General features: G+C 41.5%; 1 protein-coding gene across 1 annotated transcript; it reads left to right on the forward strand.

Moving 5' to 3' along the window:
* Positions 1 to 3,738: 3,738 nt before the first annotated feature.
* LYPD6 (LY6/PLAUR domain containing 6) lies at positions 3,739 to 27,967 on the forward strand. Its single transcript, XM_065881005.1, has 4 exons — positions 3,739 to 3,856; positions 11,345 to 11,443; positions 25,790 to 25,920; positions 27,800 to 27,967. The coding sequence occupies exons 1-4, from the start codon at positions 3,739 to 3,741 to the stop codon at positions 27,965 to 27,967; spliced, it is 516 nt and encodes a 171-aa protein (XP_065737077.1).
* Positions 27,968 to 72,089: the final 44,122 nt, after the last annotated feature.

The raw sequence follows: 72,089 nt of genomic DNA on the forward strand, positions 1-72,089 counted from the left end.
AAATTCATGGTTAAAAAGTAGTTGAGGGCTTCCCTGGTGGCGCAGTGGTTGAGAGTCCGCTTGCCGATGCAGGGGACACGGGTTCGTGCCCCGGTCTGGGAAGATCCCACATGCCGCGGAGAGGCTAGGCCTGTGAGCCATGGCCGTTGAGCCTGCGTGTCGAGAGCCTGTGCTCCGCAACGGGAGAGGCCACAACAGTGAGAGGCCTGTATACAGCAAAAAAAAAAAAAAAAAAAAGTAGTTGAACCCTCCAAGTTTTAAAACTTTCTCTAAACGAATCCGGCCTAAAGAATCAAGCTTGCCAAGTAGAGGTGAATCTCTTTTAATGAATGAAATGGTTGTTTTAACTTCATCCATGATACTTCACCATGTGTAGGACCTGTGAGCACACTTGGAGATGTGGGCCTTGGCAGGGGTACAAGGTGTGCTCATGACCTGCACTCCTTCCACATCTTTTACACAAGTAAAATCTAACTAAGGCAGCTATGGTAGAGGTCATGAGGGTGGAACATAGGCCTTGTAAATACAGGGAGGGTGTAGAAGACCAGCACCCACGTGTTTGCTTCATTGACAGGGATGGCAAGAAGTCCCTGGGTCTGTGTGAGCCTCAGCATATTAAAATGCTGGTGGCATTTAGGCCTCTCCCCACTGACTTTGTCCCTGCCTGGCTGGCCATGGGACCAAAGGTGGGGTAGAGGAGACATATGGATTGTGATTTGTCATACTTAGTAGTTTTGGGCATTGTCATATTTTTCTGATTTAAGGAAAGTGTGCTTGTGTTGAACCAAAGTTAATTGTACCATGTTTACTTTCACTTAGAATACTATACTGACTGATTTTGAACAAAACAATAGTAGTAAAAATATTGGGAAATACTGTTAATACGTGGCATTTACTGTGTGACAGACACTGTTCTTAGTGTTTTACATGTTAATTTATTTAATTCTCATAGCACATTTTTTTAAAGCTGCATTTTTTTCATTGAAGTATAGTTGATATACAATGCTGTCTTAATTTCTGCTATACAACAAAGTGATTCACATATATATATATATATATAACATTCATTTTTAAAAGATTCTTTTCCATTATGGTTTATCATAGGCTATTGAATATAGTTCTCTGTGCTATACAGTAGTTTATTGTTGTTGTTTATCCATTCTATATATAATAGCTTACATCTGCTAACCTCAACTTCCCACTCCATCCCTCCCCCAACCCCCTGTCCTTTAGCAAACACAAGTCTGTTCTCTGTGTCCAACTCATAGTACATTTTAAGGTAGGTAGTATTATCCTCATTTTGCAGATGAGGAAACTGGGGAACAGAATGGTTAAGTAACTGGCTTAAGGTTGCACAGCAAGAAAGTATTGGAGTAAGGTTTCAAATCCAGGCATCTAGCTCTTCCCCTCTGTATGTTTACTCACACATAGTCAACACAGGCTGTAAAATGAAGGCTCTTGGATGGGTAGCCATGCCACAGAGGTTGTAGTAAGGTTCATTTCAGATGACATTAAGTAATACATAATGCTTATGCAAAGACTGTGCAGACGGAGACTTTTAAATTAATAACTGGAAGGAATACTGTGGTTGAGAAATGCTTTAATGGAAATGAGACACTTGCAATGTTTGGTATGTGTTGACATCAAGTTTCACATTAAAAAGAACTTAGGTTGGCAACTAGTTGATATTTAATGTTAAATTATTCAAAATAAAACCAGAAAGCTTTCCTCACCATTCCTCTCGAACTGAGCCCAGATTGTGAGGACACGGGTGTTGGTGCAATTCATTCAGGGGTCCAGGGGGCTCTGTGCTAATCTGTCCCTCAGGTGCAGCTTCACCCGACCTGATGGATGTACACAGAAGAACTATTGCATTCGCTTAAGATTAGATAATGTTTGTGCCTGTCACTCATAGAGGGAAAGAGATCCTTGATATTTGTTTTCTCATCACATTATTTAACCAAGTGCCTAGCACAGTGCCTGGCAGTCACATTTATGAAGTGAACGAGCAGCTCCTTCCCTTTATGATTGCAAACCTGCTTGGGGGAACCAAACTGCAAACAGAAGAGGGCGTAGTGAGCATGAAATTGGCAAGCTGGCATCATCAAGCTTACAGTTACAGGGTGATAAGAGTTCTCTATTTTCTAACAATTTGTCTATTTGAAAAAAGTAAAGAACACACCAATCCATCTGGAGTTAATTTGAGTGTATCGTGCATTGTTTGGTGTCAGTTAATCTTTTCACAATTTTTAATAAAGTTATCTTACTATTATTTAATATTTGCCTGTTCTGTAATTTTAAAAAATTGCTTTTATCATGAAATACCTCTATGTCTGAGCTCCTTGGAATTCTGAATTCATTTTTATACTTTCTATCATCCTGTTTTGAATAATATTACTCTGTACTGTGCTCTGATATCTGATTAGTCTGATACTGATTTTCTCTATTGATTTTGATTTGTAATATATTTACTCTTGGTCTATTTGTTTTGACAGCAAAATTTTAGGATTATCTTATTATGCTGTTCTTAAAATGTCATTGAATATTTGTATTAAAATTTTGTAAACAAAATGTCCAAATTATGTTTTTTTAGCCAGTTTAAAATAAAGTGAATATCTAACTTGACCCCTTGCATGGGTGCTAGAATGATGGTATTCGGTAAATAGAACATGAGGAACAGACTCTATAGAAAAGCAATAAAATGGCAAGCAAACAACGCATATAAATTAAGATATATATCTACATTCTAAGTAAGCTGGACAATCCAACCCTAGTAAAATTTTATTGCTCTCAGTTTTAATTGAAAAGGGCAGAGTCTGAATAAAGGATAGAATGATGATTGCTTAGTGCTACAGTGACACCTTGATCTCATTTCTTCAGGTTTTGTTTATATACCTTGACTCAGTCTTTGGAAGAACATAGTATCACCGTTAAATGTGGCCTCAGTGGCCAGACTGCCTGGGTTTAAATCAACTCCTCTATGTATTTGCTGGACTTCAGTTTACTCACAATGGGATGATAACAGTGCCTACCTCATAGGGTTATGAGGAGAATTACCTGATATATATATATATATATATATATATATATATATATATATAAAGAACTTCAACAGTACACAGCCAATAATGTTCGTTATGTTGAGGAGATTTTGAGCTATAAAGACACATCTTGGTTCACGAGAGGCCAATTTACCTACATATCCTTTTTTTTTCCTTTTTTTTTCCAAATCGGAAAGTCTAGCCTGTACAGCATGACCCAGTAAGGCTGCACTCTCATACCTGGCGTTCGCTGGTATCAAGGAAATGCTTCTGAGCTTCTGCACCTGACTTATTTATTGTTGCATTCTGGCAGCCAACCCCTTTCCTCCTGGCAAAAATAGCTGGGTTTCATTAAAATTCAATCTTTCCTGATACCATCTCTGCTGGATGTTAGAGGGGACTGCTAGCAGTGGAGCTTTAGCAACCTAATTAAGAATGGATTTGGGTTGAAATTTTCTAAGTACTCTAAAATTACAGTCTGTAAAGTTTCTCTCCACGTCTACCCACTTCCTTGTGCCCTGGGCTCCCTGTTTCTCCCCAGCTCATCCCGCCATCACAGGAGCTGGGCCGAGTCTCCGTGGCTTTCCCGAGTTGGACACTGACATGACTCTGGCTTCGTATTTCAGGTGCAAATCCTCTTCCGCCGTCCCGAGTCCCCGCTCCCGGGCCCCCTGGATGAGTGACGCCTTGGTCTGCCATGGAAGCTGGCCCTGCCCTGGCCTGGCTCCTGCTTCTGAGTCTGCTGGCTGATTGTCTGAAAGCTGCTCAGTCCCGAGACTTCACCGTCAAAGACATAATCTACCTCCACCCTTCAAGTAAGACTCCGTTCTCTTCACTGCAGAAATGTCACTTGACTCCCAGTAAGATTTGAAAGTTGAAAAATGGCCGGCAGGAGGCAGCCTTCCGCTCAGGCGAAACCTGGTGATTTAATTGCGGGGGGGGGGGCGCGCATGCGACAGAAACATGCGTTGTGTTTTACCCTCCCCTTTTTACAGGGTGTTTGTATTTGAAGGTAAATTATTAGGCTTGTTTTCTCTGTTCCCTGTACCCTCGGTCGCTCTGATTCTGAACACCCTTTCCTCTGACTCTGCCAGCCCTCGGTCAGTTATCAAAGTCAACCACCAAGTCCCAGGAGGAAGGTGTTTGTAAAAGATCAGGCCTTTATAAGCAAGATAATAGCTGGCCTTCCTGTCTGTGCATCTAATTCTCAGTTTCAGCATAATTGCCTCCCGCCACTTCCTGTTCCCTATCCCTTTCAGTTTCCTGTGTTTAAGAATTATCTTGGGAGTGTATAATGATGTGTGTCCCAGGTTCCTTCTCTGGAGTGTCTGACTGCATCTATCTGGGTGGTCCCCATGGATTTTTACTTTCAGCAAGAAATTCAGGTGCTTCCGCTGTAGCCGATATTCTAAGGATCACGCTTCGGGAAACACAGCAGCTTTCCTTCTTTACTGGTCACCATCTCTGTATTTATCTCATCTCTTTTACTTTTGCTTGACTCTCTGCTGGAATGCCCCTGAGCTGGGTATGTAGTGCGCGGGCTGACCTTTAGCATTCGCCCCGAGGTGCATTATTACTCTTTTGAAATGTTCTGTTCGCCAAACATTTTTGAGCCTCTACTGTGTGTCAAGCATTGTGATCGGCGTGAAAAATGTAAAGGCAAATCAACCATAGTCCTTGCTTTTGAGGATCTTGCAATCTACAAGGTGGAGGCAGTCACCTGGACTCCTTCAATGCCGCATGGTTAGAATATGTAACGTCTCCGTGTTCTGGTTGAATGAGAGGTGGTCCAAGGAGTGCACAGGGGCTTGGAGTCCACCTGACCTCGGGTTAGGACCTCCCTCAGCTGCTTCATAGCCTTCTGACTTGAAATAAGTTCCCTAACTTTGTGAAGATTAAATAAAAGAACGCATACAAAGCACTTAGCACTGTGAGCCATAGGAAATGCTCAATAAATGTTAGGGGAATCTTTAAAGTGTTGATTTCTATATTTCTAACTTGGTTAAGATGATACATACCCTATAGCATTGTTTTGTGGACTAGAAATAATATCTGTAAAATGCTAGCACATACATAACAGGCAATCAGATGCCTGTTGCTTACGATGTTGTGCTAATTGGCTCAGACAGTAAACTGAGGATGCCGAAGGTACATCACTAATTTTTTAAATCCAGATATACTTTTTTTTTTAACATCTTTATTGGGGTATAATTGCTTTACAATGGTGCGTTAGTTTCTGCTTTATAACAAAGTGAATCAGTTATACGTATACATATGTCCCCATATCTCTTCCCTCTTGCGTCTCCCTCCCTCCCACCCTCCCAGATATACTTTTAACCGGCAGCCAATAGTTTCTTTAGACTTATTGCTGTTGTACGCTCTCACCAGTATAGGCTGGTGCCTACTGGTTAGTTGTATGGAAAACTTATCTAGCTGCTTGTTTTTGCAGGGCAGTTTATTTTAGTAACATTCATGAAAAGAAGGTGCTTTGATAGTTTCTCTGTTTTCTAAGATTCCATTTTGTTCTTTTCTCCAAACAACCATGCTTTTTTATTACAGTTGGTGGACAAAAACCTAGGTTTCAGTCTCTCGGGTTTGATTGCCAGGACTTTCAGCTTCTGCGGAATTCTTTGTCCGCTTCAGTGACAGACTCAGAAGTCACTGGGCCTCAAAACAGACCCACGCCTGGCCTTCTCTGAGGCTGTGATTGTACACGCAGGGTGGAAAGGAAAATTAAGGGGGGTGGATTTAAGTGACCAAGAACAAAACAAACACACCCTGCTTGTGCCTCAGGGGTATGGTGGGTCAGTGCTGGCGGGCGTTGAGTGGACCTCTATTTGGAAAGTCCATTTCAGAATGGGATCTTTGAAGGATGAGCTCTGCCAGGCTGGAGGGGCAATCACCTGTGCTCTTTAGAAATTGATGGAAAAGTTCCATTCATGTGACCTATGTTGATTAAATATAGAGCCATGGCCTGGTTAAAGAGAGCTCACTGTAAACAAAGAATTGATGGAGTATTCTGATGTGATTTTGGAATATAGAGAAGGGTAGAAGCAGCTGTTCCTAAACTATGTTGTATGTAGATGATTCACCAGCAAGTCTGGGCTGAGTTCTCTTTCAGAGTCTCCATAACTGGTCACAAGGAATATAAGTTCTTGCAGGATTCAAGTTCCTGTCCATGGTTCCTACTTGGCCATAACTTTGTTTATTCTGACCACTTTAAAGCAGAGTTGACTTCACATTTCTCTGCACTATTTCAGAAGTTTTTGGTGCTGTTTGCTTGTTTTTACACTTTGATTTTTTAAACGGTCATGGTTGTCTGCCCTTAAGCAGCACCCAGTAGACTATGTTTAGATGAAGCGATCTCTCCACAAATAAGCAGGTTTCTGTAGAACGTAGACCACAAAAAATATATGAAGGAAACATGGGATTATTTTGATTTTGAATTATTAATATAATTGCCTCACTTTGTAGATGGAGACACAAACAGCTTTCCTGGGGTCGGCGAGTGAGCCAGATTCCATTAATATTAGATACTGCTCAGAACCTGCCCAAGGAGAAATGCAGTGATGCTGGAGGTGTGAGAAGATACAGAAGTTTTCCACACCAGACAAACATAAACTCATTTCTCCTGGGCCCCGAACAGCCCTCAGAGATAGCAAGTGGGATGAGATTGGAACCCGGGTTGGGAAAGTTCAGCCTCCCATGACTAATCTCCTTTGCTCTCTGGTTCCCTAACCTTTGAAGTTTCTAAGCCTTTAAAAGAAATAAACTTTATGGCTTTCAAACTTGAGGCACTGTCCTCAGTAACATTCTTTTCTATCATGTGTATGGGGTTTTTTTTCTTTTTCATGTGAAAAATGATGAATTTCTTCCTAGCCCATGATTAAAATACCAAAGCCTAATAAAAACCTTTGAAGCAGGAGTTTGTATTAAGAGACATGAAGCTACTTATTTGGCTGTTAGACCCCGAACAAGATAGCAGAATTTAACATCCTAAGTGACTTCAACATGTTCTTGGCCTCCTTTTCATTCCTTGTAATAGAAATCTTTCCTGGGAAGTTCAGTTTTCCTCTGGTTGCATATTCTGAGTCTTTCCTTAATTATGTGGACCAAAGAGCTATCTCTCTACAGGGGGCTTGTTTAGGCCCAGAAAGTGAGCCAGCGAAGTTTTCCCATAATTCTACACTACGTTAAGTCTTAGGGAGTGAGGGGACTTTCTAGAAAGGTACCAGGAAATGCACTTCTATCAGAAATATGTTCATGGTATTAAAATTATACTGACAATATGTTGTTGCCTAGTGGACTGAGAAGATCAATTTATTAGATTTCTAGAAATTTTGTACTTGCATCCAGTTTCCAAAAACAATGGAAATTAATTTGGTAAGAATGAAAAAGAAGAAAGTTTGGATGCATTACACATCAGCATACAGTTCAAAACAAGAATCTCTTCTCACCACGGTTTTGGTAACTGAAGGCCTTTGTCCTGGCAAAAGTTCCAAGGGATGGAAACAAAGACGAAATCTTTTCCGATGCCTTGCAAATGAATTATGGTCGGTTGAACCATGGCTGACCAGGAGAGTTAATGGACAGATTATATTACAGGAAGTAACTGGGCACTTTGGCTTTTCTTTTTTTCTTTACAATAACCTTCTCTTGAGGGACCAAGGACTTATGCCCTGAAATACTTATAAGCTTATTAACTCTGTGATCAGGAGCCAAATTAGATTCATTCGCAGCTGGGGCCACAACGATTTGAAACCCTACTTGCTCTGTAATGCTTTGAAGTAACAAAGAAGAAAACTGTACATCTCTTAGAAACCTCTTTCCGTCCTTTTGAAAAAAAACTTCTTTATCAGATTCAGTATCAGTTAGCAAGTTACTAGAGATAGTTGTTCATCTGAAGACCTTGTTTATTAGCTAAATATTTCCAGAGGGGGGAATTTGACCATTTCTTGGTATTGTGCTGTAATTATCGACTGAAAGCTGAGTCTGTTTTCAGAGATTTGTCACTGAAAAGGGTTTGATTATTCACTGATCAGTACTACCTGCCAAGGTGTAAATACAAGTTCCTATGAGCAGATATTAGACTGTCATTGTTGAGAATGCAACAGATATGAAGTTGTGGACTTAAAAATAAAACTCACTGGAAAGGAGATCATTTGGTTAATTGGCAATGATACATGCTGATAAACACATTCAGAGATAAATGATTTTTAACAGAGCTTCATTTTGCTACCATAGTGTTTTAGCTCATATTCCTGTTTTAATTTTGACACACTTTGAGTTAATTTCAGAGTCCAGGCCTACTTGTATAAGAAATGGCAGTATTTAATTTAATATGTCACTAGTCTTGCAAAAGATAATTTTGAAGAGTCTATTAATCCAAATTTGGGAACACTACAACTTATTAGTGCTAGGCTTTCAATAAGTTTATTCTTGGAACAGCTGGATCGTCAATCTTCATTCAAAGTTCTTTATTTATCTCTTTGATGGGAAAGTTTCCGGGAATAGCTAATCCAACATTCCAGCTAAAAGTTTTACTGGCTGCAGTGACAGACAGATAAAATTGGATACTCTAGTGAATTAATCACACAAGCTGAAGTATTATGGTTGGCTTGCTGTCATAAACCTTAGTGAATACGATCGTTTTTTGAGAAATGCTGTTCTTTGACAAATTATATACATCTTTTCTTCAAAATTCCTGCTTTAATAATTCTACTTCAAATCTTACAAACTATTTTAAAGTTCTGTCTTTTACACTTATTTATATATTAAATAATTTAAAGTGGATAGTGAAACTATTTTTGATGTATCAAATCAGGATAATTTCCTAAAATATTTTGTATGGTTTTTAATAATGGTATTTATAAAAATCTAATTAAAATGTCCATAAGAGTATTAATGCCTCTGGAACATGAGGACCTATTTATTTTTTTATTTTGGTTGGGTGCAGCATATGGGATCTTAGTTCCCCAACCAGGGATCATACCTGTGCCCCTTGCATTGGAAGCGTGGCATCTTAACCACTGAACCACCAGAGAAGTCCGAGAACCTATTTATTTTAAATTCTTCAGGCATGTACTTACCTAAACTAGAATCTTTAACTCGAGTATAACCCACCTATCTAGGCAGTGAAGACATAAAAATTTTCTATGTGTAGTTTTACAAAATAGTTGATTTCTGTTTATTATAATTACATGATAGAGCATGTTTAACCAGAGCAAGTTTTCCTCATTGGGAATGCAGTCGTTGGATGGCTATGCCTAGGCTGCTTTCCATCCCTCATTTTTAAGAGGATCCTTGCTCTCAGCATCATTCTGTTTATGAACTTGAGTCACCAGCCACTAGGAGGAACATAGAACTCTCAAATGGGCCCATTAAAAGTTTCAGTTACCTGTCTTTTTTAGACAGTTTATGACTTTTGATCATGTTAGGTTATTGGGTATTGTCAGAGTCAGCTCTGTGAAACATTACAAGCAAATGCGAGGATGGGCAGCTATTCTAAGCAAGGTGAAAATCAAAGTTATATCTGGCCCATAATTCTGGCCTTAAGCTGCTGCCTCCTCCTTCATTTATTTTTGATAACATACTTAATTGGTTCCATGTGGGCAAAGTAATATACCCTGAGATGATTATTTCCGCCAGTGGGACATGCAGGCTCAGCCATCTGCGAGGGAGAACAGTTGGCTCCTGCAGATGAAGTGTTTGCATGTTTGCAGCTTTCAGAGAGGCCAGGTAGTTTTACAGATTAACACACACACACACACACACAGGTTCTGTCTGTGAAAGGCGAAACTCTAAGCAACAAAGTAAGCAAATGATTAAAACTAAGCACCAAGTGAAAGTACATCAGGGAAAAGGACAGAGATGGCCTGGCCAGACGTTCCTTTTGGATCCTGGTCCTTAATTACCAAGGAGACCCTGGTATGCTGGGCACTCTCCAGAACCTGACTCCCATGGATGCATCCTGCCTGAACACAAATGCAAGGCAAAGAATACAAGTACCTGGAGGACAATCCCTTCAGAAGGCAAGAAGAGGCAGCTCAGGAGTGGGGAATGGAGGGGAAAGATAGGAGCAGCTTCCTGGAACATCCCCATGTGCCCTCAGCACTCTGCCCCGAGACATTGGCCGTGGGCCCCCGGGGCCCCTTAGGAGGTTCACCTCTGCACAGGCAGCATGTATCTTAGCAATGAAGACTCTTAGCTGGTATTTGCTATCCCCTGAGACTCTTAACCATATCAGGTCCAACCAGATAAAATTATACGATTGAACCAAAGAAATTTTATAGGTAAGAAATGATCAAGCATCAAGAAATTTTTAATGATTGAACCTAATATTTATATTTATTTACACGATGATATGTCTACAGAAGTTGACACATAAAAGTAAATCATAGGAAATCCAGAGTGCCTTTTTTTAATTGACATTTTTATTGAGATTATTGTAGATTCATCCGCAGTTGTAAGAAGTAATATACAGATTCCATATGTACTTTACCCAGTCTCCCCCAATGGTAACATTTTTTAAAACTGTGGAATATTATCACAACCAGGCTATTGACGCTGATACATTAGTCTACAGGTCTTATTCAGACTTCTCCCGTTTTACTTGTGTTCATTTGTGTGTGATTCTGTGTGTGTGTGTATTTAGTTCTACATAATTTTATCACATGTAGGTTTGTGTATCCATTACCAAATCTAGACACTAAACGGTTTCAATAGCACAAGGATTCCTCCTGTTGGCCTCACACCCATGTCCCTCTGACTCTCCCCCCACTACCTGGCAACTGCAACCCCTGGCAACCCCTAATACTTCCTCCATTTAAAAAATTTTCTCATTTAAAAGATGTCACACAAATGGAATCATACAGTATATAACCTTTTGGGATTGACTTCTTTCACTCAGGACAACTTCCTGGAAATTCATCCAGGTTGTTAAATGTATTAATAATTCATTTTTATTGCTGACTAGTGTTCCGTGGTATGGATGTACCATGGTTTGTTTAACCTTCACCCATTGAAGGACATCTGGGTTGTTTCCAGTTTGGGGATGTTACAGATACAGTTGCTATAAACATTTGTGGACAGATTTTTGTGTGAATGTAGGTTTTCATTTCTCAGGGATAAATGCCCAAGAGTGCAGCCGCAGGGTCATATGACAGTTGCATGTTTAGTTCTTTAAGAAATTGCCAGGCTATTTTGAGAATCCTTTTTAAAAAATAAAAGCGTCTCACTTCACCAGGCAGGATTCTGTGCTCAGTCTAAAAACTTAATCTTCTCTCTTGATTTTTTTTTTGTAGCCACACCATATCCTGGTGGATTTAAGTGTTTCACCTGTGAAAAGGCAGCAGACAATTATGAGTGCAACCGATGGGCTCCGGACATCTACTGCCCTCGAGGTAAACTCTCAGTAGACACACTGGGCTGCCCAGAGCTGTCCACGAGTGAATGGCCTGTTGACTATGATGCATGTATAGAGAGAGGCATGCTTGCAATCTCAACCACTTCTCTTGTCTAAGGCTATTAGTAGATCTTTTATGCCACATCAGTACCTTATCATCAAACATTGTCGGAGACATAAACTGGTCCATAGACTTGCCCCCTTTCTTATGAAGCATCGTTGGAGCTCCAAAAGAGGTGAGTGATACTTCTCACCCCCAGGCCCAACAAATGCCAGATAAGAAGAGAACAGCCAGCCTGTAATCCACTCTTCGAAGCATTAGTCATTGCCTAGTAACTTCCTTTAAGTAAAAACATGAGTTGCTGTTCATATAAAGATCCCATTTATTACATATCTTGCCAGAGGCTTCTATCCCGAGACTGCATGAAAGCTAGAATTCTCAATGTCATCATCGCACAAATAAAAACCCTGAGCTTTTTAAACTATTAAGTTCTCTTTGAGGGATGAGATGAATGCCCAATCAAAGCATGAAATTTTGACCCAAAGGCCCATTTCAAAATGAAGTAGGTGCTTCATATTCATGTTCAGATCTCTTTTATCCTATTGAATAAAAAAGATGGTTATATTTGGATATGGAGTCACTGTTAATTGGCTGTTTTGTGTTTGAAGGAAAGTCGATTCATTTGATGGGGAGGTGATAGGATGGGATATTTTATTGACAAATGTTTGAGCGTGTAGTTAGACGGGCTTCGCTGCTGATCTAATTCAGTTATTAAAATGACTGAACACAGCAACACCAATCTGTTATTTTTCAATGTAACACAAGAGCTCTTCTACTCACCCCAGCAGAAGGCACTCTGTTTCCCCTGGAGGACTGAACATCAGGAGAGCATGGAAACCGCAATGAAGGACAGGTGTCAGCTACCTAATCCGGTGCTATTTATTTAACCCATGAGTCTCCACCCAGACTGCCCAGGAGAAATACCTGTGGGTCTTTTCAAAACCACCTGGACCTGCGTCCTGCCTAGACCAGTGGTTCTCAAACTTCGGCATGACCATCATTCCCTGGAGGGCTTATTTAAATACAGATCTCTGCCCCTAGTTCTGCCTTCCCCCTCCTTCCTATAGGTCTGAGATGGGGCCTGAGAATTTGCATTTCTAAAGCATTCCACAGTGATGCAGATACTGCTGGTCCGGAGACCAGGCATTAAGAACCACAGCTCTAGACCAACTGAACCTACGTCTCTGAGGTTAGGGCCCTGCACCAGTGTGTTAAAACAGCCCAGGTGATTCTAATGAACAGTCAGGGACAGAAACCACTGGGAGCTCCTCTCCCCACTCATAGAAAGCAAAATGCACTTTTGTCATTTCTAGGTTCTTCTTATTTACTTTGAGGAGTAGAGATGTTGGTAGGGTCCCAAAAGACCACAGGGAAGAGAAGAATGTGGAGACACTGATGATCAGCTTATTCACAAGCTAGGTGTCCAGCCATCCAGGTAATCAAAGAGAAGTTCCGGGCTTCCCTGGTGGCACAGTGGTTGAGAGTCCGCCTGCCGATGCAGGGGACACGGGTTCGTGCCCCGGTCCGGGAAGATCCCACATGCCGCGGAACGGCTGGGCCCGTGAGCCATGGCCACTGAGCCTGCGTGTCCGGAGCCTGTGCTCCGCAACGGGAGAGGCCACAACAGTGAGAGGCCCGCGTACCGCAAAAAAAAAAAAAAAAGAGAAGTTCCATCCGCGTTGCTTTCTGCAGTCATGCACTCACTCCGGAACCAGCGGCGTTTTCTAACATTACCACTACAGGGTGAACGTTTGGGCGGGTTGCTGACAGACCTGATTAAACCACTGCTTCTCAAACTTGGTGGCACATTGAAATCACAGGTGAAAACACCGATGCCTGGGCCCATTCCCAGAGATTCATATTTAAATGGTATGGGTGCAGCCGGGCATTTGAATTTTTGAAAGCTCCCCGCGGGTGGTTCGAATATGCAGCAAAATTTGAGAACCACTGTAAACAGTGACTCTGGAGAAAAACAGGAAAATCTGCTTGTGTAGCCAATAACCTTTGGGCTCGTTCCTGCTAGGACAAAGCGGGCAGATGAGCTTTTGAAGCTGTTGCCACTGGTTAGAGCTAATGTACAGGAAACGTGACAGCGCTTCTCTCCGTATTGCCCTGGCAGAGATGATACAAAGGAAAAGGAGGTTTTGTGAACTGGTGCTCTCTTGGGCCTTGGGCTGTATTTCACAGAGGCCCAGTTTCAAGTCTGAAGGTGTACAAGTCTACCTCTGTCACAAGGGGAAAACAGAGACCGTGACACTCTGCTTGAATTCTTCTCTGGAAATGAAGAAGTTCCACCTTGATGTGTTCTTTCGAGGTCAAAATCTATCCTTCTGAAGTACAGACACCTGGAAGTATCTCAGGTCTTTACACAATTTCTCCTTCTTCCCTTTTTTATCTTTTTGTCCTGACATTTATAGGAATACATGGAAAGTGATGCCTTGAGATGCTTGCCGTAGAGCCACCGTGCCAAACCCTCTGGGGGATTATGCAGCGAAAGATAGGAATCAAGGCTCTTCTTTCAAGGACCTGGCGGTTTAGCTGGGAGATAAGATCTGAACATATCACATGTCAAAAATAGCAGGACAAAGGCATGTGCCAGAGGAAACATGGCATTAAATGCTTGGGAGTTTAAGGGAAGAATTGCAGTTGTGGGGGGTGAGGCGGCCAGTGACAGCATCCCGGGCTGGAGAGATGGCAGCAGCCCGACAGGTGGGCAAGGCGGGTGGCAGAGTGAAGGTAGCATATCTTCCAGGAAGTCACTCAGAGCAGAGGCATGGAGTGTACCCATGTGGGCTCAGTGGACGGGGGGAGACCTGAACTGGGTGTAGCAGAATATGCTGGGGAATAATAGGAGCAGGACAGGGGAGCCAGGCTATTTTTGTGAGGCCTTGAACATCAGGTAAGGAGCGAGGACTAGCGCTGTAGACTGAGAAGAGATAATTCCTTCTTGTCCAGCCATGTTTGCCATGAACCATCAACATTTCCTCTGGGTTCTCTCCAGATTTTTTTAGCAATGAAAATAATGCTATTACTATTAGATTAAACTATAAAATGTGTCTACTGAAAACTACTGAGTAAGCCTACATTTTTTTTTTTCTGTTTATTATTAGTTTGTTTGAAGCAGCCGTAGGACTACCAACAGGCTTGGTAAGGGCAGCTCAGTAACTGCTGTGGAAAGATGTCCTGACTTTCTGGGACGTTCCTCGTTTTCTGTTGGTTTATTTTGTGATCTATTTAACGAGGTTTTAGTTATCACACGATGTGAAAACAACTGGTTGAAAGTGAAAAAAACCATTTCGTGTAAATATTGAATTTTATCTCTGTGGAATAAGCTTGCATCCCAGATTGCTTAGGAGATTAATTGAATTTCAAGTTCCCTGTCACTCTGACTTTTGAAATGTGTGTTATGTAAGTACTTCCTCCTCCATTACATTGTTATTGACTTTGGCGCCTACAGATTCATGGGACCATCCTCCCTCCCGGAAGTGAGAATTTAAGATGCCCCCCAATGATGGACTGCCGTTGTTCACCTCCTCAACTTCCATTTAGTCTTCGGCCCCTTCCTTTGCAATAACCTTAATTTCATCAACCGCTCATTATAAATCAACGCAATTTTCTTGCCGCTGTGAACCAGAATGGTAAAGGATCTTGAGATCATATTCTGTGAGGGACCAGTTGAAGGAATTGGTGAAGGCAAATGAGAGTTGAATGTCCCGTGTTCAGGTCCACATGGTTTTTGCCTGTGACTTTTCTCTGTGCTGAGTGATTAAAAGCTCCTTGAGACAGGGACTGTCTAAATGTTTATTAAGAGTCTGTAGAATTAAATGTCAAGTCAGAAACGTGCAGTTCTATAAGGCTTGTTCTGTGGAGGACACCTAAGCCGCTAAGGATTTTATGTTCCTCCTTAATTATGAAGTGTGAGATGCCTCCCTCAAAGGCAAAATCTTCACTGGAAATTATTGCTGATATAAAGTCAGACCAAGAGAAATCTTGAGATAGAGGGATGCGTATCATTTTAGTTCCAGCTTCTATGCTGTTCACTGGTTTTCTGTGAAAGTAAAGAAAAATCTGAGCATGTCCCTTGGTGGCTCTTTCTATATTTGTTATGTGGTATAAGCAGGGAATATACATGTAATCCCCAGTTCAACTGAAGACAAGCCCCGCGGTTACAGATTTTCAGGAAAGACTTCTTTATGTCAACTTTTTTCAGCCCAAGCCCAGGCTGAGACAGACAGCGTTTTCATTGACTTTACTTAAGGGTGCATTTTTTTCTCTTTTAGGCAATGTTACACGTAGGATATAGCCCTTCAGGGTTTCTGCCATTATACAGGGGTCTCTACACTACCTCTACACCCCATGAGGACCCAAGGCCTTGCATCTTCTTATCGTTTATCTATTAACCTTCCCCTCTCCCACCAGGGTAAAGAATTCAGTACCTTCCTCAGTGTTGGCCCCTGGGATTTCCCTTACTTTCTGGAGAGCTCATTTGTACGTTTACAAAAAGTATTGGTTATATGTTATCCGACACTTCTGCCTGCTGTGTAATGAGGTAGTGTTCAAGCGAACTATCTTGTCATATTGCTAAATGGAAATCTTAGACTTTTTTATAAAGCAAAAATTTTTAAATTAAAGTTTAACATACATTCTGGAAAGTCCACAGATCATAAGTGCACAGCTTGTTGAATTTCCCCAGCATGAACATGCAGTGTATCTGCCACTCATGTTAAGTCGTAGAACCCCAGAAGGCCACCGGGGTCCACCAGGCTTTACACCCCACCTCCCAAAGGTAATGCAACTGTGACTGCCATGCAGATTTCTATAAATGGAACCACACAGAATGTCCTCCTTTCTTTCCCACATTCTATATGTCAAATTCATCAGTGTTTTTTTGAGTCGCAAAGTCATTCTTTCTCCCAGAAGTACAGCAGATCATTTTATGAATATACTAAAATCCATCCGTTCTGTTGATAGGCATTTGGATTGCTTCCATGCACGGCAGTCTTGTACATGTCTTTTGGTGCGCGGATATATGCATTTCTGCCAGGTCTATCCCAGGTCCCACACCCCGGACAGGCGGTACTCATGCTTTGCCTTTACTGGATTTTTTTTTTTTTTTTTTTTTTTGCGATACGCGGGCCTCTCACTGTTGTGGCCTCTCCCGTTGCGGAGCACAGGCTCCGGGCGCGCAGGCTCAGCAGCCATGGCTCACGGGCCCAGCCGCTCCGCGACATGTGGGATCCTCCCGGACCGGGGCACGAACCTGTGTCCCCTGCATCGGCAGGCGGACTCTCAACCACTGCGCCACCAGGGAAGCCCTCTTTACTGGATTTTGCCTAACAGTTTCCAGAGTTGCTCTACCAACTTGCAGTCTCTCCAGCAGTGCCTGAGAGTGCTGGTTGCTGCACAAGCTTGCCAACACGTAGTATGGACAGAAGCAATAAAAGCTAGAAGTAGATGGAACGACGCTTTTAAAGCACTGAACACATATAACTGCCAACGTAGAATTCTATACCTAGCCGGTCAGCTCCCCTCCTCTTCCACACTTCCCTTGTCTCCTGGCTTCCCTGCTCACTCTGCATTCCTGTTTGCGACTCCCAATTCCCGCTAGACTGACAAAGGTTCTGCTTAGCTTCTCGGCCCCTCAGCAGGGCTTTCTGCCTGTCTTCTCAGCCTCTTCATGTGTGCCACTTCTGATCAGCAAGTGCCTCGAGGGCAGAACAGGTACAGGGTGTTGGGCTCAGCTTACTGTGTTGCTGGTTTTGCTGGTATCTTGTTCTTCAAATCCTATCTGCCTTGGTAGCTCACCTATGCTTTCATAAGATTTTTGTTGCTATTTTCATTTTATCCTACCATTTCTTGGTTCTTCTCAAGTGGCATTGGAATTCTCAGAATCACTCTTCAGTTAGAATTTTTCCAGCAACTTTTTAAACAAAAGTTCTTCTGTCAGCCTAAGCAAGATTTTTTTTGTACCCTGAGAGCATCTGACCTACTCTAATTCAGTGTTTTTGACTAAGTATTTTCTGTTAACACAGTTGCCTCAGATAGGAAGCATCCATTTGATGCTTTTGCCTGTTGCTTTGATTTTAACTACTATCCACCGTAAAGTCCTGTTTATCCTCACTAGCTTTGCATCCTTTTCCAGCCACCTCCTTGGCCTTTGTCTGGAAATAAAAACATTGCTTTCTGAGTTTCAGTGATATGCTTTAAAAGAGAGATTCCTCAAGTGAGCCTGTCACCTGTCCTTAAGAGCTGTGGATGGTGTTTTTAAAAAAGAGAGAAGTATCTGTTTGGTGGTTTCTTCAAGAGATGCTGACTGCAGGGTAAAGGGGAGCAGTTATGAGTCAATCTGGTTGATAAGTATTTATTTTTAATTTCTGCCTTGAGAAATTTCTTACTTGGGAAAGAAAAGAAAAAACTAGGAACTACTAGTCACTCAGTATTATGGGAGATTCGTCCATTTTGTTAGATCTACTTCTGGGCCGTTCATTCTCATTGCTGTGTGAGTATATGCCATAACTTATTTATTTATTCTACCATTGGGCATTTTTGTAGTTTCCAAGGGTTTTTTTTTTTTGTATAAAGAATTCTTCTATGAACATTCTAGTACTTATCATTTTTGTTGGCTATACATGTAAGGGTGGAATTGCTGATTCCTAGAATATGCATAGGTTTAGATTTAGTAGATCCTGGCAAATAATTTTCCAAAGCAGTTATACTGTGTGAAAGTTGCACAACTGATTGAAATATAGTATTATTTCACTTTCAAATTTGAAGAGATCACTCAAACTACAGAAATGGAAGAGGTGTTATAGATATCATAGAACTAAGTTAAAATGTTATGATTTGGTTCAATCTTGAGTTGTAGAAGTCAGGTAATTGTATTCTTCCCACCCATCCATCTCTATTCTTAATACATTAAGCACCTGCTATATTGTGCAAGGTCCTGTGCTGTATTTGGGAAGCGGGGGTGGCAGGGAAATGCAGACATGGACAAGAATGGACTTTATTCTCAAGAAGATTATAATCTTGAACGGTACATCTTAACTGGGAGTGATTTTGCCCCTCAGGGGACATTTACTAATATATGGAAACATTTTTGGTTGCCACAGTTGGGACTGCTACTGGCATCTTGTGAGAAGAGGCCACAGATCCTGCTAAATATCCTGCATTGTATAGGTCAGTCCCCCAAAACAGAACTAGCTAGCTCAAAGTGTCAGGAGTACTGAGGATTTTTGGAAAGACAGAGCAGATGTATTTTTCTATTCTTCCTTCTAAGAACAACTAAATTCCTGAATATTATATATATGAAAAAAAAAAAGACTCTGAAAGATGGAGAGAAAAAGCAGACTAGCTAAGGACCTCAAGACCCAAGGAGGTGAGTTGCCTGGGTTTTCTTTTTGTCCCATATTTTCCAGACTTGGAGATGAAGAAGCTGGCAACCTGGAAATGCCACAAGTACCAAATAAATAAATTCCAACGAAAGTTAGTTCTCCGTAACCAAAGGACCAAGAAGCGGGTAGCCCAGAAAGACAGAAATCTTCTAGACAATAATCACTCTACTCCAGCCAAATACCACAGAAAAAAAAATTATAGGTCCCTCCCCCCAAGCTAACAAAGACTTACACTTCCACACTCAACAGGCTGTGATGAGACACGCCAACCTCTCCTGAGATGCTGTCAGAAAAAAGTGAATAGGAGAGACTTTTATCCCCCCTAGGTGGTAATGAGGCCTCCCCCATGGTGTCAGTAGAGACCATGTCTGGGGCCTGGACTTCTACCCTCATCCAGCAATAATGACATTGTTCTCCCCCTCCCTGTTGGGGTTGTGTCAGAGGAGGCCTAGTGGAGGGTCAGGACTCCACTAGTGCCCAGTGGTAATGAGGCCACACACACACATCCGTAGAGTGGCATCAGTTGAGGCCATGTGGGGATCATTAACAAGGTACTTCTACCACTCTCAGCCAGCAAGGTATCATAGGAGACCTAGTGAGGAGCTGGAAATCCCACTTCCACCCAGAAATAATTAGGAGAGCCCTCTCAGCTGTGAAAGGAGACAGAGTAGGGAACCTGGACTTGACTGCTACCTAGCAGTAATGAGGCAGCAGCCCCCCTTCCCCTACTGGGACTGTATCAGAGGACGTTAGCTAAAACAGAAGGTTTAAATAAGATCCAGATGACTATACTACCCAAAGCAATCTACAGATTCAGTGCAATACCTATCAAACTACCAATGGCATTTTTCACAGAACTAGAACAAAAACTTTCACAATTTGTATGGAAACAAAAAAGACCCCGAATAGCCAAAGCACTCTTGAGAAAGAAAAACAGAGCTGGAGGAATCAGACTCCCTGACTTCAGACTATACAACAAAGCTACAGTAATCAAGACAGTATGGTACTGGCACAAAAACAGAAATATAGGTAAATGGAACAGGATAGAAAGCCCAGAGATAAACCCATGCAAATATGGTCCCCTATCTTTGATAAAGGAGGCAAGAATATACAATGGAGAAAAGACAGCCTCTTCAATAAGTGGTGCTGGGAAAACTGGAGAGCTACATGTAAAAGAATGAAATTAGAACACTCCCTAACACCGTACACAAAAATAAACTCAATATGGATTAAAGACCTAAATGTAAGCTCAGACACTATAAAACTCTTAGAGGAAAACATAGGCAGAATACTCTATGACATAAATCACAGCAAGATCCTTTTTGACCCACCACCTAGAGAAATGGAAATAAAAACAAAAATAAACAAATGGGACCTAATGAAACTTAACAGCTTTTGCACAGCAAAGGAAACCTAAACAAGACGAAAAGACAGCCCTCAGAATGGGAGAAAATATTTGCAAACAAAGCAACTGACAAAGGATTAATCTTCAAAATATACAAGCAGCTCAATATCAAAAAAAACACAACCCAATCCAAAAATGGGCAGAAGACCTAAATAGACATTTCTCCAAAGAAGATATACAGATTGCCAACAAACACATGAAAGGATGCTCAACATCACTAATCATTAGAGAAATGCAAATCAAAACTACAATGAAGTATCACCTCACACGGGTCAGAATGGCCATCATCAAAAGGTCTACAAACAATAAATGCTATAGAGGGTGTGGAGAAAAGGGAACCCTCTTGCACTGTTGGTGGGAATGTAAATTGATACAGCCACTATGGAGAACAGTTTGGAGGTTCCTTAAAGTACTAAAAATAGAGCTACCATATGACCCAGCAATCCCACTACTGGGCATATACCCTGAGAAAAACATAATTCAAAAAGAGTCAGGTACCACAATGTTCGTTGCAGCTCTATTTACGATAGCCAGGACGTGGAAGCAACCTCAGTGTCCATCGGCAGATGAATGGATGAAGAAGATGTGGCACATATATACAATGCAATATTACTCAGCCATAAAAAGAAATGAAATTAAGTTATTTGTAGTGAGGTGGATGGACCTAGAGACTGTTTTACAGAGTGAAGTAACTCAGAAACAGGAAAACAAACACTGTATGCTAACACATATACATGGAATCTAAAAAAAAAAAAAAAAATGGTTCTGAAGAACCTAGAGGCAGGACAGGAATGAAAACACAGACATAGAGAATGGACTTGAGGACACGGGGAAGGGGAAGGGTCAGGTGGGACAAAGTGAGAGAGTGGCATGGACATATATACACTACCAAATGTAAAATAGGTAGCTAGTGGGAAGCATCCTCATAGCACAGGGAGATCAGCTTGGTGCTCTGTGACCAACTAGAGGGGTGGGATAGGGAGGGTAGGAGGGAGTCACAAGAGGGAGGGGAATATGGGGATATAAGTATACATATAGCTGATTCACTTTGTTAAACAGCAGAAACTAACACAACAATGTAAAGCAATTATACTCCAATAAAGATGTTTAAAAAAAAGATCCAGAATGTCATAACATAATACCAAAATGTCCAGGTTTCAATAAAAAAATCACTTGTTGTACCAGGAAGATCTCAAACAGAATGAAAAATGACAATTAATAGATACCAACAATGAGATAACTACAAGGATGTTAGAATTACCTAACAAAGATTTAAAGCAACCATAATAAAAATGTTTCAATGAATAATTACAAACAAACTTGAAACAACTGAGAAATAAAGTCTAAGCACGGAAATAGAAAATATAAAGAAGAACCAGATGGAAAGTTCAGAACTGTAAATACTGTAACTGAAGTTAACACTGAGTGGATGGGTTCAACAGTAGAGTGGAAGAGAGAGGAAAGAATCAGTGAACTGGAAGGTAGAACAATAGAAATTACCACATCTGAACACCAGAGAGAAAATAGATTAAAAAATTTAAACAAAAACAAAAACAGAGCCTCAGCGATCTGTGGGAGTATAACAAAAGATTTAACACTGTGTCACTGGAGTGTCAGAAGAACAGAAAAAGTGCAGAGCTGAAAAAAGTACTCAAAGAAATTATGGATGAAACCTTCTAAATTTGGTAAAAGATGAAATCCTGCAGATTCAAGAAGGTGGGTGAACCCCAAAGAGGATAAAACTAAAGAAATCTACACAAAGACACACAGACACAGAAAGGAAGTGATGAAAGAAGGAAACTTGGAACAGCAGAAGGGAAGAAAAAACATGGTAAGCAAAAATATGTCTTTGACAATACAATTGTCTTTTTTCTCTTGAGTTTTCTAAATTATGTTTGATGGTTGAAACAAAAATTGTAATGCTAATGTGGTTCTAAATGTATGTAGGGGATTGCTGAGGACAACTATATTACAAACAAGAGAGTGTAGTAAGACATGAACAGAGGTGAGGTTGCTATACTTCACTCGAACTGATAAAATGATGCCAGCAGACTGTGATAAGTTATGCATATAATTTAATACCTGAGCAACCATGAAAAAACACACACAAAAAACCTATACAAAGAGATACACCCCAAAACCCTATAGATAACTCAAAATGGAATTCTAGAAAATGTTCAAGTAACCCACAGGAATGCCGGAAAAAGAAAATAGACAAAAAACAAACAACCCAAAATAGAAAAAATAGAAAATTAAAATGGCAGAATTAAGTGCTACATATAAATAATTACATTAAATGTAAAAGTAAAAGGAATGGATTGGCAGAATGTACTAAAACACATGACCCAACTATATGCTATCTGCAAGAAACTCTGTGTGTGTGTGTGTGTGTGTGTGTGTGTGTGTGTGTGTGAATTTCATAAAAATTGTATTCTCCAATAGTTGATTAAGCTCTCTTACCCAGTTCTGATTTTAGTTGAATGCCAGTGAGTCTCAGAGTAAAAGACTTTTGTTTCACAGCCTCTGGGAATTCCATGCAGTTGTGGAATATGAGATATAGAGTAAACTGGTAGAAATTCAAATCCATCTTTTATCTTTTAGATAAAAGTCTTTGAAATCCTTTTAGTGTGAAGTTATCAGCAGGCTTGATTCTCATATAACCTCATTACTAACTCAAGGATTATTCAAAATGCATGGCAAGCAGGGCTCTGGGGCTGAAACTCAGTTTTTATCAATCCTACCACCAGTGATAAGCCACATGTGGTCCACCTAGTTCTACTTGGGAAATTCTGCCTGCTTGCCCCGTCCTCTCACCCCGCCTTGGAGATCACAATACAAATTCAAGGCTTTCGTAAGTTATCCACTAAAGAAAGCTGCTCAACCTTGAGCATTTCCAAAACTTATTGAACCACAGAACCCTTTTCCACGTTAACATTTCACAACTCACCTCGGGGTTTTGCGAGGTAAGAATGGATATTTTCAGGTGTTTGATGCTTCAGATCTGAGGTCTTTACTGCTGCAAGTAACGGGGTACTCTCAATATATCTTTGTTGTTTGGATTGGACTCGGTGAAGTGTAAGAAAAAATTCTTATCCAGTCTCATCACTGATCACCATTTTCGCCCCAGAATGGCGAGAATTGGCTTACTAGGTATTGGGCTTTTGCATATCATCTTGAAAAAACAAAAACAAAAAAACCCGGGTTCATCAGTTGTTTCTACTTTCACATAATGGAATAAGCTTCCAGTTCATAAATTAAAATAGAGTTTGTTATAGACATAAAAGTATGAACAAAAAGTGGTTATATCATGTTCACCAATTGTTACTTTAAGGCTTATCCTTAAAACAAGATAATTCAATACTTGAGGGACAAACCTGATTTCCAAAACTGAAACCATGAAATGATTTACTTATTCCATAAATGTATGATCTTATCTGCTCAGATTTACACTCGGAGCAATAAAACCTCTGGCAGCTGCTCCAGCTGCGGGAAGAGGAGACAGGAGTTAAGAGCGTGGCTTTCTTGAATGTCTGAAGTGGGAGTGGGGCTAAGAAAGGCGTCCCTAGCATGGCCATTAACATCCAAGTCTGATACTAAAGAAGTAAACCAGTCCTCTTTGAAAGATGTGGTAAAGCTCTCAGGGCACTGGCCTCCATTTGTTAAACCCCGCTAAAGTCTTAAAAAAAAAATAAATCAATAAATCGTGCCATCTCCTCTTCATCAGAAAAACCACCACTCCAATTTTGAAATATTTTCGAGCTTTGGGAGAATCATTGCCAGGTGCAAAACTTTCAGGTTTTCTTGTGAGCTCATAGAGTGACCTTACTTTTACCCCACTCCAAAGAGCCCCCAGGATCTTAAGCAAGCTAGGGACTGTCCTCACCTGATCCCAAGTGATGAAATTCTGGTCGGGGGGCAGTGTAGTGACAGCGTTTGGGGGAGGGCATTGACACAGACTCAGTTCAGGTACACATACCAATGTTGGGCAAGTCTTCGCCCTTAGCGAGACTCAGGCCACTCAGGTTCTGTCGGGTGGGGATGTCTAGGAAGAATATTAAAACCCCTGATTTTCATGACTCCCAAGATGTGTCTGTGTGGTCTGTATTAGCTCATTCTCAGGACCGAAAATCCCTGAGCTTTCTTCTCTTGATGTTAGTACTTTGGTGAGGGGAATTTTTATTGCCTAATAAATAATATCATAGAAGGTCATAATTCCATATTAGCCACGAAATATCCAAAATGTATAAAGCATGAAAAGTTCAGTCCAAGATATGGATGAAAAACACCTCAATGACATTTCTTAAGAATTATTCTTTTTGGGCTTCCCTGGTGGCGCAGTGGTTGAGAGTCCGCCTGCTGATGCAGGGGACACAGGTTCGTGCCCCGGTCCGGGAAGATCCCACATGCCATGGAGCGGCTGGGCCCGTGAGCCATGGCTGCTGGGCCTGCGTGTCCAGAGCCTGTGCTCTGCAACGGGAGAGGCCACAACAGTGAGAGGCCTGCGTACCGCAAAAAAAAAAAAAAAAAAAAAAATTATTCTTTTTTTTGTTTTCAATCTAAAAGTGGAGCAGGAACTTTCTCCTAAATCCCAGACTTAGAGAGCTGAATACCACCTGGAGGCCTTAAAGAATTACACTGACAAAACCATTTTTCTTTAAATTGCAAGTTAAAAAATTCTCCATAGAATTTTGGAAGAAATCTCAAGTTTTCAGACTCCTAAGCTTAGAGGGGCTCTAGAAACTTACTTCATGGTCTTCGTCTGCCTTTTTGGAAAGATACTGAAATCACGCTGGGGAGAGATGGTGAGACTCCCTCAATCTGGAATACCTTTCTTGTTGGGTTAGTTTTCTCCTGTCATGAATTGTAGGATCCAGCTATGCTCATAGGCAAGAAGTTCTCTTTTGGATAAAGTCATCTTCTCCAGATACAATGAATCTATTTTTAATCATTCTGTCTTACTTGGAAATAGCTGTTTCCCAGTCGTGTGTGTGAGCACACACACACACTTGGACACACACACACACACACACATACCAGTCTCCCCTATAGTCTTTTCTCAATTTGAAGATCTTTGTTACCTGCCTCACTTTTTTTTCTTTTAACCTTGTGTTCTTTGAATGTTTTCACCCCTTCGTCTTCCTGAAATTTACTATGACTCTCACATCCTCAATCATGGCTCCAAACCTCTCCTCCCCTAAAAATAAAAATCAACACAGTGGCAAAATTTGTTGGAAGGCAAAGAGTAATACCACTGGGTCTTGGTTTATGGAGATTTTATGGGCAGAGAAACCAGTATTCTTCAGAAGGCCTCCTTTCTACCATGGTGAAGTGGATCTCTCCAAGGAGATCTTTGGGACCAGATATCAACTTAACACAGTATATGTTCCAGATGCTGTTAGATCTTAGTGTCGACACACCTGTTTCCCTTTCAAGCAGGTTGGGCTAACATTTCTCGTCTCAATTAAAACAAATTTTCTCTGTTGACAGAGACTAGATACTGCTACACTCAGCACACCATGGAAGTCACAGGAAACAGCATCTCTGTCACCAAGCGCTGCGTTCCGCTGGAAGACTGCTTGTCCACTGGCTGCAGAGACTCCGAGCATGAAGGCCACAAGGTCTGGCAACAAAGCAAGTGACAGGACAGCACAGTCAGGCTTCCTCCTCTCCAGACGCCCACCAGGGTTCATGAGCCAATCCTTACTCCCTGACATAGGCTGGCTTTTGACTGTCTTTATACCGTTATGACAAGATGCTTCCTTTCCTGTTGGCGCTAAAAGAATAAAAATTTATACTAGGGCACAGGATAACTGGTATAAATTATGTAAACACAAGACCAAGAGGGTATTGGAATTACTGTAAGCCCTTTCTTCGCTCAGAAGAAAGTAATAAAGTTACCAAAAGGGACAGGAGCAAGGGGCCAGTTATGCCCTCATGGTAGAGCATTTGCAGATGTGCTAACAGTTCAGTCAGCTGAAGATGGCCAAGGCAATTTAGCTTTGATGACTTTCTGTAGAGCGGGGTTCATATCTCTATTGGGATGCTGATTTGGGGAGGGTATCCATTGGCTCCTGAGTCATTTGAGCAGGTGACAAGAGGACCATCTCCTTGTGGGATGCCTCCCTCTGGTGCCTGGTCAGAAGCACTCAGTGTAAAACAAACTTAGAAGGCAGCCTTGCCTTCTATGGAGAAGGAGAATATAGAGACTCAGAGAAAGGCAGCCTGACTCACGGTTGGAGTGGGAGATGCTCCTGACTCTCGCCCGTCGTTCCGAGCTGGCTGTACCTGTGACCTTGTATATCAGCCCTTGACCTTTATTTGGAGGCTGCCTTCCTGGTGGTTGGGGGCAACTCCCACTCTTACTGTTAGTAGGGGCTTCTTTCTCTTAAGAAGACACCCAATTTTCAAGTAACTTGTCAAAAACACAAAGAATTAATTTTTTTTTCAGTTCTACTGAGAAATAATTGTCATACATAATAAGTGAAATATGAAAGGTAATCCCAGGGGTTTTACTTGACCTCCCCCCTCCCCCAAGCTAAGCTTGGCTCTCAGGTTATAGTGGCTACTGTAGCAAAGTGGAAGCTATAGATCAGAGAAGTGATGTCACGTGCTCAGGTGATACGGCTAGTAACAGAGACAGAATCCAGAGTCACTTCTGACCTCTGGTTTCTCTCTTCAACATTATAATGTCGTCTTAGCCCATGTCAGCTGTGACCAAACTCAGACCTCTGCAGGACAATGACTGTATAGGGCATTAAGCATCATAGAGTTTTTAGAACATTACTGTGTATATGAATCACTTGGGGATCCTGTTCAAATGCACATTCTAAATTCCTCAATTTGGTGCAAGTTTTGAGATTCTGCATTTCTAATAAATTCCCAGTTGAAGCTGAAGCTACTGTACTTTGTGTAGCCAAGGCCTAAAATAATTTCTGTCTATAACCCTTTGGGGTTTATTTTTTTCTTATGATGCGTGAGGAAAGCAGTATAAAGCAGGAGTAATTGTGTAAATGAAAACCCTTCAAACTTTAACTCACCCACTGGGAGGGAGCTAATTATGCAGACAATTCTAATGAAAGTAAATACTTAAGTTTAAATTCACTGCGTTGTAGCCACTTCACTTTCACTGTGAAAACTTGGCAAATGAACGTTTACCATGAGAGTGTCTCTGAGAAAGGTAAGTATTACAAGTCCCATTTCATAGATGGAAGAGCTGAGACCTAGGAAGACTGCAAAACTGTGTAATAACCACATGGTAGGATGTCAAAAACAGAATGCACATTCCTAGAATTTAGTCTGGGGGACAGGGGTTTATTGTGATAAACTAGGTGAAATTTCATCCCACCCCCTTAAATGCAGGGTTGGTATCTCCTTTGTAAAACAGGTAACTCTCATTTGAGTCTTGCTGTGAGGGAGACAATTCCTTCAAAAATCTCTGGCCCCCTCGCAGACCTGCCAGCTTCTCATCACCATTCTTTTTCTCTTCCTTTCTTTCAGGTCTGCACTTCCTGTTGTGAAGGAAATATCTGTAACTTGCCGCTCCCCCGAAATGAAAGTGATGCCACATTTACCACAACGTCACCCATAAATCAGACAAATGGGCACCGAGGCTGCATGTCAGTGATAGTGTCCTGCTTGTGGGTGTGGTTGGGACTCACGTTATAGCAGCTCAAAGGCACCATGTGTCGTAACGATCCATGGGGACTTGGAGGGTCCATAGTCATGCATGAGGCCTGACAGTAGTCACACATGTGAAACCATAACCCTCACGGATGTCTTCACGGCCAAGCACTTCCACTTACCACGGGAAACAAGCATTGCTCCAATGTAGTCATTTCAAGTCCAAGACCTCATCCAAGCAGCCTGCCCCCAAAACAGTCCCTGAGTTCTATACCATAAACCTTTGTTTCCCCTCCAAAAAATAGCTCTGCATTTACTGAGATTTGGGGCTTTTAGTTTGGAATACATGCACAAGCCACAGGAGGTCCTGCAGCCCTCTGAGATGTTAGGCATATGTTATATGGACACGTGTAGATCTGTGTTCTTCTGCAGAAAGGTCAATGACCCCTGGTTTGAGTGGTCCAGTCATGAATTCATTTATAGCTTTAGAGTTTTAAAACTTTGATTCCCAAATGAATGGACTATTTCCTTGGAGAGTCTGACCAAGTCCCTAGAAAACTAGTAAGCAGTTTGTCCAATTTAATTGTCCCAATACTCTTCTCCCAATGGTGGGACTCACGGGACATAAAAAAAAAAAGGCAATCATAAAGGTTTTTTTTGTATGGGAGGAGAGGTGGCTGGAGAAGAATTTTTCCCAACTTAATGGAACTAGCACCCATAAGGTGACTGTTTATCCCTTCATATAATGGGTGAGATTGGCCTTGATTTGGCACCTAACTGTGCTCCATGAAATCCTGGATTCTACCTGGACCAATAGATATCCAAAGAGGCTGACAGCAGTATGGGGCTATTTCCTCCAGCCATGAGGTACTATTCAGGCATAGCTAATTGAGACAGAGAGAGGATTTCAAAACGAAAGGCAGATGTGCGGGGTTGATCCGAGTTCGTTGTGAGGGCGCAGTTAGGTGTCTCTGCCAAACCTTTCATCTGCAGTTTACACTGCCCCAGAGCCTTCTTTGTTCTCCCTCTTCCAGATCCCCAGTGACTTCAGGGAGAAGGTTCTGCATTAAGTTGTCTCAAGATTGATAGGAACAGAAGATGTAATATCCTAGGATGAGAAGTAGGTGGACCACTGGAGTGATGGTGAGACTAGTAAAGAGACCCAGTAAGATGTTTTTATTTTTTTCAGATGATTGCTTTTGAAGTAAATGGTAAAACTTTCACCATCCTTCCTATATTTTTGGCATCTCCAATTTTTTCTTCTTCCTTATAAATCATTTATACAATATTTATTTTTGTATGGCATAACTAGAGACTAAAATATATTGTAAAAGATTCTTTATTCTGAACAAAGCGATCGAATTAGAATACATATTTTTCAACAGTGGTAGAGCTTGTAATATATGTTTGTTGAAAGTTATCTATAATACTTGCACCAGTGTTGAAAAAACTTAATTTATGTTGTGAGTAAGAGTAATGTGTTGGCCTCAAGGTTTTTGCTCGTGGTTTTCTCAGTGGTATTGTCCCAGAAGTATTCAGGTGGTGACCATCACTGGTATGAGTTTCTCTGCAGGGTTAGGGGGTGTATTTCCATGAACTTCGGTGGAGTCGTTGCTGATCAGGAGGCCAGTGTTGTCAGGGTCCATCTGCCCTGCAGAGGAAAATGTCTCAGGCTCATAAAATGAGCCCCCCTCAGGGACCCAATGTGAACTGACGGCAGAAACTCTGAAACAAAATCATCTAAATTGCATCAAAAAACCTTAATTCAGAGTTTGGTAGGTTTATCAATATGTTGCTTACAACTGGGGCAGGGGATGTAGAGGGAGAGAGAAAGCAAGACATTTACTAAGCACCTCTTATGTGCCAGACGCCACAGTAAGCACTTTACGTGAGTCGGGTCATGTAATCCCTGCAAGAACCCTGTAAGGAACGTTACTAGTATTTACATGTTACAGATGAAGGTACTGAGGCTCTAAGAAGTAACATGAAGCCTTTCCTTCCAGTTTAGGTTATATGGGATGAGGTGGGATGGAAGAGGAAGGGCAGGTGGAATTGCCACCCCTAGGAAGACTTCCAGGCCTGACATCATGGGAATTTGTCCATCTTATCATGTGGAGTTTGTCTAGTCCTGCTTCTATAGGATGCCATTTGTGTGTGTCCCCAGACAATGTTTTCTCTTTAGGGGGTGTGGGTTTGGCTTCCTCATTCATTCCTTTTGCTGTCAAAGAGGAGGCAGGTTGATCTTCCATCTGAAGATGCCATAAGACAATGACAATTTGATGTATATACCTACAAATACATTTTTGTGCATGGGTCACTCTCCACTGACACCTTCCAAGTACTGCATGTGATTAAAATAAGAGATAAAGTCCAAATCTTGGTTCTTAATGAGAAGGCACCACTCCAAAGCCTCCCTGGTGGTGTGTAGGGACCAGATCCACAGTGGTGCAGACTCATCTGCCACCCGGGGGGGGGTCACTGCAAATTCCACACAGGTGTGGCTACATGCACCCCATGCACCTGTCAGAATGGCTGGTGTTTCATTCTCTTCAAAGAAAGTGGTTTGCTCACCATTCCCAGCCTCAAGGAGCCAAGGAAGGGCCATTCATGACTAGGCCCAGGACTAGTCATCCATCTGACTTTTCTACCGCATTAAGCCTTCCATTAAATCCTACGGTTGGTGACAGCTTGAAGTGCAAAGAGCCGCGATGTGTATATCAACCTGTGTGCCATTTATTTATTTTTAGACTCCCCGCAGCGTTCATGTCATTATGGGATTAATGCCTAAATTTTGTAAATATTGTACATTTTGTAAATCAATGAATAAAGGTTTTAAGTGTATCTCACTGGGCTCCTCCCTGCAAATGCACATGCTAGTCAGTGATTAAGGCATCCGGGTTATGTACAAGGCATTGATTGGGTTTAGTGTCAAAGGGAACTTCCTTCCGGGAGCTCACTTTTTCATTGTATAGACAAGAAATACATGCATGAAAAGACACAAGACAATTCACCCATGCCAAATGATTCATGCAGACAGTAAGTGCTGCAGAAAATCAAAGAAGGAAAGATTACCAGACCTTTTGATCAGATCTGCACTTTCCCTAGAACATTTTCTTTGTTAAATCAGGAAATATAAAATGGGGTGTGTGTGTGTGTATCTATATATTTAAGTACTATCCCATTAGCAATTTATTTTCAAATTTTATTCTATTCTTGGGGTCAATTATGTTAGTGCTGTTACAATAGAAAACACTTTCCCTTGATGGTTTCTTCTGCCACAGCAAACAAATATTTGACTAGCATAAATGTCATTTTCATCTATGCAGCAAATTTATTGCATTTTTCTTAGTAAAACGATAGACATTGAAAATGACGTTGAAAAACTCCAGCTCATTTATGATTCCTGGTTATTCTTTAACACTTTTTATGTTGAAATTTCCAGGGAAATGCATGTTTTCCCCACAGTTAGAGGTTTTCTATTAGGCCATGGATGGGTGCTATGGCTGGTGCTTGTTAAAATGTCCTACTCACATGAACATAGCTCTTATTACTAGCCTCTGTGAATAGCTCTGTGTGTTTACCTGCAGTAAACAGCACTGCAGGTCTACTGTGCTTTTATAGAAATCTGACTTTTGAAAACATAGATTTACATGGTAACCCAATTTGGGGGTTCAAAAAGGATCCTTTGCATTATAAAGGTATTTAATGTTCCTTTCCTAACACATTTGTAAGGTTTTATTTGCAAACAACATTTAGGGCATATCAGGTATGTAAAGCCAGTACCTTGGTTGCATTATGGTAACTTTTATCTGAACTACCAAAAGTGCTTTCCAAATAATTTTTTTAATAGATCTTTATTGGAGTATAATTGCTTCACAATACTGTGGTAGTTCCTGTTGCACAACAAAGCGAATCAGCCATATGCACACACATGTCCTCATACCCACTACCTCTTGAGCCTCCCTCCCACCCTCCCTATCCCACCCCTCTAGGTCATCGCAAAGCACCGAGCTGATCTCCCTGTGCTATGATGCTGCTTCCCACTAGCTGACTATTTTACACTCGGTAGTGTATATGTGTCCGTGCTACTCTCACTTTGCCCCAGCTTTCTCCTCCCACCCCATGTCCTCAAGAGCATTCTCTATGTCTTCCTCTTTATTCCTGCCCTGCAACTAGGTTCATCAGTACCATTTTTTTTCTTTTTCATTTTAGATTCCATATATATGCGTTAGTATATGGCATTTGTTTTTCTCTTTCTGACTTACTTCACTCTCTATGACAGACTCTAGGTCTATCCACCTCACTACAAATAACTCAATTTCGTTTCTTTTTATGGCTGAGTAATATTCCATTGTATGTATGTGCCACATCTTCTTTATCCATTCATCTGTCGATGGACATTTAGGTTGGTTCTATGTCCTGGCTATTGTAAATAGTGCTGGAATGAACATTGTAGTACATGTCTCTTTTTGAATTACGTTTTTTTCAGGGTAAGTGCCCAGTAGTGGGATTCCCGAGTCATATGGTAGTTCTATTTTTAGTATTTTAAGTAACCTCCATACTGTTTTCCATAGTGGTTGTATCAATTTACATTCCCACCAACAGTGCAGGAGGGTTCCTTTTTTCACCACACCCTTTGTAGCACTTATTGTTTGTAGATGTTTTGATGATTGCCGTTCTGACTGGCATGCTGTGATACCTCACTGTCATTTTGATTTGCATTTCTCTAATAATTAGTGATGTTGAGCATCTTTTCATGTGCCTCTTGGCCATCTGTATGTATTTCTTGGTGAAATGTCTATTTAGGTCTTCTGCCTATTTTTTAACTGGATTGTTTGTTTTTTGATATTGAGCTCCATGAGCTGTTTGTGTATTTTGGAGATTAATCCTTTGTTTGTTGTTTCATTTGCAAATATTTTCTCCCATTTTGAGGGTTATCTTTTTGTCTTGTTTATGGTTTCCTTTGCTGTGCAAAAGCTTTTAAGTTTAATTAAGTCCCATTGGTTTATTTTGTTTTGGTTTCTGTTACTCTAGGAGGTGGGTCAAAAAAGATCTTGCTGTGGTTTATGTCAAAGAGTGTTTTTCCTATGTTTTCCTCTAAGAGTTTTATAGTGTCTGGTCTTATATGTAAGTCTTAATCCATTTGGAGTTTCTTTCTGTATGGTGTTAGGTAGTGTTGTAATTTCATTCTTTTACACGTAACTGTCCAGTTTTCCCAGCACCACTTATTGAAGAGGCCGTCTTTTCTCCATTGTATGTCCTTGACTCCTTTGACGTAAATTAGGTGCCCACACGTGCCTGGGTTTATCTCTGGGCATTCTATCCTGTGCCATTGATCTATATTTCTGTTTTTGTGCCAGTATCATACTGTCTTGATTACTGTAGCTTTGTGGTATAGTTTGAAGCCAGGGAGCCTGATTCCTCCAACTCCGTTTTTCTTTCTCAAGATTGCTTTGGCTACTCAGGGTCTTTTGAGTCTCCATACGAATTGTAAAATTTTTTGTGCTAATTCTGTGAAGAATGCATTGATAGTTTGATAGGGATTGCATTGAATCTGTAGATTGCTTTGGGTGGTATAGTTATTTTCACAGTATTGATTCTTCCAATCCAAGAACATGGTCTATCTCTCCATCTCTTTATGTCATCTTTGATTTCTTTCATCAGTGTTTTATAGTTTTCTAAGTACAAGACTTTCACCTCCTTAGGCAGGTTTATTCCTACATATTTTATTCTTTTTGTTGTGATGGTAAATGGGAGTGTTTCCTTAATTTGTCTTTCTGATTTTTCGTTATTGGTGCATAGGAACGCCAGAGATTTCTGTGCATTCATTTTGTATCCTGAAACCTTACCAAATTCATTGATTAGTTCTAGTAGTTTTCTGGTGGCAACTTTAGGATTTTCTATGTATAGTATCATGTTGTTGGCAAACAGTGACAGTTTTACTTCTTCTTTTCCAATTTGTATTTCCTTTATTTCTTTTTATTCTCTGATTGCTGTGGATAGGACTTCCAAAATGGTGCTGAATAAGAGTGGCAAGACTGGACATCCTTGTCTTGTTCCTGATCTTTGTGGAAATGCTTTCAGTTTTTCACCATTGAGTATGGTGCTTACTGTGGGTTTGTGATATATGGCCTTTATTATGTTGAGGTCAGTTCCCTCTATATCCATTTTCTGGAGAGTTTTTATCATAAATCGGTGTTGAATTTTGTCAAAAGCTTTTTCTGCGTCTATTCAGATGATCATATGGTTTTTATTCCTTAATTTGTTGATGTGACGTATCACATTGATTGATTTGCATACACTGAAGAATGCTTGCATCCCTGGGATAAATCCCACTTGATCATGGTGTATGATCCTTTTAATGTGCTGTTGGATTCTGTTTGCTAGTATTTTGTTCAGGATTTTTGCATGAATGTTCATCAGTGATATTGGTCTATAATTTTCTTCTTTTGTGATATCTTTTTCTGGTTTTGATATCAGGGTGATGGTGGCTTCGTAGAATGAATTTGGGAGTGTTTCTCCCTCTGAAATTTTTTGGAAGAGTTTGAGAAGGATTGGTGTTAGCTCTTCTTTAAATGTTTGATAGAATTCACCTGTGAAGCCATCTGGTCCTGGACTTTTGTTTGTTGGAAGATTTTAAATTACAGTTTCAATTTAATTACTTGTGATAGGTCTGTTTATATTTTCTAATTCTTCCTGGTTCAGTCTTGGAAAATTGCACCTTTCCAAGAATTTGTCCATTTTCATGGTTGTCCATTTTATTGGCATATAGTTGTTTGTAGTAGTCTCTTATAATCCTTTGTATTTCTGTAGTGTCAGTTGTGATTTCTCCTTTTTCATTGCTAGTTCTATTGATTTGCATCCTCTCCCTTTTTTCTTGGTGAGTCTGGCTAAGGGTTTATCAATTTTGTTTATCTTCTCAAAGAACCAGCTTTTAGTTTTATTGATCTTTGCTATTGTTTTCTCCATTTCTATTTCATTTATTTCTGCTCCGATCTTTATGATTTCTTTCCTTCTACTGACTTTGGGTTTTCTTTGTTCTTCTTTCTCTAGTTGTTTTAAGTGTAGGGTTAGATTGTTTATTTGAGATTTTTTTTGTTTCTTGAGGTGAGATTGAATTGCTATAATCTTCCCTCTTAGAACTGCTTTTGCTGCATCCCATAGGTTTGGGGTCGTTGTGTTTTCATTGTCATTTGTTTCTATGTATTTTTCTATTTCTCCTTTGATTTCTTCGGTGATCTCTTGGTGATATAGTAGCCCAGTGCTTAGCCTCCATATATTTGTATTTTTTACAGTTTTTCTTCCTTTAATTGATTTCCAGTCTCATAGCATTGTGGTCAGAAAAGATGCTTGATACGATTTCAATTTTCTTAAGTTTTCTGAGGCTCGATTTGTGACCCAAGATGTGATCTATCCTGGAGAATGTGCTGTGTGCACTTGAGGAGAAATTGTATTCTGCCATTTTTGGGTGGAATATTCTATAAATATCAATTACATCTATCTGGTCTATTGTGTCATTTAAAGCTTGTGTTTCCTTATTTATTTTCTGTTTGGATGATCTGTCCATTGGTGTAAGTAGGGTGGTAAAGTCCCCTACTATTATTGTGTTACTGTCGATTTCTCCTTTCATGGTCATTAGCATTTGCCTTATGTATTGAGGTGCTCCAATGTTGGGTGCATAAACATTTATAATTGTTATATCTTCCTCTTGGATTGATCCTTTGATCATTATGTAGTGTCCCTCTTTATCTCTTGTACATGTCTTTATTTTAAAGTCTATTTTATCTGATATGAGCATTGCTACTCCAGCTTTCTTGTGATTTCCATTTGCATGGAATATCTTTTTCCATCGCTTCACTTTCAGTCTGTATGTGTCCCTAGGTCTGAAGTGGGTCTCTTGCAGACAGCATATATATGGGTCTTGTTTTTGTATCCATTCAACCAGTCTGTGTCTTTTGGTTGGGGCATTTAATCCATTTACATTCAAGGTTATTATTGATAGGTACGTTCCTATTACCATTTTCTTAATTGTTTTGGGTTTGTTTTTGTGGGTCTTTTTCTTCTCTTGTGTTTCCCCCTTAGAGAAGTTTCTTTAGCATTTGTTGTAAAGCTAGTTCGGTGGTGCTGAATTCTCTTAGCTTTTGCTTGTGTGAAAAGCTTTTGACTTCTCCATCAAATCTGAATGAGATCCTTTCTGGGTAGAGTAATCTTGGTTGTAAGTTTTTCTCTTTCATCACTTTAAGTATATCCTGCCACTCCTTTCTGGCCTGCAGAGTTTCTGCTGAAAAATCAGCTGATAACCTTATGGGGATTCCTTTGTATGTTATTTTTTGTTTTTCCCTTGCTGCTTTTAGTATTTTTTCTTTGAATTTAATTTTTGTTAGTTTGATTAATATGTGTCTTGGTGTGTTTTTCCTAGGGTTTATCCTGTATTGGACTTTCTTTGCTTCCTGGACTTGGGTGACTGTTTCATTTCCCATGTTAGGGAAGTTTTCAACTATAATCACTTCAAATATTTTTTCAGACCCTTTCTTTTTCTTTTCTTCTTCTGGGACCCCTATAATTTGAATGTTGGTGCATTTAGTGTTGTCCCAGAGGTCTCTGTGCTTATCTTCAATTCTTTTCATTCTTTTTCCTTTCTTATGCTCCTTGGCAGTTATTTCCACCATTTTGTCTTCCAGTTTACTTATTCGTTCTTCTGCCTCATTTATTCTGTTGTTGATTCCATCTAGTGTATTTTTCATTTCAGTTATTGTGTTGTTCATCTCTGTGTATTTGTTCTTTAGTTCTTCTAGATCTTTGTTAAACATTTCTTGTATTTTCTCAGTCCGTGCCTCCATTCTATTTCTGAGATTCCGGATCATCTTTACTATCATTACTCTGAATTCTTTTTCAGGTGGATTGCCTATTTCCTCTTCATTTATTTGGTCTTGTAAGTTTTTACCTTGCTCCTTCAACTCTGACATTTTTTTTTGCTGTCTCTTTTATTTTATTTTTTTATGAGTGAGATTTTGTTTCTGTCTTACTGGTTGTTTGGCTTGAGGCTTCCAACACTGGAGTTTGTAAGCTATTGGGTAGACCTGGGTCTTGGTGCTGAGATGAGGGACTCCATGAGACCTCACTCCGATGAATATTCCCTGGGGTCTGAGGTTCTCTGTTAGTCCAGTGGCTTGGACTCAGAGCTCCCACCGCAGGAGTTTCAGCCCAACCCCCAGCTCATGAACCAAGATCCCGCAAGCTGTGTGGGGCAGCAAAAAAAAAAAAAAAAGAGAGAACAATAACAAAGTAAAAAACATTAGACTAGGAAAGTAACAGATATGTTAGAAATAATATAAAAATTTAAATGTAGATGAATCAACAACCAGAAGGGTACCTCAGTGCCACAACAGTAATAAGAGGAGGGAAAAGAAAAAGAAAAAAAGAAAAAAAATAAAAGGGGGAAAAGGCCTTGTCTGTGGAGCGGGACCTAAGCAAGGGTGGGGTTTGGACAGTGGGTGGGGCCTATATTTAGGGCCCAAAGGGCTGGAAAAGGCCCTGGAGCTGTGGGGGGTGGGGCTTAGGCTCAAGGAACAGAAGGGGCCCAGGCGTGCCCCCCACCCCTGGTCTCAGAGGGCAGGGGACCTCACGTGGGAGCCCAGCAGGCTCCCCAGGACTGAGTGGGTGGGGCAAATGCCCTCCGCTCCTCTCTCGCTCCTCCAGATGGCTCCTCCCACCTGCCTCTCCTCATCTCTGCGGTCTCCCTCCTATGCCCCCAGGACCCACACAGCCTAGATGGGGCTTTGGAGGGAGGGTACTGGCATGGGAGCTCAGCAGGCTCCCCGGCCCTAGTGGGCCAGGTGATCCCCCTCTGCTCCTCTCCCACTCCTCCTGGAGGGCCCCTCCCGCCTGTCTCTCCTATTCTCCCCGACCTCAGGGACACCAATCCTGGCTGGCCTCCACTTCTCCTCCCTCCTCAGTCCCCCTACGTCCTACCGGTTCACTTTTGGTTTCCTCCCGTCTCCTTGGGTGTCAGAGTCTGCCATCAGCGGCCAGCAGGCGCCCTAGTTTTGGGGAGACGCTAAATCCGCGGCTTCCCACACCACCATCTTGACTCCCCACAAATGTTTTTAATTAAATTACCTTTAACTTACATACTAGCAGTGAAATATGTGAAAACTCTGAGCCTCTATTATCAATCCACATTGTAATTGGGAGAACTTGACCTTAAAAGATTCAGCCAATTTTCTAAGCTTGAATAGCAACTTGGGAGCAGGGCTAAAGCATGAATATTAGGCAGCATGACTTTGGCCTGGCATGTTCTTCACTGGAATCTGCTGGAAAACAGGTATCTGAATTTTTTGAACGTATACATTTTTAACCTATAATTTGGCGTTACAAAACCAGCGTGGATTTCCAAAGTGTCTTTCAAATTAAGCCTTCATTTTCAGCAGTTACTCTCTGTAGCTCGCGTTAGAATCATGGCTTTTCCCGTTCGCAAATTACTATTGTCTTGCTCTTTCCTTTGGCAAATTTTAATCCACTGCAGTTGTTTAAATTGGGTGGGGCATCTTGGGTGGGGTTGGCAGAATCTCTATGTAGCTGTATTATAAGCTGACTAGAGACCTAAAATCCAAAGCTGAGAAATGATTTCTGAGGGAGCCTCTTTGCTATTATCTTAATAGCAACCCCTGATTCTTATATATTAGTTTATTGTCAAAGCACTTTCAACATATAGTTGCTTCAGTTGGTCAACATGACCCCACTTACAACTTTCACAGCTAAAGCTTTGGAGCGCTTAAGGGAGGTGCCACTGGTAGTTTATACCACAAGGACTTTGATTCCTGATCCAGGACTCTGTTCCACACACACTTGTCACCAGGATGACATGTGTGATAGTCCTACCCTTCTCTGGCACTTTTACTGAAAAGCCATCTCTCAGGTCACAAAGTTAGAGGAGACTAGGAACTTAGAAAACATCTAGTCCACCCCCTTTATTTTATACAGGAGGGAAAAAGAACCCAAGCTATTTGTCTCTGAGAAAGCCACATTGCTTGCATTAAAGAAAAGATAAAACTCACGAAATGTCCCTTCTTTGATGTTCAAAGTAATTAAGACATGGGTAATGGAAAACAGTTTTTAGGGGTCTCCTCTTCCTTCACTCAACTGTGGGATGGGCAGTACCACAAGAATCACCAGCCTAGGCAAGGGCAGAGCATAAACTTGGAGAGGGCAAACTTTAGCCAAAAAAAAGCAAGCTAGCCTGATGGAGACATAGATTGTTCATTCTAACTTGAGAAGAAAAATATTCAGTGGAAATAATCATTTTCAGAATCATGGCCTTAAAAAGCAGGATTATTTGCCTAAATTAGAGAAAAATCAGTTATTCAGAAATGGTTTTCTCAGGGTGTACAGCACATCCAGTGTCAAAAATCAGCCTCAAAAGCCACATTCAGACCTGGAATTCAGGCCTCCACTGAAGTCCTCCTGTGGAGGTGACAGGATCATTTTGTCAAAGTGGGGGAGTGTGTGTGAAAAGCAGCTCTGTTGAGGATAGGCCAAAAAAAAAAAAAATCAGAAATAGCCATGATGCAAAAGGAAGGGCTAAAAATAAGTCATACTCTCAACACATCCATTCATCTTTGAGAAGAATTCAAAATTGACTTACTGTCTGACCCCTATTTTCTCTACAGAGGAGCATGACTGTTGGGGGCACAGGGAGTCTGCACCCAGAGCCTCAGCCTTTCCCACATCCCGTCTGCCTTGTCCCTGGTGTTCATGAAGCCATGGCTACTGGGCCAACCTCCTGGCTGTCCACAGGCTTGGCTTTGCCTCAACCCCAGCCTCTCCCAGCAATACCACAGGACTGGGTGAGCAATAAGGGGCCACATCACACAGTGGCATGTGAAGACAAGTTGTTTGAAGACAGGGGTCACGCTTGAGGTGCTTGGCATTGAGGTGTCTGGGTGAAAAGGTGCAGAGAGAACACATTTGGGCTCACTCGTGACTCATGCAGCCTGGCTTGGCCTGGGCACAGGTCAGAAGTGGGCATATCTCTACTTCCAAAGTCTTTCTAAAAGCTCAAAGGATTGGGCCCATCCCTGACTTTAATATCATATTTAATTAACTAATGACCCTGTGTGTACTTTGCCAGTGACCTAAATACCAAGTGTACTGTGTAGAGACACACCCTCCTCCATGCAAGACAGCCAAGATCAACATGAAATGTGCAATCAGACCTCCCAAGAACTGTCTGTCAAAGTTGGGTAATCTAAAGAACTGAAGGGTCTATTTGGAGTATTAAAAGTCTGGGAGAAAAGCATAGCTGGTGTGTTTAGGCCAGGCTAGGGTTGAACATATTGAGATCAGCCAACATGAGCATCTAGTCCAACTACTCGCCCACCACCACCTTCATTTTCTAGGAAGGGGACAGTGAGGTCCTCTCTGTGCAGCCACCTCAGGAGCTCCAAACCATCCTGGAGGACTCCTAGGAATCTGATTTGCGCTAGGGTCCCTAGGTCCCCTGTTCAGAGGTCCTAGCCACTGAACAAATAGGGTAGACAAATATTGCCTCAAATTCTCAGAAGATGGACTCACCCTTTGGTACACAGAGGTAAACATTTGACTTAGCTGGGAAATGCTTCTTTAGAGCATGAGCGTGGACACTTCCACTTTCATATTTTCAGCCTGGTACTTGGGGCACTTTATTCTTGGTACTAACCCAAAGGGAATGATAAAGTGGAAAGAACAGAGCAAAGTCTGGAAGGCTCAAGAGAGCAGGTTGCGTGAAAGATTGCAGATCGCTGCAGATGACAAAACTTTTCCAGTGTTGTGAGTGGTGGGGAGGCATCAGTGAGAGAGCAGCTGAGGACACACTGCCCACCTCCCCACCAACCAGAACAGCCACAGAGACCTCGGCAGGGCAGGTAAGGGTAGATGGGCAGTTGGAGTTCCTGTAAACGAGCTAGGCAAGGACGTAAGGCCCAGATTACTGAGATTCATGCACATTTCACGAAAGGAAAAGAGCAAGAGCCTGTTCAAACGTACGCAAGAATTAAATCTCTCAGACCTGGTGGAAGCAGGAATTCCTGGTAGTACTTGAAGGAAGAGAGTGGAGTTGAGGGAAGCAAATGCTCCTGCCCTAAGTCTGAGACTTGAGGCTTGATATCCTGAAGCCAAATCCCAGTGCACCCACATCTCCCAGAGCCCCATAGCGGTGGGTCTCAATGCCAACTACACGTTAGAATCACCCGGAAGCTTTCTGAAAATAATAATGACCAGGCTCCATGTGGAGCGATTCTAATGTTTAATAGTTGGGCTGGGGTCCTTCTGCTCCAGATGACTCTAATGGGCCGGCCATTAGCTAACAGACATGAATGGCTAAACATCCATCAGGGATGATCAGTAATAATCACAGAAGCAGTGTTAGTGAAGACCAGTCCAGAAAAATAAATCGTGACTGGTCCATTGGCACCCAAAACTTTTCAGGTTGTAGTCATTTACAGCTAATTACCAACTTCTCCCAAGATTGACCTCATACGTTTCTTAAAATTCAATGTCATTTGATGCTCACCCCTCCCTACCAGTTAACTCTTTTCACTCACCAAACACCTGCTCATGTTTCATGTCTCAGATTAAATGCATCCCTGGGGAGTCTTCTCTCACCTCTAATGTAAAGTGGAGCCCTCTTTCTACTGACTGCTAGAGAGCTAAACTTCTCCCTTATGACACTTTACTGACTTATAATTATTTAATTAGCTATTGTTATGATTCTCCACTATACTGTAAACTCCATGAAAATGGGTAATATCTCCTTTTTATTCTCAGCTCTTTTCCAAGTATCTGGAACACAAGACACAGAAGAGACAGATATTAATTTACCAGATCAAACCGATACACCAGGACCTTGCCTATATAGTATTCCCTGTGGATGTTATGCCTCCAAAAAAGCCTGATCTTGGCCAAGTTCATGCATAAAAGTTGGAGGTTTATCTTCCACTAGCTGATCCTGTCCAGTGACGCCAACCTAGCTCAGAAGGAAGAAGTAATTCATTTAAACTGAGTTATTGAGCAACAGATCTAAGAAGTAGGGCAGGAGGTCTAGAGATGTTTATTTCCATCTAGTGCGAAGATCTTGACCCAGAAGTCCTTGCCTTGCCTGGACCAGCCTGTAGAGCCGCCCTCAGCCCTCAGCTTCCTCCAACACTGTGCTTTATCTGTGTCTTGGAACTTGGAACTTGCAGGCACTCTGGGTTGGAGAACTTTACAAAGTATTTACACTCTTCAAACCTCCAACTTTCTGTTCATCCTCTATGGGTGGCGCTCCTCCTACTTTACAAGGAAAAGAAAAATAAGCAACAGAGAACACCTCAACTTACTGCCACCAAACCATGCACCTCATTCCATCCACATTGATGCTCTCTGTCCCTCCCATGTGACGTGGACAGGGTTAATCCTGCCTTCTGTGCACAGGATCCTCAAGGACCTCACTGTATAGACCACTCCCAGCCCCCATCTTCTGCTTCTTCCACTGTCCTATATCTCTCCCATTCCCATTCAATATCATAAAAGCAAAACAAAGCAGAATCGACTTGAACCCTACTTCCCCCGCCAGCTACCCCCGTTCTCTTTACTATGCCCCACAAGCCAAACATCTTGAAAGATGGCGATGTTCGTTGCCCTCATTTCCTCACCACCCACTCACTCCTCACTGCACCCCCATATGTCTTCTGAGCCCACAGTGAATCCACTGAGTCCACTAATGAAGGACAAGCCACTCAGCCCGGTGTCACGTCTCAGTCCTCTCATCCCCTAACTTCTCAGCATCGTTTCAGCACTTCGACTACTCCCTCCATGTTGAATCACTTCCTCAGTTCATTTTATGGATGAGGTCATGGATACACAGAGAAGTTATGTGACTTACCCCAAGCCACACAGCATGTTGGTGGCAGCACTTGGACTCACCCCTCACCCCCTTGCCTCTAAGTTCAGTGCCCCTTCCTGCTGCAACCCAGCCCCTTTCAGGGTTAAGGTGATCAGGTGGATGGTGGAGGTGGGAAATGGACACCAGGCAAAAAAGAGTGCAACTGTTAGAGCAAAGGGTGGGGGACAGGAGAGAAGGAAAGAAGAAAGGGCAAAAAAGGAGGCCAAGGACTCAGGCGGCAAAAACCAAAAAGAGAGAGTTTATACCAAAGGCATATGATTTACTGCAAAAGAGCACATCCTACCTTAATTTCTAAGATACTGTTTGTTACTAGTATTCCAATAATATTAACTAATGTTCTAAAAATGAAAAGCAGCCATTGAAGTCATGCATTTCTGTTTTTTGTTTAAGATGTGTACCTATGATAATAGGAAGTAAGGATGGCGTGTTGAATTCTCAGCAGCATATACATGTTTGGTATCGAGAAAGTTACTTTGATACACAGAATGTTCCTGTGTGTGCTGAATAAAACGATGTACTGATTCTACTAAAATTAAATGGATACCGCTCATTTCACATTTCCAGTGTTTACAGAGCATTTGTATTATCATTCCTAGTCAGTTTCTGTTTCCTTCAGAAAAATCACCCCTGCCAAGCACCATGTTTCCGTGAAGTTCGGCTTGTTTCCTCTCTCTCTCTGTAACTATGAAACTCTTGTCTTGCTCCTATACAATAGGCCACATTCAAGAAATATTTAATGAAAGGCTTTCTATTTTCCCGGAGAGACCATTGCAGGTCCCTAACGGCAAAATCAATAGGAAAAAATATTACTCTAATTTGGGAAATTCTAGTTTCTCCAGCCACTGATAAGACAGAAATCTGCTCAGTTCAAACAGCAGTGGTGATTTGCAACCAGGCTAGAAATGTGTTAAAGATCTGCCTAGGAAATTAGGGCGGGACACCGGAGCTGGTTCTGGACTCAGAAAATTCTGAATCTTTGAGATGAATTAAAAAAAGAAAACCCAAACCAAGAGGCTTCTTGTCAACTTGTGTACCAGAAAGAGAATATTTGCTACAACTAGCCTTGCAGAAGAAAAGAGGCCAACCTATAGCGAAGTTCCCTCTCACCTTCTACAGCGCACTTGCTGTGGGTAGCAGAGAGGAGTCTGAGTGGCGCCTGCTGTTGCGTAGGGACATAATTTTAATGTATTCTAATTTTTAAATTCACCATTGGTCATCTTTTAGTAGGTTATGACATGGTAACAAACAACCCTAAAATCTTAGTGGCTTCAAAAACCTAGGGGTTTTGTTTCATTTTGTTTCTCTCCTTGCTCACATTATACATCAGCTGCAAGTGGGCTCCGTGGATCTTCTTTATTCTGGAATTCGGGCTAAAAGGTCAGCCTCTTTCTGCAACATGCTGTTCCCTTGGTAGCAGGAAAGGTGAGCGAGCAGGCTGGAGGGAAGACCAGTGCCTCTTAGACCTTTCTTCCGGGACTGGCACCTTCTTACCTCCACTCACATTTCATTGGCCAAAGCACGTCTCCTGGCCAAACTGCTGCCCACAGGGGAGGGCAGTGCACTCCCCACCGGGGCTCTGAGCCACGGGACGGGGGCCGGCCGAGTGTGGGCAGGGACGGTAAGCACTCAAGAAGGACTGCACAACCTCCCACACGGTCTCAGACTCAGCTGTTTGTCTGGGTCCCGGAAACACTGTGTTCCTCAAAAATCAGACTGGCGTTCATGCCTTTTGACATGTTCTGACCAGTAGCTCTCAAGCCAAGGGCATCAATATTAAGGTACAATTTTAAAACTAGAAATGGGTTAAGGTCAGTCTTGCCAGGAGAGTAGGCATGTGGTTTTCCCCAGCCATATTTTCCCCATTGCTTATAGTGAATGGGTCTGATGTGGTTCCTACATTTTCCAAAATTGGACAAGATGGCAAAAATAGGAAAATGTCTATAGGATGTTTTCTGTAGTACTGAGGCTTGGCTTTTTTATGTGGAAAGATGTTACATGGGGGATTTTGAGTAGAAACTATAAAAGAAAAATCCAATTTTGAATGATTTCTGAGCCAACTTTCCCTACTTGTGTGTTTAGATAAAACAAAGAGGAAAGGCAAGCCTGACAATCAGCTGCTTTTTAAAAATTGAGTCTACTTTTTCTTTGCCATGAAGATCAGCTTCAGACATTAATGATTCTGAAATGCAAATCCAGCTCCAGGCAAAAGATTTTCAGTACATGGTTTGCCTTGAATATTTCCTGCTGGCATCTTCAGGCGTCAGTACCCTCGTCCTGCCCTCTGCCAGCAGAGAGCCCACTACAGTACCCTGTCTGGACCCAGAATCTACAAAATTCAGTAAAAATGCAGGAAGTATGTACTCAGGGCTGGGAACTGTGCCAGCCACAGCTTTCCACACAGCCCCTCCCTAAAGAGCCTGCGATGTCAGAGGGGAGACAAACAAGTAAATGGGAAGTTATCCTAGAGTGCTAACCATGGCAAGGTGGGAACACACAGACAGCTTGTCAAGTGCAAAGGAGGGGAGTATAACTCACTTGTGCAAGATAGGAAAAGCGTTCTTGAGAGCAGGATGTGTAAACTGAGAAATGAGGGATGAGGTGGAGACAGCCAGGTAATGGGCGGGGGAGGGGGGAGCGGAAATTCGTTCTGGGGCTCCAGCAGCAGGTGGAGTGAAATGGTGAAGCATTCCTACCTCTGCTAGAACACTCCCTAACACCATACACAAAAATAAACTCAAAATGGATTAAAGACCTAAACGTAAGCTCAGACACTATAAAACTCTTAGAGGAAAACATAGGCAGAACACTCTATGACATAAATCACAGCAAGATCCTTTTTGACCCACCTCCTAGGGAAATGGAAATAAAAACAAAAATTAACAAATGGGACCTAATGAAACTTGAAAGCTTTTGCACAGCAAAGGAAATCATAAGACGAAAAGACAACCCTCAGAATGGGAGAAAATATTTGCAAACAAAGCAACTGACAAAGGATTAATCACCAAAATATACAAGCAGCTCATGCAGCTCAATATTAAAAAAGCAAACAACCCAATCCAAAAATGGGCAGAAGACCTAAATAGACATTTCTCCAAAGAAGATATACAGATGGCCAAGAAGCACATGAAAGGATGCTCAACATCACTAATCATTAGAGAAATGCAAATCAAAACTACAATGAGGTATCACCTCACACTGGTCAGAATGGCCATCATCAAAAAATCTACAAACAATAAATGCTGGAAAGGGTGTGGAGAAAAGGGAACTCTCTTGCACTGTTAGGAATGTAAATTGATACAGCCACTATGGAGAACAGTATGGAGGGTCCTTAAAAAACTAAAAATAGAACTACCATACAACCCAGCAATCCCACTACTGAGCATATACCCTGAGAAAACCGTAATTCAAAAAGAGTCATGTACCACAATGTTCACTGCAGCACTATTTACAATAGCCAGGACATGGAAGCAAACTAAGTGTCCATCAACAGATGAATGGATAAAGAAGATGTGGCACATATATACAATGGCATATTACTCAGCCATAAAAAGAAATGAAATTGAGTTATTTGTAGTGATTTGGATGGACTTAGAGTCTGTCATACAGAGTCAAGTAAGTCAGAAAGAGAAAAACAAATACCGTATGCTAACACATATATTTGGAATCTAAAAAAAAAAAAAAAAGGTTCTGAAGAACCTAGAGGCAGGACAGGAATAAAGATGCAGACATAGAGAATGGACTTGAGGACACGGGGAGGGGGAAGGGTAAGCTGGGACGAAGTGAGAGAATGGCATGGACATATATACACTACCAAATGTAAAATAGATAGCTAGCGGGAAGCAGCCGCATAGCACAGGGAGGTCAGCTCAGTGCTTTGTGACCACCTAGAGGGGTGGAATAAGGAGGGTGGGAGGGAGACTCAAGAGGGAGGAGATGTGGGGATATATGTATATGTATAGCTGATTCACTTTGATATACAGCAGAAACTAACATACCACTGTAAAGCAATTATACTCCAATAAAGATGTTGAAAAAAATAAAAAATAAAAGAAATAAAAGTTTTTTAAAAATGATGAAGCACCTTTAGTTCGCTCACCGCAGCATGGTCCCTATCCACCACAGGTCTGTGCTGAGCTTTTGCGCTGCTTGAGGGATCGTAGTTCCCTGACCAGGGATGAACCCCGGCCCCCAGCAGTGGAAGCGCAAAGTCCTAACCACTGGACCACCAGGGAAGTCCCTGTGCTGAGCTTTTAATATTGGTGAATGCCGCCCTGTCATAGTCTCTAAAAAACCCATCTCAGCTCCAGTTTTAGTGTTTTGTAAAAAACACTTGTACACTTTCACAATTTATTTTTATTTTGATAAAATAATTTAACCAAAAAGTTCTTTTGGAAAAGATAAGAAGATACCCATTCAGCTACCACCCAGAATTAACAAATATTATGTCACATTTTATCTGATCTTTTAAGAAATAAACTATTATCAATAAAGTTGAAGTCTCCTATAAACCTTTCCCTGGTCACAGTTCTCTTTATTTCTCTCTTCAGAGTTAACTGCTATCATGAATTTTGTGATCCTACTCCTTGTTTTTATATGTTTTCTAAATATAGATTAATAAACGACGTACATAGATTGTTTTATGTGTATGTAAGTTTTATGTAAATGATTTACTGGACTATAAATAATCTTCTGCAACTTGAATGTTTCTCAACATTATGTTTTCAAGATCACTTCTATACAAATGAAGTCCATCATGTAAATATACCAAAATTAATTTGGTCATAACACTGCTACAAGCATATAGGTTGACTTTGATTTTTTGCTCTTACTAGGAGAACTGCAGTGAAAACCTTTGTATGAGGTTTATTTATCTATTTATTCATGTTTACACATTTCACTAAGGTATTGCCTGGAAATGCAGATGCTGGGTCATTGAAAACATATGTTTTAAATTTTGCTAGACATTCATATCTCTTACAATAAATTATCAGTCTCTAGTTATTTTCTTCTTAAAGTCTTGGTGAGGATACTTTCTCTTGATCTTCAGTGATTGTTTAAAGTCCCATGTTAATTTAATTTAACTTGCAAATTCTGTTTAATTTGCAGATTCTCAAGTGAGGGAAGATCTTTGCAGATATACTCTGTTAAATGATTGGATACGTCCCTCTTCACCCCCCTTCCCTCTGGTTTTCTCGAATTCATTTCTCATATCTGCAGATCCAACACTCTCCTCTTCACACTCCATTTGGATGACTTCACTTCTTTTTTCACGGAAAAAAATAGAAATAATTAGAAGAGGACAACTTGGTAAACCATCTCCAGTTTTACTAACGTCCCACTGTTTGTATATTCTACCTGCCTTTACTCTAGTCACACAGGGAAGATACCCCTGCTGGTGCCTCCACTTGGAACCAAGATTCCAGCTCTTGTCATGTCTTCCGGTCCATTGCTCCTCCAGTTTTCTCCTTATCTGTTATAGCAAGGGTCAGCACACTTTTCCTGCAAAGGGCCAAATAGTAAGTATTTCAGGCTTTATGGGTCTAATGATATTTGTCACTGTGTTCCAACTGAAACTTTATGAAGGTGGGCAGAAGTCCAATCAGGCTGGCCACAACAGCTTATCCATTCCTGTCTTATATCATCAATACATTCCCCAGCTCGACTGAAGTTTATCCCCCAGCATTCAGTGGTGGTGCTGTAATGCCACCCATCTTAACAAATGCTCTTCCTACTATGAAACTTGTCCTCATTTCTCCTCTGACTTAAAATGCAATGAGAATCTGCATAGTAAAAAGGAAAGTGCATTTTTAATTTTGTTCATCTCACTAAACCTTTCCCCTAACCTTCACATTGGCTTCCTACCTCATTTTCAACTCTTTCCTCAGGAGGATGTCACCTCCTCAGGCCTTTTTAGACCCCACCTCCACTTTCTAATTCAGATTTAATTTTCTTCATAGCACTTGATGTCGAGTAGCAACATTTGTTTATTATTTATTTTATTTCCCACTTTGCAGGTAAGCTTCTTGAGGGCCAGTTGTTTACCCAGTGCTGAGAATAGTCTGGCATCTAGTATCTACTCAGTAAACGTTGGCTGAGTGAATGAATGATTTTGCCCTTGAAGGATGGAAGGATTCTATGCATAGCTCCAAGACCAGTTCCTCATACCCCACACATTTCCATCCAGTGTGGCTCAGCTGGACTGTGGCAAGGTGTTCTGTCACCCTGAACATCCGGAATACATGAAACCCTACCACTCCCAGCAGGCAATGCTCTTATTGCCCTTATCCATTCATACCCTGCCAACATCACCATCATTCAATACGAGCCCTTTCTCCCTCTCACCACCTTTGTGGTGTGGAGACAGTTCCCCGTATCTCTGGCTGACTCAGCTTTTACCTACTGGGCCAGGGACAACAGGGAGGGCGGTAGAAGGGTTGCCAGATTTGCTCTCTTTCTAGAGGTGAAGAATTAGAAGACCACAAAACGTGTTTCTCAATCCAATTCCATCATCCTCGTAGTTCATGGAAATTCCTCCTAGATTTTGGCAATAGCTTGACTACCAGTACTAGCTCTGGCCAGTGTAAAAAATTTACATCTATTTCTGGGTTTTCTGAGATTTTACTGGAAAGTTGGGAGAGAATTGCATTGGAAGGGTCTTCAGACCACATTCTGTTGTCAAATGGAACTTCCTCTCTCCCTTTATTTTAAAACGCGTCGCCCCAGCCAATGAATATATTTTTGCCTTCCTCCCCAGCCCTCTCATATCTGGAAACTAGAATGCAAAGGTAATGATTCATTAGGCAGAGTTTGTAATTTTCATTAAAGTGTTTTCATTTCTTGAAAGCTACTTTCAGAAGTTTGAGGTTTACACTAAAAGGAAGTTAGTTCTGAAGCTCATTTTTTATGCTTCTAGATTTAAACTGAACACACATGGTGAGAATGTGAAGTGACAGGCGGCCCCTTCTGGGGAGACAGGCTGTGTTTCTGCCTGTTTGTCCTTCCTCACCCCTACCCCCAGCTATGAATATAGCAGCTCTGTCCTATAAATATATATGACGAGCAGAGACGCGGCTGTTCCAGGGCTCAAGACTGAGGGTTTCTCCAGCCACGGATGCATTTCTGCAGCTGGGGGACCCAGCTGAGGGCGGCGGCAGCTCATTCGAGGGGAACAAGTTCTCCTGCTGTAATGGGTTTGGAATGTAGACGTGGGATCTGTCAAAGGAGCTTCTCTGTTCTCCATGCTGACAGCTTGTGCTCGCTCCATGACACGTGCGCTGCAGAAACATGACCTGGAACTGATGTGTCCTGGCAGAAACAAGCTGGGAGCTTTCAGCCTCTTTCTGTCTGCCTTTCTCTCTCCTCCTGGATGGCACTGAACTGTTGAAGGGGTGGAGGGGGCATGTAACTGTCAGAAGAGGGTTCCCAGCCCCACCATCAAAGCCCGCTCCATAGCCCACTAAACCCACGTGGAGGCCGTTCCCTGATTCTTCGAAGATGATGCTGTCATCTGCATGTGGGAATTTACTAAACATCCTAAAAACTCTGGGATAGGATACCTGCAAAATAGCGACTGAAAGAATGGAAAAAACAAAACCAACTTTGTAGACACACGCAAATGTGACCACTAAGTTAACAAGAAAGTAATACGGATATATCCAATTAATCTTGATGTTGGAAGATTGAGTCTATTATGATCAGGCTCGATTGCCTATCTAATGAAATCCAACTCTTTCTGTACAGCTTTAAATTTTCTTTCGGGGAGTGAGGAGGAATGTAATTTAGCTTTTGAACATCCTACCCAGGTCATCAAGCATTATAGTCATCGATTCACTCAGCAAATATTTAAAGAGTATTTACTCTGTATTAGGCACTGGGGATGCAATAGTGTAGAGGAAAAGATGATTCCCAAGGGGGCTTGTCTTTATCAGAGGCAGAGACTGATAAAAACAGGTACAGAAATAAAGTATCTGATAGGTATATGAAGTATAAGTATATAAGTATATGAAGGAATCCAGTGAGGGGCTGAGAAAGAGAATATGAATGAGGGGAAAGAACGTCTTAAGTGGACATGGACATTTAAGGTGAAATTCAAAGGATGCAAATGAGATAGTCCTTTGAGGATAGTCAGGTGAGGAATGGGGAAGAGCATCCAGGTAAAAGGAAGAGTATATTCAAAGGTCCTGCCATAGGAAAGAGCATGATTTATTTCAAGGAACTGACAGAAAACCAGTGTGGCAGAAGTTTGGAAGGGTGAGAGGGGTTAAGGGGGCCGGAAAGACAACCAAGGGCAGAATCCCTTTAACATAAAGTTAGCTGTTAAACCCTCTGTGCTCTCATGCATTTTGCATTCATGTTGCTATGGCAAATATTTGATTCTGCTTTTTGATTATAGTTAATTCTTTAAAATTCAGTCCTGTTTACTTGATTGTGAAGTCCTTGGGGTCAAAACCATGTCCGATTCTGACATGGCCATTTTTATGAATCCTACAGCATCCAGTACCTAGTACCTTGCAAATTTGTAAAGCAGGAGAAAATAATAGTGGCTCACAGGGTTGTTGTGAGGATTAAATGAGATAATACATTGAAATAACTATGGTATAACTAACATTTATTTTACCTTGTTTTACCGTTGAAGTAACTGGCTTAAGGTCACACAAATAGTAACTGGTATAGCCAGGACACAAGCCAAGCCCCACGTGCTTAGCCACCATGTTATTCTGTCTTAGTTAGCTGCTCTACCCGTAGGAAGCGCTCAGTAATTTGTGACTATTATTATCACTTAACAAAAGGGTGTTGGATCAAAACCGAACGAATGATTTGGCAGAAACTGTAGATGATCTGTAAAAGCCTTTGTATCTAGGGATAATTCTATTCATCATTCTGCTATTAGTTTGGTATTTAATCTGCTGTTTTCTTTTTCTGTATGAGTGGCTGTGACTATATGATTAAAAATCACCAGATCAGGAAAATGAATTTACTGTCTTCGGTAGACGTAAAACCACATCAGATTAACTGCAAGACTAACTCAACTACGCACAAGTTAGATATTAAGATAGATGAAAAGAATCCAATTTGACCAAAAAATGATCTTGAGACTGCATAGATCAAACTAATTTTCTTCCTTTGTGCAATTCAGTTCAATTCAAACCTTCAAATATACAGTGCAAGGCACTGCAGAGGACAACAAGAAAAATAAGCACCATCCCTGGTTGCCAAGGAGTTTGTAATCAAGTGTGATATCTTGGGGTTGGGGGTGGAGGGACTAAGGTGTCTATACAAATAGCCCTAACATAAGATTTGTTTCATGAGGTTTCAATGAATCCTGAGATTCCCAGGAGGGATGGATTGTTTCTCCAATGAGGAAATTATGGAGAGGAGGGAAGTTGTTGAAAGACTGGAGATGGGCAAGTGTGATTCTGGTTCTCAAAATGAAGAAGATGAGGCATTTTCCTCACTACAGTTTCATGGAAATTTTATGATTCTAAGTAAGATTCTAGGATTACTTATTAATAGGATGGTAGGGAGAGCTTATACACAGGAGGAATCTGGTGATTACTAAATATCATTGAAGAGGTCATGTCAAATGAATCTTTTTTTTTTCCCCTGGGGTGTCGTGGTTATTAAATCGGTACAAGTGAGAAATGTGATACATATAGAGCAGCTGAATTTCAGGATAGCCCTGGAGACAAAACAGAAGAGAAATGAGGTACATTTAAATTGATGAATTGAACAATTGCATTCAAAGGATGCTGATTCATAGATAGATGTTACCCTGAAGGACACTCTTTAGTGTCTTTTCATAAGTCTCTAAATTTAACACTGTTTGATTCATTATTTAACCAGAAACTTGGGTAAAGATATAGAAGACACATTCATTAATCTGCAGATGAACTGGAGCTGGGAAGGATGGCAAACAAACATTGAAATCAACATCTAGAAAGATCTTCATTAGGTTGAAATGATGGCTCAGATATACTAAGATAAAGCTCAGTAGTTTTGATCTTGATCCAAAAAGTCAACAGCACATGAAAAAGATTGTAGAGATGTGACTTAGCAGCAGTAAAACAAGCTTCTAGTTTTAATTAGTTGACTGTGATGGGTCAACGGTGTTACATGATCCCTGAAACCATCACTACCATCCCCACCACCACCACTGCTGCCTCAACCACTGCCACCACCATCATCACCACCACTGCCTCAACCACCGTCACCACTGTCAGCATCACCATCATTACAACAGCTTAATGAGGTCTTAGGCTGCATTCACGGAAAGAGTGTGTCTTGGAGGTGGGGGGAGGGTAGTTCCACCAATCACATCACACCTAGATCAATGTGTACAGTGTGGTGTGCCACATGCACAACCTGAAGAATGTTCAGGGGGAGGGCAATGAAATGGGAGATGAAACCCCACAATGTGTTATGTTCAGAAGATGTAAAGGCCCTGGACTGGTTAGCCTGGAGTAGAGGTGACAGAGCAAGACGGTGATAAAAGTTTCTAAATGGTCCAAGAGCTGTCACATGGAAAATCAATTTAACTTCTTTTGTAGAACGTCAACAGCCAAAACGAGAACTGGTAACGTCAATTATAGGAATACGGACTTCAGTTTATTAAAAATGGTCCCATAGCTGAAGTTGTTTAAAAATGGAAAGCATGGCTCCTGCTACAGTGTTTCCTAATGCCAGGTGCTCAAGTACAGGCTGATCACTCTTTGGGGGCTTGGGCTAGGGGTTCAAGCAGCTGACAGGTAGTTTGAGCTTGGCAATTTTAATTCCTAACCTAACCTCACTGAGCATGGTGGGAATCTAGGGACTCGGAGGGGAGACTGCTGAGGGAATCTCCTAATTGGATGGTGGGGCCATCAGATGAGGCAGCTGAAGAAAGGCAGTGGGATGATAATCTGGAGGTGGGTGTAAGGAATTTGCTGAGCCCAGCTGTGGGCCTGGAGGTGGGAGGAATGGAGAAGTAGAGACATCCCCACAGTTTATGGGGGATAAAGAGAAAGGCAGGTTTTAGTAGAAGATATATATGGACAAAAGTTTGATCACACAGGAGACTGTTGACAATAGAATGGAGGTTCAGGAAGTAGCGGAGGGAGGGTGGAGGGATCTGCAGTGTGGGCGTTGTGGACAATGTGAGGGTCCTGGAGCAGGTGGAGCGCCTGAGACAGTAATCAGACAGAATGAGAATTAAGAAAGCAGGGGTTGACCAAAGACATAGAAAACAAACTATGGTTACCAAAGGGGAAAGGGGTGAGGGGAGGGATAAATTAGAAGTTTGGGATTAACCTATACACACTACTATATATAAAATAGACAACCAACAAGGACCTACTATATATAAAATAGAAAACCAACAAGGCTCCCTGGGTGTAGCACAGGGAACTCTACTCAATATTCTCTATAAGAGAATAGAATGTGAAAAGGAGTATATATGTATAAACTGAATCACTTTGCTGTACACCTGAAGCTAACACAACATTGTAAATCAACTCTACTTCAATTTTAAAAAGTTATAATTCTGAAGGAGGAATGGGGAGCTATTGTTTAATGGGTACAAAGTTTCAGTTTTGCAAGATGGAAAGAGTTCTGGAAGTGAATAGTAGTGATGGTTGCATAACAGTATAAATGTACTCAACGCCACTGAACTGGACACTTAAAATGACTACGATGCCAAATTTGATGTTACGTATATTTCACCACAATTTTAAAAATAAAAAATATAAAATAATTCCAAGAAAAACAGAAAAGGAAAGAAAGGAGGGGTTGGAGGGCCAGTTTGAGTACCATGTAGGCAAGAAGAGGAGGGTTGAGAGAAGGGCTCAATTAACAGGGATGTTTCTAGGACCCGGTCCTCCTTGCTCCCTGACTCTCACCCCTTCCCCTCCCCCATCCCCCATCCCCCCACCTCCTCCCCTCTGTTTCTGCGTACCAGGAAGGTGGGGCTCACTTTGCATCAGTTTGCACAGCGCTCTGAACTCTTGTGCTGTGTAAATCCTGGAACAGAAAGCTGGCTTCAGAGGCCTCCCTTCCCTCTCTTACAGCAGCGGTCCCCAACCATTTTTTGGCACCAGGGACTGGTTTCATGGAAGACAATTTTTCCACGGACGGGGGCGGGGGATGGTTTCGGGATGATTCAAGTGCATTATATTTACTGTGCAGTTTATTTCGATTACTATTACATTGTAATATATAATGAAAGAATTATAGAACTCACCGTAATGCTGACAAGAGGCGGAGCTCGGGCAGTAACGCGAGCGATGGGGAGCGGCTGTAAACACAGATGAAGCTTTGCTCGCTCGCCTGCCGCTCACCTCCTGCTGTTCAGCCCGGTTCCTAACGGGCCACGGACGGGTACCGGTCCGTGGCCCGGGGGTTGGGGACCCCTGTCTTGCAGGATTCACATGTGCTCTTCGGTGGTAACTTGCCATTCCCAGAAGGTTGATTCCCATTTGGCCATCTCCACCTGACCCTTTCCCATTCGACTTCAAACATACATGGTCTCCACCATTGTAAATGCTGGACTTAAGGAAAATTTCTGTGCCTGAAGCATAGATTCTGAAACAAAAACTCACAAGTAAACAGGAATATATATTTTTTCAAATCATGAGAAATTCTATCTTAGTAATAGCTGGCTTTAGTAGCAAGTAGGAGATATTTTTATACCATCTGTCTCAGAAGGGTCTCTAAACATTTTAACATACATGTGATCTTCAAAATTCCTTGTGCGGTGTGTGACTGCGAAATAGCTGAAGGCATGCTAGAAGCCATCAGAAGATGGCATTTAAAGAGAAGTTGAATTTTCTTCTCACATTTGATGGGGGAGTTCAGTTCTTCTTAGCCATAGGGCAGCATTTGCCTTCTCTGCTAAATAGCCATTTTTGCTTGTCATAGAATCTGAAATAAGATTACTTCGTGTATAACCCGTAATGTAGTTATCTGAGGCTTTCATACATTTTCTTTAAAATACTATTTTTACAGATTGTCCCCAGCATTCTTGTGGCTTCAAATTGTCTCATTTAAAAGTACAGAAAGATTGTAGGAAGACCTTTTGTCATTTAAATTTTCTTCAAAAGCTGTTTACATGAATACTTCACAAGGGTATTCTGTTGTATGTGCTGGGCAGGCAGGGATCACTATAACTGCTTGGCTGTTAGGAAAAAAACATTTTTCCTAATGTCACTTTGCCTCTGGCGGAGCAGGGACAGTACAAAAAATTACCCTGTCTCCCTTCCATCCATGCTCTTTTCACTGAAAGAAAATTATTTTCTCCTCTGTGTCCCAGACTATGGAACACTAATAGTTGCAGACTGTATGTCGTCTGCCCATCACTATACCCACTGCCTGACCTGGTGCTTGGCATTTAGTAGGCCTTGAGAAATCTTGATTTATGTTGAGGGAATCCTAATAGATCAGGTTCTACAGAGGAGCTTTTCTGATTAATCAAGAAACTGTTTTCATTATTAGATTTGTATGAAAACTAGAGTCCTCATGAGACCTAAATGCGAGAGAGAGAAAATTGATCCTCTTACTTATGTGGAGTCAGAGAGGCCTGGCTGGGAACAAACCTAATAAATACCATCCCACCTAAAGTGGCTTTGTTGGCCGTTACTTTGAATCATCTTGTGACTGCTAGGGAACCCGAAGCTGCACATGTAGAAAGAGCCTAATAAGATGGATAACAGGGAAGGAGAAAATCTGATTAGACAGACAACCCTGCCTAATCGGAAAATAACCACATAGGCTGAACACAAACGTGCTGTTCTCAGCTGATAGCTGCTGGAAGCTGCTTCTCCGGGAGCTTTTTTTTTTTTTTTTTTTTAACTTACTCTCCATCCATTCTCTTTCTCTCCCATTTTCTCTCTCCGTCAATATCCTGGTCTTAGGTTTCTAACAAAGTTGGCCTGTGATTTTGTTACAAGATGCAAAGGCATTCCTGGCTGTGTGCAGGGCTAAACAAGACATCTGTGTAAATATGTTTGGATTTGTAATCTCATCCCACTCCCCAGCCTACAGCCTTTGATAGGATTAGCTGTAAGACTAGTGCCCAGGTAAATTTGCACTGACTAAAGCCCGTGTGAGCCCCCGATGGGTTAATCAGACCATTATAATCAGGTCCACAAGCCTTAGAGCTGTGCTCTTTGGAGAGCACGGTGGGAGAGCGTTCTCTTTGTGCAGAAGCCGTAGAATAACCTGAGGTGAACTGCATGTCTTTCATCACTGCGTCATTTTCTGAAATAAACTATGTGCAAAGTGATCCAGAAAAGCTGGGAAACAAGCTGAGCCGTGGGTTAGACCATGGCCAGGGATGGGGAAGTGTTGTGTCTCGTAGTGATAATGACCAGGGTTCTTGGCCTTCCCCAATCAATAGAAATTGATCAGAGGCCAGACAAGAAATTCAGGCAAGGTTTTATCGGGACCCCTGCTGCAGCAGCGGGGATCGAGAACAAACACCATGTTCCCCTGCTTGCTCGCTCCGTGAGGGTGGCGTGAGCTTGTTCCTTATATGGGGTGAGGGCAGGGGTTTGTCCAGGGGTTGCGCCAGAGGGGTGTCTTAGGTGTTTTGTCCACCCCTTAGGTGATCCAGACTGGAAGCAACCGAAGTGCCCAGTAACAGGTGAATGCATAAATAAAAGAGATCTAGCCATATAATGGAATACCACTCAGCACTAAAAAAAGAATTAACTACTGGTACATATAATAACGTGGATGAATTTGCATACACTCTGCTACGCAAAAGAAACCAGACAAATGATTCCATTTGCAAACATACCTCGTTTTATTCACTTTGCTTTATTATGCTTTGCAGATATCGCATTTTTTACAAATTGAAGATCTGTGGCAACGCTGTGTCAAGCAAGTCTATCGGCACCATTTTTCTAACGGCATTTGCTCACTTCGTGTCTCTGTGACATTTTGGTAAGTCTTGCAATATTTCAAACTTTTTTATTATTGTTATATTTATTGTGGTGACAGTGATCTTTGATGTTACTACTGCCACTTGCTGAAGGCTCAGATGACGATTAACATTTTTTAGCAATAAAGTCTTTTTTAACTAAGGAATGTGCATTTCGTTTTAGACATAATGCTGTTGCACACTTAAAAGACTATAGTATAAATTAAATGCCACTTTTGTAAGTAGTGGGAAACCAAAAAATTCGTGAGACGTTTTATTGCAATATTTGCTTTATGGAGGTGGTCTGGAGCGAAACCCACATTATCTTCAAAGTCTGCCTGTATACAATGTTCTAGAACCGGTAAAAATAATTTATGGCACTATCTATTAGAATGGATAAATTATTTAAAAAGCTAGAACTCTGATGGGAGTGCAAAATGGAACAGTTACTTTGTAAAATATTTTGACAGTTTCTTATAAAGTTAAATGCTTCCCACACAACCCAGCAATCCCTTTTTACCCAAGGGCAATGAAACCTCTGCTCACACAAAATTCTGCACATGAATGTTTAGAGTGGCTTTTTTCATAGTAGCCCAAAGCTGAAAACAACCCAAACGTCCCTTACTGGGGAATAAATAAGCAAACTGTGATATACCAACAGAACGGGATATGATTCAGCAACAAAAAAGGTATAGATTGCTGATACATGCAACAGAGTGAGTGAGGTTTACATGCTTTATCTTAATGAAAGAAACCACACCCAAAAGGTTACGTATGTGCTCTAGGTTCCCATTTATATGATTCTAGAGAAAACAGATGAATGGCTGCAAGAGGCTGAGGGTTTGGGGGTCGGGGGGCTGGTTCCAAAGACTACGGGGGAAATTTTTAGAGAGACGAAAATGCTCTGTATCTTGAACGTTGTGATGGTGGTTACATGACTCTGTTTATCAAAACTCACAGAATTGTGGACTTGACTTTCTGGGTGTGTCTCCTTCAGCAGAAGCTGTATACATCATAGAAGCCATGAGAGAAACAGCCTGGTGGGGAGAAGATCGATGAATTAGAATCAGGGAAATATCCACCAAGAGAATTAGCCAGCAGCAACCATATCAAGCTCCTTCCCATCTCTTAAAATCTCTGACTCTGAGGACTGGCAGTATTAAGAAGCAGTGTCCTTTTCTCTCCAAGAATTCTACTGCATGACTTGGCAGCCTGGGCATCTGCTTATTAGATTAGGGAAATCATCCCTCTTTGCTGAGAGAGACCTGACTCTAAGGGAGATAATTCCTTTTACACGTCAGGTTAGACTAAGTTGAGGGAAGAAAGAGAAATTCAATGAAATTCAATGGCTCACTACAATAGAAGTTAGCTAGAGCTCATCCGGGTGGCCCCTCTGAACCAGAAGGGAGGCCGTAAAATGAAGTTGAGGTGTGTTCTCCCCAGTAAAAGGGGGGAGATGCATTTTGGTGGCCAGCTAGCAGTCTTCTTCACGCTCTGAAACCATCCAAAATAAAAAAAAATGACTCCTTTAGCTGCTTTGCTTATCAAGGATTTGACTTAAATCTGGCTAGCTATTCGCAACTCTACTATTTTTATCAGTGCTTTTTTTTTTTTTTCAGTATGCGGGCCTCTCACTGTTGCGGCCTCTCCCGCTGCGGAGCACAGGCTCCGGACGCGCAGGCTCAGCGGCCATGGCTCACGGGCCCAGCCGCTCCGCGGCATGTGGGATCTTCCCGGACCGGGGCACAGAACCCGTGTCCCCTGCATCGGCAGGCGGACTCTCAACCACTGCGCCACCAGGGAAGCCCTATCAGTGCTTTTGATAGAAAGATAAAGGATGGGGGCTAAGAAGGTGAAAAACTGTAAGAGCAGGTTCAATAGTGAAGGATCTTATACTTACGGCCTTCAGTGATGCTGATGAATTATTTGTGGGCTTAATGATGACGTAGCTCTCTTTCTTCTCTATGATCATAGATCGTTGATAGGGGTTGAAAAATTATTGGTAAGGCAAAATTTTTATTTGATGCAACACTAAATAGGCAAATAAAGAACTGTTAGGTTTAGCTGCCTTTGAGTTGGTTTGAACTTAGATGGCAGTATAGGATGAAATCTTCCAGACAGTAAGATGCTAATTGGTGAGATCTTTTTAGGCTTTGCACAAGGTTTTTTAAAATATCAAATGCATTTCAGTTTGATCGAGGGGAAGGGAGTGGCACTGGGGAAAATGATCCAAAGGAGTGATACTGACAGATCTAAGCACACAGGCATTAATTTGGAGCAACTCTAATAAGTGTAGTGACAATATGAAGTAAACAGGTACAGTTGCAACAAAAGACCAACAAAATGTAGGCCATCATTAGCATGAGCAGTGGAAAGAAAACATAGAGTATTACCTTATCTTTGCATCAAAATATAGAAGTCTACACCAGTGGAAGGTGCTGGCTGCCAACAATCATTGAGAAAAATGATGCTACTTGGGGCGCATAGCTAAGGACCAGTAGGTAAGCAAGGAGAGAAAGCATCTAGGATATACATGTGAAGGTAAACTATAACAAAAGAAAATACAACTTTTTAGTCATTATGAGAAAGCGCTCAATAAATATTCATTATATAAATGCATACATGAATCAAGCCCTATAGGGCACAGAACACAGATTTATTAACCAAATACTGGAAGTAAGGATCAAAGAGATAAATGTAGCACACTCACAAAAAAGGAAAAAGTACTTTACACAATAGTAAACCTCTTTCCTTAAGGAGCAGATCATGAAAAACTTAGTGGGACTGGGTATAAATAAGCCCATGTATAATATAGCACTAATGGTTATTAAGGGAAGCAAGGGGTGTTGGAGACTTTTGAGACTGCTGCGAAAATGTAATTAAGCAGGGGAAAATTCTCCAAACCATGCCTTTCTACAAATTGTCCCTCGAGGTCACCATCAGAAAGAGGATGATGGGATGAGTGGCCCATGTGTCCACTATGCTTGTTCCTTTATAAAAACAAGCATTTAAAGTAAAACCGGACTCAAAGACAAGCAATTGCTCCTCTCAGCATTCCTGGGTTGGGCGGCCTGCTCTGAGATGCCGAGGAGGGTCCTGTGATTGATGACCTCCGAGCTAAAAAGACATCTATGATAATGGAGGGGTGGGGCCAGTCAGGAATTGTCTGTGTGCCCATTTGTGTCACAAGACAGTCTCAGGAATAATCGTGATGGAACTTCTCCAGCCTGGGGGCTGGGGGTAGGGTGGTGATTAATGCTCAGAAGATTGAGAGTAAGTGCACTGGCTATTTTTTTTTTTTTTTTTTTTTTTGCACTGGCTATTTTTGGTTGCTATGTCTCTCTGGAGGAGAGGACTGAGGGGGGAAGGAAGCAGAAGGTGGAGAAAAGGGGAGCAGAAGGCAGCAGGAACCCCCCAATGACACCGAGATTTTGTGCCAGAGAGCAGGTCCCTTGGGACAAAGTGTGGCAGTTTCCTACAAGTAGAAAAATGCACATGAGTCCCCCAGAGCCCACATACCCGATGCCAGAGGATCACAGACAGAGGAGGTCTGCATGGCATCCTGGAAGGGCCGGGGTGGGATTGTGAGGGTAAAAGAATCAACCTGCCTATCTGCACAGCTCTGGCGACATCCTTTCAAATCTGGTCTCCTTTCTGAGATTTCCTCTTTGATCTCTCAGTTGAAAAGTCTGGTCGCCACAATGCATAAATCCCCAGTGCTGGGATATTGTGTGATGCATCCAAGTTCCTCTTTAGGGCACCTTGTCTCAGGACAAAGGTGTCAGCAGTGACCACCAGCAGGCTGACCCCTGGGTCTTCCTGACGTGAGTGGAGCTGTATCGCTTGGACATAAGTGTCAGCTGGATGCTGTATCGTGTGGACAAATGAGCTTTTCCTCTCCCTGTTCTGGGACTTATTTCTGTTAGTTCTCTGCCTTTCTCTTCGTGCACTGTGTCTCTTTGTCCCTCCCTCCCCTCTGCCTGCCCTCTCTCGATTGCTTGTTCACGCAGGACATTTTTCAGTCTACAAAATGTAGCAACACATTTATTACCCCTGGGTGACTCTGCAGACAATCAAGAAAATGCATTTCAGCATGATGAAGTGTCATGAACAATGAATGTATAGCAAAATAAATTACTCTATAAATGAAGAAAAACATCTCACTAATGCAGAGTGCAGGAATATCTGAAGGTAACAATTTACTTCAATTAGCAGTGATTTAAAAAAAAAAAAACCCATGCATCAAAACCAGATATTTATAAAGGGTTTCAGACTTGTAGAGGGCAATTATTTAGCCAGGGGGTTTGTTGAGAGGGAGGTGGGCTGCCATCACTGAAGTCCTGCTGCATCCTTTGTGTCAGGTAGCCTTCTGTGACCCCAGGCCTGGGTTGATGCCCTCGAGTTCTCATTACCCAGGTGCATAACTTTATCTTGCACTTGGCACATTGTCTGGGGATTGCTGTCTCATGCACGTGCCCCTCTGGCTAGATTGCAGACATCTGTATCCTGGGCACCTAGTACAGGGCCCCTAACATGGTGGATGGTTAATGCGTGTTTGAGAAATGAATAAATGAATAATTGATACTGACTCCAAAATCAGTTTGACACCCCACATGATAGCAGGGTGTAAAACCCGGTGTGTGGCTTCATGCCTCCTTGTGACCTGAGCAGTGCAGGCTGGGAACCTGCAGGATCAACTACCCGTTATGGATTGCCTTTAGATAGACTCTAGGTCAACCTTGCATAGGGTGGGTCTCAGCAGCAAACTTTACCATGAATTCATGCACCGTCACTGTTGCCCTGGGTCACCTTCAAGCCTTTGCTTAAATATCACTCTCTCCTTGAGGCTCCCTCTGATGACTCTATTTACAGCTGCACATACCCCAGCCCACACCAGGATCCTGATTCCTCTTACCCTGTTCTCCACTTTCTTCTATAGCTCTTATCTCCTTCTAATGTATTATGTAATTTATTTATTCATTTTGTTTACTATTTATTGTTACTCTTTCCCGTTAGAATGTGCCCCACATGTGCCTGGCACACAGTAGGTATTCAATAAATAAATATGTGCTGAATGAGTACTACCATGTGACACTGGCCAGGAGACATAAACTACAGCCTAAAGCAATGGTTTTTTGTGTGTGTCCTTTGGAAACTAGAGTTCCCACTGAGATGTTTCTGGCTGAGGGAAGCTGAAAGGGAGGCTAAGTGTGTAGGGTTTAGGGGATCTGCCCTTTATGCAACCACTTATCTGTTTTATATAGTGAAGTTTTATAAAATATTTCTTTTGAGAAAGGAGTTCTACTGCTTTTAAGAAAACATGTTTGATTCCACTCTTTACCTCCCAGGAAAAGCTGAGAGCTGAGATTTTTCATCTGCTTGCTCTGGGCCAAGCAGGGGGGATATATGTCACCTACTAGCTCAGGCTGCCATCTCTATTTTCCCCAGGCAGCTAGACTGTGCTGTACCCATCAGAGCTGTAGTACTGGCAAGACAGAAGCCAGTCCTCGGGGGAGCCCTCTTGGAAAAGCTGGGGTGCTAGGTGCATGTACCAACACCTTCCTTTCCCTAGGTGAAGGTGTAATATAAACACACAATGGAATACTATTCAGCCTTTAAAGAAAAAACATGGAATTTCTGCAATATGTGACAATATGGATGAACCTTGGGGACCTTATGCTAAATGAAATAAGGCAGTCACAAAAGACAAATACTGCATGATTCCACTTATATGAGGCAGCAAAAAATAGTCAAACTCAGAATCAAAGAGTGGAATGGTGGTTGCCAGGGGCCAGGGGAGGGAGAAGTAGGGAGTTACTAATCAATGGGTGTAGAGTTTTAGTTAAGCAAGATGAAAAAATTCTGGAGGTTAGCTATACCACATCATACGTAGTTAGCAATGCTGGATTATACACTTAAACATTTCCTAAGAGGGTAGATCTCATGTTAAGTGTTCCTATCACAATAAAATTTTTTTTTAAAAAGGAACCATGTTTGAAACCCACTGATTTATAGCAAAACATACCTCTTTCTGTGTTTAAACAAAAATACACCCTGGAGGATCTTTATTACCTCTACCCTGAACTCTGTGTAAAGTAGAATGGGTTCTTATTTATTGTTTATCAAGGTCTACCACAGGTTTTCTAAGCTTTTTCTACTCAAAATGTGTGGGTCCCTAGGCCAGCAGCAACAGTGTTGCACGGGAGCTTGTTAGAAATTCAGAACCTCAGGCTTCACCCCAGACCTACTGAGTCAGTATCTGCATTTTTTTTTTTTTTTTTTGCGGTACGCGGGCCTCTCGCTGCCGCGGCCTCTCCCGTTGTGGAGCACAAGCTCCGGACGCGCAGGCTCAGCGGCCATGGCTCACGGGCCCAGCCGCTCCGCGGCATGTGGGATCCTCCCGGACCGGGGCACGAACCCGTGTCCCCTGCATCGGCAGGCGGACTCTCAACCACTGCGCCACCAGGGAAGCCCCAGTATCTGCTAGATCCCCAGGAGATCCTAAGCCACCCCTAAGGGCTGTGTTTCCAATGCTGCAATTTCTTACACTTCTTAGAGTGATGTGAGTGCAGTGGGCAGCTAGGTTTTCCTTGTGCTGACTGCTGACAACGTTGGGTAGACAGAGCAGGTGAAGAGGTGGGAAGCACGGTTTGTGGACACCCCGCAGCTGAGATAATTAGACTTGAGCAGCTGACTGCATGCCCAGGACTGGCTTGTTTGTCTAAAGAATAGAGTGAGAGCACGAGTAATTGAAATATACCATATTCCCTGAACTTCATTTCAGCCAGTACTTTCAACCTCTTCCTGTAATACATCTTCTGCCATTGCTGCTAGCAAAGAGGTAAAGTGAATGGAATTACGTTTCAGCTCCTTTCTCTGCTCCTTTGCCAAGTGGAATTACTAACAAGGGATGACATAGCTTGAAAATGGGCAAAACAACAACAAAAGGCGGGGGGGGGGGGGGGGGGGGGGAGGAGTAAAAGAGGAAGAGAAGCAGAGGGCCTATACAATCCAAAAACATGATAACCAAGCTATAACCTCTGAAAAAGTAAGCTCTGACTGCAATTAATTTGAAAAGCACACACAACCTAAAAGTCAAACTTTGTTAATTATGCTTGGAAATAGGAGTTTAGTGAGGCAGCTTAGATTTTACCCACCTACTGCTTGCTGTAGGCAGTCAAGCAGAAATATACTATTTCTTGAGCAATTGCAAGAGATCCTATAAACAGCTTTCAGTTCTACTTTATCTTCTGTGTAACTTAGGGTTGTGGTTCCTGATGAATGATTTGTGTCATCTTCCTATACGATTTTGAAACTTCCCATTAAGAGATGAATAAAAAGTCAACAACATTATCCACATCATTAGCTTATGTAATAAAAAGTGATTTAATACAGCTAGCTTTCAAACGCGTGTAAAATAGATCTCGTTGAAAGTATAAATTTTTATAATGTTTATGTTCTGCTTGGATTGAATTACCTTAAATAACAGAAAATTGCCATCCTACCTCACTGATAACCATCAACACTGAAGTCATTATTAGATTATGAAAATTTTACCAAAACGGTTGGACAGTGCTGTAATTTACATTGCCGGTGTTGTTGCACAGCTCATTGGATAACCACTCACCCTGCCCTGCCCCGAAACTGACCAGTTACATCTTCAGCCAACAGGAGTTAGAGCATGAGCTTTTAGGCTGCTGGAGATGGGAGTGGGATGTATGAAAGAGGGAAAGATACACTTATTATTTAAGAAATACATATGTTTTTGTGTTACTGAAAGATTTGGTGAGTCAGATGTGGATGTTTTCCCTCTGATTTCAGGCACTACCAGAAATGACGGGGAATTCCCCCACTTGTTTCCACATTCCTGGCCTTCTTTGGATGGAGGTTCTGGTGAGGGAGGACCCAGGGGACTATGGGTTTGAAACTACACCTCAAATACTCTCCAGGTGGTTGAGTCATGTCTTGTTACTGAAGCTACTTAGGTCACCAAGTCTCAGTTCCCTAATCAGCATCAGGAACTCCTCTGAACATTCACAAGCCATGTTCAACAATAGTCAGCACTGGTCACACCTCATCCCTCAAAGGTTGTGTCCAGATTTGGGTTTTGTAATGTCATCTATTTATGGTACATTGTCACGTGGAATTATATCACATTTTTACAACTGACATTTTTCAGTCTTTATCCTTACTGATCTCTTAGCAGCATCTACACCATCCATCCTTGCTGATTACCCACTTTCTCTTTGAAACATTCTGCTTCCTTGGTTTTCATGACAGAGGATTATCCTGGTGTTCCTTCTGTTTTTCTCACCAGACCTTCTCTCCTTCTCTTACAGGGGCTCAGTCTGCTCAATCTGAGCATGAAATGTTGATGTTCTTCAAGTTCATCGTGGTCTTCGGTCTGTAGTCTCAGACTGGTTCTGTTAGCTTCTTACTCTATTCTCTCTCCCTTATCAACCTCATTCACTCCCTGAGTTCAATGACCATCTACATGATAACGACTCCCCGGTTATCATCTTCAGCTCAGAGCTATCAATAGCTCTTTTTCTTCTCAATAGCTATCAATAGCTCAACTTTCTTCTCAATAGCTCTGCTTGGATTTTGATGAACACCACTTCTCCCCTCACAGTGGATTTCTCTTCTATCCCATTCAAAGGCACCACCATCTAACGAAAGTAAGCCAGAAAATAAGTCATATTCCTGGACACCCGTCTCTCCCTCACCAGAGACATTCAATCATCACCCACTTGTCATTTCATCTCTGAAACCTCTCTCAAGTCTCTCCACCTACACAATCACCATCGTAGTCCAAGTTTTCATCTCCCACCAGGATTATTTTGATTGAACCCTCTCCAAACCATTCCTCACACTACAGCTGGAGTGATCTTTTAAAAATGCAAATCTAATCATGACTTTTCCTGTTTAAGACCTTCATTTTGTTCTTTAGCTTAAGGATCAAGCATCCTCAACCCTGCCTATGAGATTTATACAAACTCACCTCTGATGACACCACCAGTCTCGTCTTTCCTGTCGTTTACCTCCGGGCTCTGCCACACTGGCCTTCTATTTCAGCTCTTCACATTGTTTCAGACTCCTTTCTTCAGGCCTTTTTCCAAATAGTTTTTCTTTCTGGAATTCTGTTCTCTCCCTTGCTGCTTTCCCATAGCATTTATCAAGATTTTATCTTGGACGTGATCACTTCTCTTCACTTTTTCACTCAGAGTATTCAACCACTCCCAGGGTTTTAGTAGTCATTTCTGTGTAGAGAATACCCAAATACACCTCTTTTAAAGCTGTGAATGAGCATTTACAACAACGGATATTTACACCTAAATGTTTTAACTTCTCTATGTCGCAAACTCGTCTTCTCCCCAGATCTGCTCCCTTTCATGTCCTCTATATCCTGGTAATGGTATTACCTGTCTCAAAGTCACTCAATTTTTAAAATAACATCTTTAGCGAGATATAATTCACATACCATAAAAGCTACCCTTTTAAAGCATGTAATTAAGTGGTTTTTAGTATATTCACAGAGTTGTGCAATCTTCACTTCTATCTAATTTTGCAACAATTTCATCACCCCCAAAAGAAACTCTAAACCGATTAATAGACTCTCCTCACCCTTCCCTCCTCCAGGCCCTGGAAACCATTAACTGACTTTCTGTCTCTATGGAATTATCTATTCTAGACACTTCAAAAGAATAGAATCATACAATATGTAGCTTTTTGAACTGGCTTCTTTCATTTAGCATATGTTTTCAAGGTTCATTCATGTCGTAGCATGAATTAATGCTTCATTCTTTTTTACAGCTGATTAATATTCCATTATACAGATATAACATATTTCTTTATCCATTCATCAGGTGATGGATATTTGAATTGTTTCCACTTTAGGCTGTAATGAATGATGCTGCTGTAAACACTCCTGTACAGATTTTTGTGTGGACATGCGTTTCCAATTCTTCTGATTATTTTCCTAAGAGTGGAATTGCTGGGTCTTTCAAAACTTCTCCTTTCCCCGTTGCTCCTTATTATAGTTCTTCCTGCATCAAATTAATAAGATTAATAGCCAAAATAAAGTCCAATTCTGTCACTTCAGTGGTCAAAAATCCCTCAGCGACTTCCTAATGCCCTCCATAGTGTGGTCCTTGCCTAATATTTTGGTCTGAATTCCAACTACTCTACTGTAAAGTTGACTTATTTGTAAAGTCTTTCCTGAACAATCCCGACCCCCCCCACCCCAATCAAAACCATATGGACTCTACAAATCCTTTCCTACGACTTCTATAAGCACATCCATTTGTACTTGGATATAAGTCCCAGAACAACCAAGGGGAGAAGAAGGGGTGGGATGAACAGGGAGATTGGGACTGACATAGATACACTACTATGTATAAAATAGATAACTAATGAGAACTTACTGTCTAGCACAGGGAACACTACTCAGTGCTCTGTGGTGACCTAAATGGGAAGGAAATCTAAAAAAGAGTGGATATACGTATATGTATGACTGATTCACTTTGCTGTATGGCAAGAAACTAACACAACATTGTAAAGCAACTACACTCTTCTAAAAATTAATTTTAAAAAAGTCCCAGAACACTGTGCAAGTGCTAGAACAATGCACATAGTAGATACTCAAGAAATGTGTATTGAATGAATAAAAAAAGTATTATGTATAAATATTTGTTTTCATATCTCTTCCCCATGTGTTCATTGAATTTATTCAACACCACCTATCAGGCAGTAAACCTCATGAGGGAAAAGGACTATATTTCAAACATCCTTGAATCTTCAGCTGGTAACATGCTACTTGGCCTATACTGTTTTCAATAAATAATTGTTGAATGGCTGAATCAATCACTCAGTCAAAACCAAATTACTATTCTCCAGTCTTTGGACATGCTTTGAATTTCCCCACTGCTTTGTCTTGGAGGGCATAGTTTCTTCTGTCTGGAGCATCATCTCTCTCTTCTAAAAGACTCATGTCAAATAATACTTCATCTGTTATACCTCTTTCGTCTCTTAGTTCAGTAAGAAATAATCTCACTACACCCTTATAGCACTTTATTTGTAACCATCTCATGGAAAATCCTATCCTGGCTTCCTCCCATTTCAGCTCATGGTACCATTAAACCAAAATCTGGAATAGCCTTTGATTCCTCTCCTTTCTTTAGCCACACATCAACCTATCAGCAAGTTCTACTGATTATGACTCCAAAGAAGAGCCTGAATTCCTCCATCTTTCTTTAGCACCTTGGCTATCACCCTTGTCCAAGTTGCCGTCATCTCTTCACTCAATTCCTGCAACGACCTTGCAACTGGTCTCTTTACTTTCACTCTTGTGTCTCTACAAGACTGAATTTATATATTCAGATTATTACATTTATGTTAAATTTAAGCATTTAAGAATATACATTGGCTTCCTCTTGAACTTAGATTAAATCCATAGTCCTATGCTTGGGTAGGATCCCGAGGCTGGACCCGATCCTCTCCAGGGTCCCGTGTCCTCCCTGTCTCTCCCTGGCTCCACCTGCCAGTGCCATCAGCCTGGAATATCGGGTGGGAGTTGTATTTTACTTCCCATTCTGCTAAAAACTGTGTAACTCGGGATGTGTCACTTGACTTCTGGGACTCAGTGTAACTATCTCTAAAATGAAGGGAGTGGACTAGATGCTTGTAAATGGTCCCTTTAATTTCATTATCTTCAGAGTTCCTGAAGTCACTTGTCTCTACAGCCAGGATGGGTTATTAGTAGGAATCATTTTTAATACTGCTAGACAACAAAAAATACATGTTTGTAATGCTCTAATACAGTTGTATGCTGTAACAATTTATTATGCTCAAACAAATATATCTTCTGAGACCTGAAAGATGAAAGTGAGTGCTTCATAAAGTATACAAATGTCTAAATTATTTTTCTTTCTTTTTAATAAGTGGGGATTTCAGACAGTCGCTTAACTGACTGCTGCTGGTTCATACATGCCATGTTGATTTATTTTGTTGACATATTTCTTTATCAGAAAAAGTTTAAAGTTTTTTCTTTTATTAAACATTTTTTTTGTTGTTGGGAGGGAGGTGTGCTGTTTCCCTATTGTTGTAACAAAGTACCACAAACCTGGTGGCTTAAAACAATACAAGTATATTATATTTCTGGAGGATGGAATGGATGTCACCATTTAGGGTGGTGGTTTCTACACAGGGCCTATGGAGCTCTGAAGTTCCTCTGCTAAGGAGACTCTGTGCAGGATTATGAGGGGATAGAAGAGGCTTCAACACTCTCCCACTGCTCAACCAAGGCTTAATATAAGGATTATATTTTATCTGTTTATGCTCCTATGTAAGTATGCAAATAAAAGTTTTCAAGGCTAAACTGATTACAAGCTGGAGGCAAAAGAAAGCTATAGGAGGATTTTGAGTAAGACAAAATCAGGTGCATTTTAGAAAAATCATTCTGAATCCAGACTAGAGTATTAGTCTCCAAGTTGGCTTGGTTGTTGCCAACTGGCACCAAACATCTAGTCTCTTCGAAGGCTGTGAAATGGATTTCCCTTTAACTGCCTTCTCAGTAGTTATGCATTAGTTTCTGATGAGAGAAACTTGTGGAGATTTAATGGGCAAAGGTGAAGCACAAGCCATTATACTCGGCAGCTGCAGCGGTCATGGGAGTTGTCCCACAGAGTTTCCTGGGATCTTTGCAGGAGCTCTCATTTCCCAGTCCACTTTTGTTGGACTGTTGCTTCTCAGACTTCTGCAAACTCCAGCTTTTCTGCTTCGAGTTGAAGTGGTGACTCTTTCTCTAATCCCCTGACTACCCACCTTTGCAGGCCGACCTTCACTTCCTAGCTTCTCCCTCCTTCAGGTAAGTCGAAATTCTCATGTTAAACCCCTTAGTCCTGTAATTGTTGTAGCGTCTCTCATCCTGACAGACCCAGACTGATACGTGATTATTCCTGTGTACCAAATAATCCATTGCATGGGGAAGATCATTGTGTGCTCAATTTTTTCACTCATAGTGGTGTGAAGTCTTAAAAGTTTGAGAATATTGGGAAAGAAAATGGCCTTGGGAGAGAACGTTCAGTCAGGAGGCTATTTCAGAAGTAGTCCAGCGGAGAATGGATAAGGATCTGAAGTGAGGCAGTGGCAGAGGCAGTCGTGATTTAAGTGGTATTTAGGATGTAAAATAAATAGGAAGCACTAACTAGTAGATCCCTAGTTACTAGTGAAAGAGGAAAAGAGAAGGACGCTTCAAAGATGACTCCTAGGTTTGCAGCTTAGGTCCTTCCTTTCACAAAGCAAGAGCTATTGCTTGGTTGGTTGGTTGGTTTGCTTTTCCTCTCACCCTGCTCAACAATTTAGAAACACATCCACCTACCAAAACCAAGTGGGATTCACCTCAGGAATGTGAAGAATGATGTAATAATAAGAAACCTGTCCCCAAAACATGTTGCATAAAAGCTCTAAGAAAAAACATGATTGTGGTAGATTCAGCTAACCATCCACCCAATTTTGTGTTTTCCATTCCACTGTATAGTGCTGTTACTAGGAAATGGTGCCCAGATGGGACTATGTGACTAGTTCTTGCCAAAGGAATGTGGGTGGTGGCAATGTGTGCCACCTCTGGGCCAAAGCTGTTTAAGAGGCTGGCAGGCATCCTTCACAATTTCTTCCCCTTCCATCAGCATGATTTAGGCAATGGCAAGGCCCTAGGAGCTAACGCAGCCACAGATGGAAGGAATCTGTGTCCCTGAATTACCTTATGGAGGAGAGCCACCTGCCTTAGTGTTATATGACTGAGAAATAAGACTTCCTTTGTGTTATGCCCCAAAATGTGTATTAGCTCCATTTGTTATAGCAGCTTAGTCTACTTTAAATAGTACAAGGATTATTATAGAAGCCCCAAAGCATGAAATAAGAATAAATAATAATTGCTGATACAAACCTTTAGAGACCAGATTAGTTACAAGCTTTCTTAACATGGGGTGCATGTGTAGAATAAATTTGGTTGGAAAAAAATATATTTTTATTTTCACTAACATTCAACTGAAATTTAGCATTTCTTTTCATTATGAATATAGGCAACAAATTGTTTTCAGCAGCTCCCTTGACTTGGCACCAATAGAAAACACAGATCTTTTCCTATCACATTATAGTTGTTGCAGATATCTCATAAAACTATTTATAGTTATCACTCATTCAAAATTATAGTATCTATTAGACCTGCTGCTAGATCTTATAATTTAAAGCATGAATAAAAAGCACATGTACTCTATCACAAGTTAAAAAGTATTTTGATAAATGTATTTCAAAATAATTGATTTTAATTTTTTGGCCGCTCCGTGCAGCTTGTG

Source organism: Phocoena phocoena, chromosome 7, assembly GCF_963924675.1.
Source record: "Phocoena phocoena chromosome 7, mPhoPho1.1, whole genome shotgun sequence".
NCBI lineage: Eukaryota > Metazoa > Chordata > Mammalia > Artiodactyla > Phocoenidae > Phocoena > Phocoena phocoena.

What these genes read in the sequence shown, in the direction of transcription:
- LYPD6 (XM_065881005.1), top strand. Translation starts at nt 3,739, where the DNA reads ATGGAAGCTGGCCCTGCCCTGGCCTGGCTCCTGCTTCTGAGTCTGCTG. An exon ending in AATCTACCTCCACCCTTCAA is followed by an intron (nt 3,857 to 11,344) that starts GTAAGACTCCGT and finishes TTTTTTTTGTAG; the next exon opens with CCACACCATATCCTGGTGGA. An exon ending in CCGAGCATGAAGGCCACAAG is followed by an intron (nt 25,921 to 27,799) that starts GTCTGGCAACAA and finishes CCTTTCTTTCAG; the next exon opens with GTCTGCACTTCCTGTTGTGA.